At 35.0% G+C, this 50,873-nt stretch overlaps 3 protein-coding genes, 1 non-coding gene and 2 pseudogenes across 5 annotated transcripts; 1 reads left to right on the top strand and 5 right to left on the bottom strand.

The window, feature by feature from the left end:
• Positions 1-8,105: 8,105 nt before the first annotated feature.
• Positions 8,106-11,491, bottom strand: LOC113715205 (laccase-15-like). The gene is made up of 6 exons (XM_027239449.2): positions 11,367-11,491; positions 10,936-11,087; positions 10,604-10,854; positions 9,983-10,111; positions 8,891-9,838; positions 8,106-8,397 (listed from the first exon to the last, which is right to left on the bottom strand). Exons 1-6 carry the CDS (start codon positions 11,466-11,468, stop codon positions 8,267-8,269), a joined length of 1,713 nt encoding a protein of 570 aa, XP_027095250.1. The 5' UTR covers positions 11,469-11,491; the 3' UTR covers positions 8,106-8,266.
• Positions 11,492-16,444: 4,953 nt separating this feature from the next.
• LOC113715022 (laccase-14-like) lies at positions 16,445-19,589 on the bottom strand (annotated as a pseudogene).
• Positions 19,590-22,421: 2,832 nt separating this feature from the next.
• Positions 22,422-26,234, bottom strand: LOC113715021 (laccase-14-like). Its single transcript, XM_027239171.2, has 6 exons — positions 25,832-26,234; positions 25,187-25,338; positions 24,831-25,075; positions 24,564-24,692; positions 23,126-24,064; positions 22,422-22,770 (listed from the first exon to the last, which is right to left on the bottom strand). Exons 1-6 carry the CDS (start codon positions 25,910-25,912, stop codon positions 22,640-22,642), a joined length of 1,677 nt encoding a protein of 558 aa, XP_027094972.1. The 5' UTR covers positions 25,913-26,234; the 3' UTR covers positions 22,422-22,639.
• A 2,002-nt stretch (positions 26,235-28,236) lies between these two features.
• LOC113715020 (laccase-3-like) lies at positions 28,237-50,488 on the bottom strand (annotated as a pseudogene). Its single transcript, XR_011822342.1, has 12 exons — positions 50,387-50,488; positions 50,088-50,239; positions 49,723-49,967; positions 49,456-49,584; positions 48,130-49,086; positions 47,814-47,948; positions 43,131-43,147; positions 31,328-31,479; positions 30,969-31,213; positions 30,694-30,822; positions 29,052-29,990; positions 28,237-28,551 (listed from the first exon to the last, which is right to left on the bottom strand). The product of XR_011822342.1 is annotated as a laccase-3-like (transcript).
• LOC113714546 (probable LL-diaminopimelate aminotransferase, chloroplastic) lies at positions 36,849-42,039 on the top strand. The gene is made up of 10 exons (XM_027238440.2): positions 36,849-37,065; positions 37,218-37,300; positions 38,075-38,142; positions 38,596-38,712; positions 39,305-39,367; positions 39,730-39,834; positions 39,956-40,006; positions 40,647-40,967; positions 41,042-41,248; positions 41,466-42,039. Exons 1-10 carry the CDS (start codon positions 36,977-36,979, stop codon positions 41,757-41,759), a joined length of 1,398 nt encoding a protein of 465 aa, XP_027094241.1. The 5' UTR covers positions 36,849-36,976; the 3' UTR covers positions 41,760-42,039.
• On the bottom strand, positions 43,948-45,865 carry LOC113714547 (uncharacterized). The gene is made up of 3 exons (XR_011822320.1): positions 45,724-45,865; positions 45,264-45,415; positions 43,948-44,319 (listed from the first exon to the last, which is right to left on the bottom strand). It is a non-coding gene; the product is annotated as an uncharacterized protein (transcript).
• Positions 50,489-50,873: the final 385 nt, after the last annotated feature.

Raw genomic sequence — 50,873 nt, 5'->3', positions numbered from 1 at the left:
ACTATATTATGAGTTAAAAATTGAAATTCCTGACTTGAAAAGGATTTAACTAAAACGACTTCAACTTCTGCCCAGTGACTTGTTTTCCACTTAATCCATGGCGGCTCAAGAATGATGAGCACATGTTAAATTGCAAATGTTTGGTACACTTTCTGGGAAGTTTAGTTGACACTCCCATATTTGTCTGTTTGTTTGTTTGTTTATGACAAAAGCCATAATTTTTTCTATTCTTTTGAACATAAAAGATACCATCACTTCTGGTTTAGTCACAACTTGATAAAACAGTAATAGTTCTAAATGGAATTAAGGATAGAAATATTTTTTGTCTACTTGACATAATCGAAAAGATAGAAGGGAGTGCCATTATTACTTAAGGATGTCAACAAGAATTCTCTCCCAAGTAGAGGGAACCAAAGATGCACGAGTTTGTTTAAAACGAGTTGTGACCAATCCCACAGCCTGATAGTTAATTATGTACTTGGGAGAATTCTTATTGACATCCTTATTAAGGCAGTAGATGGGTATTTGCTTTTCATGGATACAATTATGTACGTATATAGTCAAAAGCTACTACATTGTTAATTATGTACATACATAATTATGCAAGTACATAGTTAATTATCAATCGTTGGAAAGGGTCAATACAACATTCTTGCAATACTATCTATAGTAATTAAAGCTACTTGCAGTTCTTTTATATTGTTAAAAGAATCATCTTGGTTAGGTCTGCCTATAGTGAACTCATAATTTGGACGCATGCGGTCAGGTTGCATTCTAGCATTGCTGCTAATTAAGCTAATTAAATCGTGCTCAAAGCCTCAGCCTTCTGATTCCGAAAGAATAGAAACCATTTGATACTGTTCTGATATGTTGTTTTACATTTGACAACAAACAATTGCACATCGAATTCACATATAATTCATAGTAAACAAATTGTCTAGTCAAATCGTCATGCAATCATCAATTGTTTTGCATGCGAGAGTAGATGGCATATCAACCCTACATATGACTATATACTTCTGTTTATTTATGTGTGTGATTTGGCTTGTACCTTTAGTAATCCCAACTTGCCTTTCTTAATTGAAACGCCTAAGCCTCTTGCTTGAAGGTCTACTGGCCAGGCGTTCATGGAAAAAACAGACATTATTTTGGATTGAGGGCCTCCGGTAGAGCCACCAATTAACCATTCACCGAATTGTCTCTTGTTACCGCCTCTCAGATGTTAACTGAATCCTTCATGATGTACAATGAATTTATCTACCATCAACAACATTATCAGGTATTGGTGTTGTTAGTTTCCGGCATTTGTTCTTTTTTTCAACGCATGTTTGTTTTTTTATGTCCCTTCTTTTGATCTTTTTACAAGTCTCTTTATCCAAACACTTTCCTACCTCTTTCTGATTATCGTGACGAGGACGAGAACAAGGACAACACAATTCTATGTATGCGTATGTGTGTCTGCGCGCACATATATATATATATATATATTTCAAATTTGGTGACAGCTATCTCTAAGAGTATTGTATAGAGCAGAGAATTGACAATCATAATACATGCCATAGTTTTTCACAAATATCAATTTTAAGAAAGAACACAATGATTACAGTTCATCACAAATGGGACCAGCATGCATTTTTTTAAAAAGAAAAATCAACCATAACAACAACAACAAATGGGACCAGCGTTACTGAATAGTTGGAACGGCCGACTTTATCCAGACCATACACACTCTGCTGGAATCTTAACATTTCTTTCTCTTAATTCAATTAAGGTTTTTTAGCCCCTAGAATAAATGTCGTATTGGCATCCCATTAACATTAGTTATTGAATTAATCAATTGATTGGTGCCCTATTACCATGACCATAAACGTCCATTTAAACCCCAGCTGAAAATCTTGCTTTCCATTGGTTACGCATTGTTGAGTTTATCGCAAATTAGTTGTGAAAAGCACAGGTCCTTGGTTATAAGTGTGAGGGAAAGCCTCACTCTTTGAACTGCTTTTAGGGTGAGAAGGGCCAATAACACCCAACTGTGGTGTCAAAGTTTGGCTCACCCTTTGAACTGCTTTGGGGTTGAGAAGGTCTAATAGCACCCAACACTGGTATCGAAACCTAGTTAAGACAACTCTCCTGTAGATACTTGGATGAAAAATTGTCCAATGTGTGAGGAAAAGATTGTTAAATTTATCTCGTATTGTTATCCCATATCAGTTGTGAGGGGAAGATTATTGAGTTTATCCCATATCGATTGTGAAAAGAAGATTGTTAAATTTATCTCATATCGTTATCTCATATCGGTTGTGAAAAAAAGAAGCAGGGTACTTGGCTATTAGTATGAGGGAAAGTTTCATCCCTTCTATAATCAATATGGGAAAGTCTCAACCCTTCTATAACCGATGTGAGATAGTGTGAGGGAAATGTGCTTGGTTATTAGTGTAAGAAAAAGATTCACCTCTTCCATAACGATGTGGGATAAGGGAACTTGGTTATTAGTGTGAGGGAAAGTCTCACCTCTTCCATGAACTTGGTTATTAGTATGAGGGAAAGTCTCACCCCTTCCATAAAGCTTGGTTATTAGTGTGTGGAAAAGTCTCACTCCCTCTATAACCGATGTGGGATAGTGTGAGAGAAAGGTGCTTTAGTTATTAGTGTACGGGAAAGGTTCACCTCTTTCATAACCAATGTAGGATAATGGAACTTGATTCTTAGTGTGAGGGAAAGTCTTACTCATTCCATGAACTTGGTTATTAATGTGAGGAAAATCTCATCCCTTTCATAACCAATGTGGGACAAGGAGAGGGAAAGATTGTTGAGGGATTAGGGTGCTTGGTTATAAGTGCGAGAGAAGGTCTCACAGTTTTCATAACTGATGTCGAATAAGGGGGGAATTGTTGAGGGATAAGAGAACTTGGTTATTAGTGCGAGAGAAACTCTCACCTCCATAACCAATGTGGGATAAGAGAGAGGGATTGATGTGGGAAATGTGTGCTTAGTTATAAGTGTGAAAAAAAGTCTCACCCTTTCCATAACCGATGTGAAATAAGGGAGAGATTGTTGAGGGATAAGAGAGAGATAGTTGACTTTATCCGATATCGATTATAGAAGGGGTAGATGGGATAAGGGGAAGACTGTTGACTTTAGGTAGGATAAGGGGGAGATTGTTAAGCTATAAGGGGGAGATTGTTGACTTTATCGTATATCAGCTATCGAAGTGGTAGTGTAAGGAAAAGCCACACCCCTCAGATAAAATTCAACATTTTCCCCTCTCATACATCGGACCTTAGCTATATGGATAAACTCAATAATCTCCCCTCTCATATATTGGACCTTAGATTGGATCAGATCATCAACCTATCATCCAACAGGTATCTTACACTTATAACTAAACATCCTATCTCAACCTATCATCTGACGATAAGGTAAGCTCAACAATCTTCCCATCCTATCACAATCTTTCCATGGGCTGATCCGAGAGTGTTGACTGAGGTAGTCATCGTAACTGGACTTTGATACTAGTGTTAGGTACTATTGGGCCTTCCTACCCTAAAAACTAGTTCAAGGAGTGAAGTTTTTCCTCTCATTGATAATTAAGCATCCTATTCCTTTTGCAATTGATGTGGGATAAATTCAATAATTTTTCCCTCACACATCAAGTCCTAGGTTGAAATAGCATCAACCTTTCATTAGATAGGTACTAGATTGGGACAACATCAACCTTTTATCCAACGAGCGATATTTCATCTAAGTGTTTATTGGGGGAGTTGGCATAACTAGGTTTTGATACCAATGTTGGGTGCTATTAGACCTTCCCATCCCAGTGGGATAAACTCAATAGTCTCCCCCTTATACATTGGGCCTTTGGTTCGAACAACACCAACTTTTCATCCGACGAGTACTAGGTTGGAATCACATCAATCTTTTATCCGATGAGCAACATTTTATCCGAGTCTTTACTGGAAAAAACTAGCTTAAGGGATGAGGCTAGCTTTTCCCTCGCGCATCGGGCCCTTAAGTTTGATCATATCATCAATCTATCATCCGACGAGTACTGGATAGGGACAAATCAATATTTCATCTGAGTGTCTATTGGAAGGAGGCATTATAATCAGATTTTGATATCAGTGTTGGGTGCTTCTCACCCCAAAAGCTAACTCAAAGCATGGGGCTTTTTCTTTTACTTATAACCAAGCATCTTGCCCCTTTTACAATTGTTGTGGGAAAAACTTAACACACATTCACGCCCATGATCCTCCACCACAGACAAAATGAGCTATTTTTTCTCCAAAATTTCGTAGTTTGTCTTCTAAAATACAGGCTAGAATTTTCATATCATTTTCCAATTAAGCAAAATGGTCGACAAAGAGGAATTTTGCCAAATACTAGTGGGATTGTAAAGTGCGTTATATATATATATACCAAAAGCAAGTTTAAACCAGCTGGAACTTGCACGCCTGGTTGTGGTTACTTCGATTGTCATCATCACAGAAGATTTCATTAGATTTTCCCTCGTAGTAGAGGCGAAATTTAAGATGAACTCTTGCTTTTGAAAATCAATTTATCAGCTGCCTCCAAAAGCATGGAAACTTTCAAATAGCTCAAAGTTCAAATCAATAGCTTAAACAAACTCGCTTTAACAAGCTTTAAGTTTAGAGAGTGACAACTGCATTTTATATTAAGCAACAAAGATTCGGGGATCACCACTGAAGACGGCATAATCTAGTCTTCAGCTAAAGAGGTTTTAATATATATGAAGTTGAAGACTCGTGAATACATGCGAACATTTTGTCTATAACTCATGCGTCTGTGCATCCTAATTTATCGTAGTATATAAAATTGGTGTCTCATTGTACAATATTAATTCTCCTAGTATATGGTAAATCCTGAATCTAACTACATGTCAATTTTGGGTCAGTATGACTAAACAGATAAGCAGGACTGAATCCAACTCTCTTTGCTCCCAATCTTGAATCTTTCAATCTTTCGTAATGAAGGAAAAATGTGGTCAAAACACCTTAGACACGCCATTGCTTTCGTGTCAAAATTATTTCCTTCAATTTTGATTACATGTCATCCTTTTGAATGGCTTTCAACTTGAGATATAAAAATTGCTGATTAAAGTATAACTGAGTTCAAATTAGAACGTTGAATTGGTAGAAGGTGAAGCTTAAACTTTTTTATTCACCGGGGTGCACAAACTAGTAATAAAAATGTATAAATCAGATTGTACAAATTCGTTGGACCTAAAGATGAGGAAAAGGTCTAATCCAGTTCCACAGCAATATGAGTTCAATACTTTCTTTCTTTCTTCTTCTTCTTCTTATTCTTCATTTTTTTTTTGAAACAACACTATAGAAAATAACATGTGATCAGTTTTTAAATTGTAAACCGAGTTGCTGAGAAATTTTTGTGTGAACTGCTTGACTAGAAGCATGCTTTTGACTACTTTCCAACCAAAAAATCGGTAACAGTCTCAGCAAATGGGACGCCCTTAAAAATCATTCTATTTGGGACGAGAGCTTCAGTAGTATGGTCTTTTGGTTCACCTACTGATTCTCTCAATTACAGCTTTTTGTCTGCATTCTCCGACCTTACAGCTTCTTGTCTGCGTTCTCCGACCTTGGCTTCGTAAAAATAACTCAAAAATTGTTAGGATGAAACACTCAAAGAGGTGCAATCTGTAAGTCAAGAACATTGCCTTGGCTTCGTAAAGATAACTAAAGTACTGTTAGGAAGAAACACTAAAAGAGGTGCAATATACAAGTTAGGAATTCAGTGTTAGTCCAAAAGATTCCCAACGTTGATTCAAAAGTTTAAATGATTAGGTTTCAAATTCTTACTTACTTAAGTGTTAAATTCGTCCAAAAGATTATCTTGAGCCAAGAGTTTAACTTGTTGGGTTCCGAACTCTTACTTACATTTTAATTACATATTAAGTCACTTGTTAAAGAGGTCCAATACGTAAGTTAGGAACTTAACGTTAATCCAAATGTTTAAATTGTTAGGTCTTGAACCCTCATTTACATACTAAGCGTAATTTCTCCACTTTTAAAATCAATGTGGAACATAATTTCCTGATTATGAACCTAACAAAAAATGAAGTAACACACGCCACATTTGCCCAAAGTGAGTTGTAATTAAGTAGTCCGAGGACTAACACAACACAAGATATTTGCAATGTCACTAATTTAATCGAAAGGTCAGCAGCCCGACAAAATCATTAAGACCGTGATTACGTATATTGCACTTTTATAGGCAATTTCTATGCAATTGTTCGGGCAAGCAAGTTGCAAGGCAATTTCTGTGCAAGCAAGCTGCAATAGTATAGAATAATTAGAATTCTTGTTATGCAGGTGAAGACCGTCCAGATGCAGCTCGCATCTAGATTTTTATTATGCGTGCAAATTCCCCCACGTTCCTTAAATCATTTTTTTTTTTTTTTGCTTATTTGTTTTTGAAAGAATCCATGGATCAGTAGTGGACCTAGTAGTTCTTCACTTATCTTTTTGATGGCTCAAACTCAAGATCTCTTAAGTATAGGTAAATTGTCTTACGAATTAGGCTGCATTTCGTCCACGAACATATATGTAAAATAAGACAAGTATGTCACTGGGGCTAGAAATAAGTGCTAAACTTGTTGCAACTTTGCACAAATGTTCGCCTGATAAACTTTTTTTTTTTTCTATTAGGCTTATAAACAAGCAAAAGAAACAGCATTAACGTCAAATTGGAAATTTTTTTTCTCCATTTCCTTAATAATCTAAATCACCAATTATTGCTGAACGCCACTAATATGGAAGTGTCATCAGGAAAAAAAAATTCAGATACTGTGCAAACTTTTCTCCATGAAAAAGGAGAATATTTCATTCTGGACACAAAAGATTTAGATAAAGAAAAAGTACTTTTCTTTTTCACTTCATCAACATCACGCATTAACATGAATCTAAAAAATTATTTTTAAAAATCAACCCATTCGTAATATATTTCATTCTCTTGGCTGTGGAACTTTCTTTGCTGATTGAGGCTGGATACATCAAATTAGTGCAAATCTTGGGCTTATTGGTATTGGATTTTGAGACTCTGTAGTTGGGCTCATTGTCACGGTTGTGGGTAGAATTGGGTTTTGAGTTAGCGCAGGGATGCGAATTAAGTCCAATTTCCAGCTTTCTATCCGTTAGTCCAGATACGTCAGATCGTGTGCGTAGTCGGCCCGAATAAAATCTGAAAAGATCGGGTATCATTTGATTAGATTATGGGGTTAATTGCATAAAAGTCCCACGAACTATTAGAGTAGTTGCGTTTACACCCTAAAGTATCTTAATGGGCACTGTACACAATCAACTAAAACATAATACAAAATTTAATTTCATCCAAGTAATTGATGAAATGACCAATTTATCATCTATTACAGAGTGACAAAAAAATACCATTTTAGTGGGAAAGATTAATACTTTAAATAGACTGATTTTCACTTAATATCAAAAAGTCTAATTGTTAACATATAAAAAATATATATACTACTTCGCTTTGAATGAGAATTAAGACTACTGCAGTCAAAATGGAGGCAAAATATGAAAATATTGAATGACTACTATTGTAATTTTTAAAATCTCATAATTTTCTTCAACACATCATAATGCCATAACTTTATATAATCAGTAAAATTTCATTTGAAATCTTTGCAAGAATAAAATTGGAGTAGAATCCAAAAATTTTCATATGAATTTAGCACAATAATTGCAATAAAGTTTTAATGCTGAACCAAGATTAATATTTTCACTTTATTAATATTTTTTTAGCAACTCTGGGTAGATAGTTAGGAAGTTTTTTGTTTTATACTTATTGTCATCATTATACAAATATAACTAAAGATAACTGAAGGTTCTTTTGTATTAATAATTACCACCCTATTTGAAACACAATGAATTACACAATCAAGTGTAAACATGACTTCATTCAAAATGTAAGCAAACATAAACAAAAAAAAGGAACTTAAATAACGTACTAAGCCTTTTTTTTTCTTTAGTAACATATTACATCCTACATTTGATGCATGGATTTATTTCTTCTTTTTTTTTTTGTATCATTCTTGAAGGTGCCAAAAACTATTATTCACGAGACTGAAGTCACACCATCTACTTAAGATTACTCGCAAATACTAAAGAAAGAAACTAGGTTTACATTATTTTTGTGCCTCATTGACAAGCTGACTTTAGAGCCGCTGCAAACCGTAGTAGTCCAAGACTTGTAATACTTTGTCTAAGCAACATTAGCAAAGTGGCATGTCGGGAGGTGGAGGCAGCAATTTTTCCTGCGGACGCTTTCCATTTTTAACAATGAAGGTCATTTCCATCCCCCAGCTTATGTGACGTTCAAGATGGCAATGCATCAACCACACTCCTGCAAGAGATTGTATGTCCTTTCCAATTATAATAGTTGCAATAAGTACACAAATTTTAATTATGAGATGCAATTACATATTACATATATATATATATATATATATATATATATATATATATATATATATATATATAGTGTGTGCCTGTGCAAAAATTGATTTCCATCAATTATTGTTCTTTGACAATGAAAAGAGTGGAAAATTCCTATGATTATGAATTTATCACCCAAGAAATACCAGCTTTGCATAATTTTACAGAGACCTGAGCGAAGTTAATTTAAAAAAACGATATGATCAACAGAATACATATCAGAAATTAAAAAAACTCAGAACTAGATGGACACATTGATATCTCGCTAACTCATGCTTTCATTGTGATGACTGTAGCTAGGTATAAAAATGGGGTAAGCAGGCGTTTGATTTTTTTTTTTTGCAAAGTTTTACTGAGAACTAATATCCTTGATAAAAAATAATAATAAATATAACGCTTACCAGGGTTATTTGCCTTGAATCTTATGGCTGTCCAGGCATTCTTCGGAACTGCAATTGTATTCATCAAAGGAGGGTCCTCAAGGTTATAGTTCTTAGGGTCTTTGTCCTTGTCAAAGGTTCCAAATCCCCATCCAACAACATAAAAACTATGTCCATGTAAATGCATGGGATGATCAACTCCTGCTACCAAATTAGTGGCTTGGTAAACAAGCTCCACATGCGAGTTATACTCAAGAACCTTCACTTTGGTTGTTCGAGTAGGCGTTTGTAGGGAAACCGAAATGTTACTTGCAGTGTAATTGAATACCAAAGGTGGGAAGCTAGGAAAATTAGGTTTATACACTCCATTGATCTGATTATAGTAAGCCTGAAGTATGTCAATCTTCGGGCTGACAAAGCTCATGTTATTTACACTTGCCGCGAATCGATTGCCTCGAGGTCCCTTGCAGGTGTTATTTGTTTCACAAGGAAGTGACTTTATGGAGAGTGTAAAGAAAAGATTAGTGGTAACATTTTTTGGGACATCAACAGGGAATTCTTTACTCGCTAAGCTTCTAAGGCTCCCTGTGAAATTAGCTGATGCAATTGTATCATTAAAAGTCGGAAGATTTGGGAAAGATGGAGATGAAGGTGGAGTATAATTTCCACGGTATTCGAGAATGGCTGTGGTGGTTGTGTTGTCGAATGTAACAGAGCTGGCACTATTATAAGCTTTAGCAGCCATGTAGTAGAGATTAGGTGATTGATTGGCATGTAGCAGGAAATCAATGGTTTGGCCGGGGGATATTGCAATGTAACCACTATTTAAAGGCTTTGTGTAGCTTCCGTCTGATCCCACAACAGTAATCCGATGCTTTGCTACGGAAAAGAAAAGAATGTTGTTCATGGCAGCATTAACCATTCGAAGTAAGTAAGTCTTGCCATAATCCACAGTCAACTTGTAACTGTCTGCAAGTAAAGATTATGTACATTATATCTCACTACAAGTGTAGAATTTGGATAAATATGTCATGCTACTATAGAATGTGATCGATCTTATGAAATTCAATAAGAAGATGGGAGAAAAGGAGTTCAATTTCCATTCTTGTTTACCTTGTCTTGAGCATGGATACAGAAGACCAGGTTGACCGTTTATTAGGAAAGCATCAGAGACATTTGGTTCTCCCCCGCTGCTTGAAAACTCGCTAAGAACCTCCTGTATATCACTTTTCCACCATTCTCCTGCACCATTCTCAACACTTTAGATAATTAGGTGTCCATTTCTTGAATACATGAACAAATTATTTTGTCCTATATGGAAGTCAATGGTGTGCATTACAGCGTTCCATACAATGTTTTGAAACTCAGATCTGACTTTCTGGTTTAGTCGAAAGAGCTCATTCAATTCTATGAGGTCATTCAATTCTCTAGTTTTTTGGTCTTGGCCAAAATGATCGAAAGAGCTCCAATTCTTGAGCTTGGTCGAGTCACTATTCTGTCGAGTTTCAAATCACAGATGCAATTTCAAAATGTCGCTAGTAATGTAGTGATCCTTTATGTAAAACTGGCACTAAGTCAGAGTTAAAATAACAGGTTTTTCAACATATAAATGGGTGAATCTTTCCTTTTCTTGTTTTAACTTTTTTGCAAAGGAGGCAGCTTAAGATTGGCAATCACACATATATTGACCAGTTCAATATTAGCGCTCAGCAGATGATTTGAATTCCATTATACCTAAAATCATGGGCACTTCTGCTTGAAGCTTTGGAAACCCCAATGGGTAACTAGTCCCTTTCTTTGGATAAACAACAAGTAAACCATGAACTGTTGCTCGAGACCAGTCACTGTGAGCATGCCACCACAACGTTCCAATCTCATCAGACAGCACAATCTTTTGGGTGAAATTTGTTCCTGGCCTCATAGGGCACTGCGTAATATACTCTGGACCATCTGACCATGGAAATCTTGGCTGCTTTACTCCATGCCTGGAAAGAAAGTTAAGCTCTTTATCTTCTCTTAGAACACGTAATATTGAGACCAAGAAAAGATGAAGAAAATTATCATACCAGTGAATGGTGATGCTTTCTTTTCCCTTGTTGTGTACATGAACAAAGGCTGTATCTCCTTGACGAAGGCGTAGAGTTGGTCCAGGAAATTGACCATTTACTGTCAAAATGTTCTTGGTGCTGCATAGTTTTGTATATGGAGCTTCTTTTACCTGTGTATACAAAGCAAGATAATATTACAAAAGCTGAAAATGCAAGCCAAACTTCATTAGTGATCTTTTTACTGGGAGTTGGGACTAATGTAGCAACTCTGGAAGCTATTTTAAAGAAGGGTAAGAGAGTAAAATTTTAAAAGTTAAAAAAATAAAAATGAAAAGAAGAAAAGATAAACTTCTGGTTAGGTGGCTAGTCAAAGGATATTCAAGATACCTCGGATGCCATTATATGTAATTTGTAACCTTCCTAATAAAACAGAATAAGTTTATACTTACCACGAACTTATATCTATGGATCAAAGCTTGGGTAGGTAAAAGACCACCCAAAAGAAGAAAGACGACAACTTGTAAGATCAAAACCCTCATGCCCGACATCATCAGAAGTTATGCAAAAACTGCTCGGTTTCTTGTTGCGTTACTTGTAAAAAACCCTGAAGTATTTATAGAGTAGTGATAATCTGCAATGGAGAAAAGGGAACAAGTTACTGATTTTCCTTCTCATGGTAAAAATTCAAATCGAATGTGGATCACGTTTTCACTTAACCAGACCGATTGCTATTTCTTCTATTTGCTGATTTTTTTTCATTTTTTGAAACATGTGACGACTCTCTCACCACGTTTTCAATACAAGTTGCAGTTTAATGAATAAAAGCCAACCAAATGCCCCATGTAGTGGTTGACATGATAATTGAAGAGACAACTCGAACAATTTTATCGAGTTGTGTTTCTTTACAGTTGTCTTTTATACTTTCCCGTAAGAACTTGTGTAAAAAAATTAATTCACTATGTTAATACGTGTAAATTCATGTTTATATTATTGCCTATATATATATCAAGCCTGAGCAGCTTACTAATTTATATGCCTTGTCCAAGTATGAAAATGTCAGCTAATAGACGTTTCATTGCCAGGACCCTAGATTATTTGTCGACTCGCCTACATTTTGTTAGCTTTTTTTTTTTTTTGATAAGTCAAGGTTTTGAATCCAAAACGTCCTATTTACAATCTCTTTCATCTTACCATCCAATTCAACTCTTTCCTAAACTTACCTACTTATTTCTTCCCTACATGAAATTATGTTTTTGAAAACATTTGATTTAATGACAAACTCCAGTAATGTGCTTTTTTTTCCTGCTACATCTACATAGACAGACAGAGATAAAAGAATTAGTGCTATTCTTTAATTGATGATTTTGTTAGTATATGTTGACTACAGTACTAGAATTTAGCCTACACCTTAGCACTTTTTTTTATTACTTGTGAATTTGTACAAGTATGAATGTCATTGACAAAATTCCTACATTTCAGTGATATTAAATGTAGAAAATATCATATTCAACAAATACTACAATGCATGCTGACAAATCAAATAGATATTCTTTGAGATAATTAGAATTTTTATAATGACCATAAACCTAGAACTACATATTTGAACTCAATTAAATATAAAAAATTTGACAATTCATTTTCTCATGAACAAATAATCAATTTTGATCAATAAAATTAATTATTTAGCGTAGCAGTTCAAGTCACAATAAATAAATTTTTCTTGACACTAGGTAAAGTTAATCCATATTGACAAAAAATTATACCTATTTAACAAAAAGATAATAGTATTAGAAGCGAGGAGAACCATAAGAGAGAAAGTGTAAGAAAAACTAAACTTGAAAAGAGTTCAATACAAATATGGGTAAAAACCAAGCATTCAAATGACCCATTAATTTTATCTTTTCTTAATTAGGTATGCCAATATAAGAGAAAAAATAGGTAATTTAATTAAGTGCACACACACACACACACACATATATATATAGTCTGTGCGCACGATCGTGTATCCTCTAATTCTTGTTTGAAATGGATGTAAATCATTTAGACATGTCCTTGTTGTCGGTGCAAGTTTAAAATCTTTGAAGAAGAAAAAAAACTTTAAAATACAAAAAATCGAATTAAAGAAAAAAGTTTATTATGATATTGTTTTCAGAGTTTCCAAAGTGGCGTTACACAATAGAAAAGTTTAGTTATTTCTCTAAATATACACACCTCATTATTCTTAAACCAAGTCTTCCAACATAATAATAATAAAGAAAAAAAGAAGTGCGGAACAATCGTTTATCTTTGTTTTTTAATTACAATCGTTTATCTTCATAATAAACTACAAATCTATCACTGTCGGTTGGCTCCGTTTGGATTAACTATTTTTTGGGGTGTTTTTGAAATATTTTATTATAGAAGTGTATATAAAAAACTTTTACTGTAATTTTTGTAATTTTTTTGAAGGGTTTTTGAAATATATTTTGGAGTAACTTTTAAAAATAAAATATTTTTATCATATTTTTAAAAATTAATACTACTACCCACAACCACCACAGCCACTATCTCTACCCACCCACCACCGCCACTACCTTCTTCATTTTCCTCCTCCCCTTTTCTCTTCCTCCTCCTCTTCCCTTCACCTCACCCGTCGGCCCCTCCTCTCCCTCTCGATCTTGATCTAGTCTCGACAAGATAGAGGCCTTTGGTCTCCAGATCATGACCAAAAAGTTGTGACCTTTCGGTCACGAACTGGTCATGACTAGAGGCCTCAATCTGGGGGTGGGGAGGAGGAAGAGGGAAGGGGAAGAGGGGAGAAAGGAGGAGGGAGGGAGTGGTGGTGATAGTGGGTGGTTGGTGATGGTGATAGGTGAAAAATGTTGTAAAATTTATTTTTTTTTTAATTTTTTGTGTATATTTGTGAGTTGTTTTTGATATATTGTATGAATCATATATTTTTTGAGTTATTTTTTTGTTTGTACATTATTGAAATATTGTATTTGAAAAATTAGTTTTTGAAAAATAGGTCAATCCAAATAGAGAATCTTTTTCCGTTATTAACTGTTCCAATTGATCACGGTTTGCTCTATGGAATGTTCCTTGCCTTCGTTTTTTTTTCTTTCTAACTTCTCTTCCTCTTTTCTTTTCTTTTTTTTTTTTAGGGGGTGGGATTTCACATTCCTATTTCCACCTTCCCAAATCCCAAGTCCTTGCTTTTCAAAAGTTTTTTTTTTTTCAAAAAGAAATTACTTGACTAAGCTAACTCTAAGTAAAGGTTTAGTTCCAAAAAAAAAAAAAGGACCAATACCATAATCAAAGGTTCCAATTCTGGTTCAAACCATTAATATACATTTATGACGACGGGCTCGGCTAAAGAAGATTGTTGACTATTTCGATGGTTTTCCTGTTTTCCATTTTAACATCAATGAAAAAATCATCTAATCTTTTCTTTTGTTTAAAACGTTTAGTAACACTAAAAAATGTGATGTATATTTTATAAAATTTTATTATTTTTCTTTTTCCTTGTTATAAAATATTAAATTGAAAATCATTTTTCCCCAATATTCAGTGTCTTCGGCTTCTCCCGTTCTAAATTCATTGTTTATATTCGCATTTTTAGTATCGACTCTTAATATTTACAACTAAATCTTGATTCGAAATACTAAAGTCACTATAAATTGAAAACCTAGTCGATAGTTACTACACAATGTTAGTGGACACGATTTTGAGTATAATCCCTCTCATACAAATTGAAAAAGTTACGAAACTTAGATCACAACTGCTGAATAATAGTACTAGGTTAACATTTGATGCATGCGACTATAATTAGTAAGTAAGACGTCTCAATTAATTTTTCATCGCCAAAAACATAAATCAAAGTAAAAGTCTCATTCTCCTTTTTTATTGTTGTATTATTTAAAATCAAAAGCCATGAATTCGTACTTGATTATTAGAATGATTGCTTTGTCATCAAATGAATTGCTGGATGACAACGTGACAGAAGGGTGGTCATGGCATGATTCCCTCTAGACGTTCTTCAAGTAGCATTAATCTAGAATTTCTCATGTCACAATTACCGACTAAAAACAACTAATTTCTCCGTCTTTTAACGCATAAACATTTGATATTAATTCAGGTAGAACCTCCGTTTGATCAGGGCTCTTTTCTTTGACTGCTTCCTGCCATTCAAGATGATTTTGGTGAATTAATAAGATTGATTGATCTGTCTCCACCACTCCATAGGAACAGCCCCCATTAGGAGAGCTGATGCTAACCACTAAGCTTTGCATCAATGGCTATTCAAAGAGTCCCTTTTTGAACCGTAAATGGGAGATTCGAACTCCACCTATAATAAAAAAAAAATCTAAATGAATTGTCAGAACACCTTTTTTGATCTAATGAGATTTGTCTGAGCAGAAATGGATGAGTTTTCATGGAGATTAGCCGACTAAAGTCGGCTGAACGGTGGATCAGCATGACCCCACGTTTGCTTATCCTACATGGAAAGGGTCCACAGATCCCATCAATTTCCAATCCCTGCTAAAACATGGCAAACGTGAAAAGTCAGCGGAAGTTTTGCCATCTAGTTTGCAAATTTATCTCACTCTTAGCTGTAATTGCAGAGTTGCAAGAATCCTAGGTGAATTGATTGCAAGAATCCCATTCATTTGTGATTGGAGATTTGCGAGGTCAAAATCACAAAGTTTTGTTACCTTTGATTGCAAGAATCCTATGTGTGTGTTAACTGTTGTTGACAAAAGGATATGTCCATGTCCATAATAAGAGTACTATCCATCATTTGGGGAAAAAATTTACTTGTAAATCACAATTCTTCTGCATCCATCTAACAAATTGAAGAGGAATATTTCAATAGATATGTGTGCATGAATCTCATTACACAATAAAATTAAAACGACACAAAAGTAATTAGATATCATAACACTTGTTAACTTATTATGGTTGTATTAAAAATTATGACTCTTGAACATGTCACAGTATTCAATCAAAAGAAAGTCCATAAACTCTTGACTGGATTCCAGTTATCTAAAAAAATCTTGGAACAGAACAAAGGGCGTCTTTGATAACCCAATTCACCATTTAAATTTAATAGATTCAAATCTTAATATTTTTAGACGTGTTTAATAATAGAAAAATAAAACGTCTTTCTTAATTGCGTGACTCTGAATTATTTAGACAAAACTTACTCAAAACAATAAGTGATAAATTATTCACTTATCACTTAACGTAAGATATACTCAAATGTAAAATTTCAGTACTTAACAATTCAGCAACTTAACAATTCATGTTTTAGATTTCAGATTTCATACTTCAATTATATCAAAAGCACTCAAAGTGTATGTATACCTTACTAAAAATTAAACTTAGGCCACCAATTGATAATAGTAGTATATCTTTTTATCCATGTCTATCACTTTCAAAAAAAAAAAAAAAAGGTGGAGAGGGGGGGCGCATGTCAAAAGACAAGAGTTGGAGGGGCGCATACGAATTTTCTACTTTCAACAAAACCAAAATGCACAAAGACATATCACAGCTCATAATCCAGCGTTTTCCTAGCGTTGAACCAAAAGGAACGCTGAAGTTTTGACATGTCCGCACATGAATTGGAAACAGAACAAACAACGCTAAAAACAACAGAAATTTATCATAAATAATTTATTGTCATATTATTTATTTCAAATTCATTGTCATATTATTGTAAACTTTATAACGATAAGTGACAAGGATGATTAGAACCGTAATTAGTAGAAATCGGATCCTTAACCAGAAGAAACCAGAGAGTAACTAGAGGTTTCAAAACCACAACAGTCACCCATCCTACAAGAGGCAGAATTGTAGTTATGCGTCCCAATCCGTTTATTTTTTTTTTTAATAGCAGAAGAAAGGTGGAATTTAAGAAACAGTAACAGAAAAGGGGAATTTGAACTCAGAATGTAGTTGTTAACTTCTAATTTTGTACAAAATAGAAAACTATGAGTTTAGTTCAGTTCATCAAAAGGAAAAGGACAGGAGATTGCATCTTTTTTTTTCCCTTTTCATTTTATGGTTTCACAAATAAGCGAAATGAATGGAAAATTGCTTGAGGTCTTGAATGTGAGATACGTTACACTTAAGAATGTAAGAATGTAAGATACGGTCGCTGCAAATCTGAGACCGGCAGGTCCAGCACAAGTATTGTTTGCCTCACAAAGGCGTAACTTGAGGGAAAGCGTCAAGAAAAGCTTAGTGTCCACATCTGATGGAACATCTACTTTACTTGCTAAGCTTATTAGACCTCCTATGAAGTTAACTGATGCTTTTGTATCATTTCAAAATGGAAGATTTGGGAAGGATAGTGGTGAAGGTCGAATATAATTTCCGTGGTATTCTATGACTCCAGTTGTGGTAGAGTTGTCGAAAGGGACAATTAACGCGCTGTTATAAACCCTAGCAGCCATGTAGCAGTGATCAGGTGCTTGATTGGCTTCTAACAAGAAGTCAATAGTTTGTCCAGGGGATATAGCAATATAATCACTCTTGAATGGCTTTGTATAGCTTCCATCTGATCCTACCACAGTAACTTGATGCTTTGCAATGGAAAAGAAAAGAATGTTGTTCATGGCAGTATTGATCATCCGGAGCAAATAAGTTTTGCCGTATTCCACTTCCAGCTTAAAGGTATCTGAAAGTGATGGAGTATTATTAGATAAGCAAGCCATACGCATTTGACAAAAAAATGTATTAAAAAAAATGCTCCTGGTCTCACTCAGGAGTCAGGAGAATCTTTTTCTTGCCTAAAGATTGATTCTTATGAGAAACAAGTAGTACATGCGCTACACTGCAGGGGAGCTCAAGTAGCAAAAATGAGATTTGGATTGTAGCAAGAAAGGGCTATTTAGTCTCGTTTTTTGGACATCGTCAAATGTTGTTTCCGTTTCGTTTTCGGAGATGTTATTCCTCTATCCAAAATCCCAAAGGGCAAGACACGCATAAATATTCAAGAAAGGGAAAGATCCATGTCAGTCTAAGGATTTCCAGATGCGAAAGAATCGATGCTTCCAATTTTTAACAGTAGTGGATTGGTAGATTTTTCCATTCAACCAAATAGAAGGACAAAAATTTTGAGTATTATTTTGTTTTTGGAAACCCCTGCAAAAACATAGAGCCGAAAATAATATAGAGACAGGGTCAGATTTATAGTTACAATACCTGGTTTTGAGCATGGATAAAGATCCCCAGGCTGCCCATTTATCAAGAAAGCATCAGATACATTCGGGCCTCCTCCATTACTCAGGAATTCGGAAAGAACCGTTTGTACATCGCTCTTCCACCATTCTGCTGCATTAATCATGATTAATTTTGGCCTAAATTTGTCAAAAGTCATATCATACCCAACAAAAAAAAAAAAAGAAAAATTGTAGTAGATGTATATGGATTACTTAAAAGTGCTTATTTCTACCTAAGATGATAGGGAATTCAGCATGAGGCTGGGGAAATGGATAGTTTTCTCCTCTCTTCGGGTAAACAATAAAAGCACCATGGACTTTGGTGGTAGGCCAATCACTATGAGCATGCCACCATAATGTTCCAATCTCATCAGTTACCTCAATATTTTGGATAAAAGATTTTCCAGACATGATAGGGCACTGAGTGATGTACACGGGACCGTCTGCCCTTGGATTCCTTGGCAGTTTCAATCCATGCCCAGTAACAAAGTCAAAACAATTAATTTGAGATTACGAACAGTTAAGTAACACGGGATGCTTTTGAACTATTTTCTTGCAAAAGGGAAAAAAAAAAAATAATTCTGCTACATACCAGTGAATAGTGATGTTTTGGTTTCCCTTGTTGTGGACATGAACAATGGCTGTATCTCCTTGACGGATGTGTACACTTGGTCCTGGAAATTGTCCATTTACGGTCAAAATGTTCTTAGTGCTGCAAAGTCTTGTATATGGAGTCTCTTCAATCTGCATGAGAGCATAAACATATAAGATAAGTTCTTAATTTTGACATTAATTCTCCATTTTGGAATGAGTTGTAATGCATTTAATGATAATGTGATATATGTTCATGCATGATGTTGAACTTTGTTATTAATTCACGGAGTCAGCTTCAAGGAAATGCATATTTTGCTGGATGGCTGTTTTAACCTTCAAGATCTTCAGTGAACCTTTAATTAATGCAACTAATGAAGCCAAGAACTTGTTAAATGAACAATATGGTATCGTAATGAAAGTGTTTGCAGAAAATCTTCACGTACTGATAGAGGTTAGATAATGAAGGAATAGCATATATCTATCTGTCTTTTCTCATCATTGTACACATAAATTAATAGTAGATCACTTCCTGTTTTTCCCCAGAATAAGTACTCCAACCTTCTAAATTGTATTTTACGTTTTTGGTAAATTTCCTGATCTTTTTATTATTGATGAACAAAAGAATGCACCATTGAATTGGGCAAAACCCTGCAACATCAGCCAATCAAAGAAGTTAAACCATCATCCTATCAGACAAGTATGCTACACAAGTCCTATTATTACAATATACAAGACTTGAAAACAGCAAAATGGGATTCCTAATTTAATAGTACAAAGCTTTACGTAAATTGTCTGTATGTTGTTGAGCCTTACTGGTTCAAATCTTGGAAAATTCTTCAGATCAAGGATGGGCCGGCGATTGCCATTGGCCATCACAGATTACGAGAGTTTTGTTCCTTCATTTCTTTCTCCTATTGTAAGTCTATTTTAATTACTATTCTCTCCATTTATTTAACTTTATTTAGTTGTCCATCTGCCAATATCTTAACTATTAAATTTTAGACATATAATCTGAGCATGCCATGAAATTTGTACCTTTGAGTAGATTATTTTACTGAAAAATCAACTCTGTCGATGATTACTTTACTGTTAAATCGATCTATATATTTGAAGACAACTTTTCAAATTCTATCTCTTAGAGAGCTCTATACCTCCAATCCTTTTTTCTTATAATTTTGATTTATTTTAATTAGATAAAATAATATTTAATGTTTAGATCATATACTTTTGATTTATTTTAATTAGATAAAACAACATTTAGTGTTTAGATTACATACTTACCGTACGGAAGCTATCAATTAGCAGCAATCCTAAAGTCAACTAATTAAAGAAAACCTAACAGACCATCTCAAATTAAAAACTTACCAAACTTATAAATGTGGTCATAACCAAAAAGAAAATAAAAATACCCCACACCATTTAATTTGGCAACACTAAAATTAAATGCAACGTAGCAGATGAGGAAAATTAGATAAAAATAACATTTAATTATTGGGATTATATACTTACCACATATAAGCTATCAATTAGCAGCATTTTCTAAAGTCAACTAATTATAAAAAGGGTCTATCAACGGATGGTCATTGGGCACTTATTAAGATATATTTCAAGTGTCATATTTTTAGAAATATAAGATTAATTAGAAAAAGTAAATAAATACAAGAGATGGTATGTAAGATCAAATAGAGAAAGTATACAAATGCAAGTAAGGGTAATAATTGTTAGTATTAGTATATACATCGTCGTAGTTAGAGATGAATTTTAGATGCATTAATGGTGCACAATAGATACACATTAGAAAAACACTTAAAACCTAACAATATTTCATAACCATTTAATGACCATAACCAAAAAGGAAATAACAATATTCCAAACCATTTAATTTGGCAACACTAGATAAAAGGCAATCTACCAGATTAGAAAAATTAATGCTGACATTCAAATCAATATGGAAGTTACAATATGTCAAACCTTCTTTCCGGTAATTTTAACTTCAATACATAAATATGTTTTTCCTCTTTAAAAAAATTAATTTTTGACTCATCGAACATCTTTATATTATACCATTAGGCCTTCGCACCCTAAAAAATAGTTTAAGAAGTGAGACTTTCCCTCACACTTACAACCAAGCACCATATCCACCTTCCACAATCGATGGAATAAACTCAATAATCTCCACCTTATACATAGAGTCCTAAGTTGAAATAATAGTATCAACCTTTCACCTGATAGATATTAAGTTGGGACAATGGCAACATTTCATCCAAATATTGACCGGAAGGAGTTGTTAGAACTGGCCTCTGACATCAATGCTGGGCGCTATTAGGCCTTCCCACTCCAAGAGCTAGCTGTTGCGGTGAGGCCCAATAGCACTCAACTTCCTTAATCAATCGGCAATAATTTTTTGGGATTAACCACATGCACCTTCTTGCTTCTGGTGTGGCTAAAAGCCTACAAATCATATACCCGTCTTAACAGTGTCTAGACCCATCTAAGTGATGTCTTGAAACAACAAAGATGCCCCCTTATTTAGAATATCTGAAAAAAAAAAATCGAAAACAGTGAAAGCATTCTTAAGCCACATAATTGCTCAAAGCCCATAAAAGCGAAGAGCATTATCTCATGTTTTTAATGAGGGCGTCGATATCGGATAAGAGGGTGTACGCAAGTTCAAGTTACAAATAATTAGCCACTAGTTTCTTGGATAAGAAATTACTGCCAGTCCCAGGTTAGGCCACGCTAGGAAAATTACAGCCACGTCCTTTAGGAGGATTTGGACTTTGGCTAGTATATCACCACTCAAAAATAAATGTAAAGGAAATATTGTATTATTTGTTCGATACTTCTTCCTGTCAAATAATTGTGCAATCAAAGTCCATTTTTAGACCGGGTTATATTGAAAATGGAGGAATGTACATTGGATTAATATTTAAGGGTGGTTCAGCAGCAGCTATTACTTGATGGATCAAGTGGAAGACCATAATCATTTTGGGATCAGAGACTTCTAGATTTATGTTTTTGAGTTGTAAAGGAAATTTTGTGATCAATTAGATAAATGCTTGATATTGTGAAACTAGACCACGACATTGCGGCCTGAATGGAGGCCTAACCTACTTCCTTTGGGATTGAGATCCTCAGCAGAGTCACAGTTAGCTCTTGTCATCCAATTCATTCTCTCCTCATCTTTCTCTATGTTTCTTAGTATTTTGCTTTTCCTCTGGAATGCTTCTAGTCAATTCAAAGAAATTGGTAGAATCAAATTTATAATAGATTCATACATGAACTGTATGAGGTTGGAGCCGGGGATTTGGGGAAGAAGAAAGTTTCCTTGTAGAGAGAAGAATAGAACCACAGTTTTTCTGATTGGCCGGAATTAAACTTGAGTTTTATGACATAATTAAAGAAGGATAAGTGTCACCATGTTAGGATGTTTAACAAGGTATTACACTTTCATGTAACAGAAGAGTCATAGTGATGGAATTGGAACTGTTTTGCAGGTCATTTGCTAGCAAACACAAGGGATGAGGAAATATTTAACAAAGAAACAGGTTTTAATGCAGTCTTATGTTCCTTGCCCTCTCTCTCTTTCTCTCTCTTTTATTTTTCTTTTATTGGAATTCCTGTTTCGTACTTCCACCTTTCCAAGTCCTTGCTTTCTCCGACTACAAATTGAAAAGAAATAATGAAAACTTCATACCAGTATAGTTCTTTATTTTTGATTCAACAAAAAATTGAAAAGTATTAGTGTAATCCAGTACAGCCAATAAGATAAGAAGAATGAGTATTTTCCTTTTCTTCGGTTTTAAGAAATAAATGAAATGAATGACAATTATCAAATATTGAATATAATATATGTCACTTATATAGAAGCCTGGACTATTAAACTTCTAATTTGAGTGTGTGCACACACACACACACATGGATCAACAAGGTGGCATGTCTGAAGGTGGAGGGAGCAACTGTTCTTGTGGGCTTTTGCCATTTTTAACAATGAATACCATCTCCATCCCCCAAGTTGCATGACGCTCTAGGTGGCAGTGCATCAGCCATACTCCTGCAACAAATCACGCAGCCCTGTTATCTCACTATAAGAATTGCGACAGCAAGAATGAACACGATATTAATTCAGAAAAAAGGCCTTGAGGATGCATGTATTCTTCTTAATTAGTCAAAACGTAAAATAATTGTACTAATCATCAAGCCCTAGATAGCTAGCCGCAGCAATATATATTTCAATGTTCTTCATAATTGCCCAGGAAAGTAATTAGATTAATACTATAAAAGTCATGAACATGTTGTCCATAAACTGTGTGAGAAATGCGGAGTTGTCTGGAAACAAAATTTCGTCAGGTTTCCCGGTCTTTTAATCTTTGAAAATACAGACCCAGAAAAGAAGAAGTGACACGTACCAGGATTATTTGCCTTGAATCTGATGGTTGTCCAGCCATTTCTAGGAACAGCAATCGTGTTCCTTAGAGGAGGGTCAACAAGATTATAGTTCAAAGGGTCTTTTTTTTCATCAAAGTTTCCGATGCCCGAACCAACTACATAGAAACTATGGCCATGTAAATGCATAGGGTGATCTGGTGACCAAACCAAACTTGTTGCCTGTAAAACAATCTCCACATTGGAGTTGTACTCAAGAACTTTAACTTTTGTACCCAGAGAAGGTATCGTCAACTTGAATGGGAAAGGTTGTGCAGTGAAATTAAATTTCAAAGGTGGGAAACTCGGGAATTGTTCTTCATAGACCCCTCTAAGACCACCATAGTAAGCTTGAAGTATGTTAATTTGAGGTTGAACAAAGCTTATGTTATTGATGCTCGCTGCAAATCTGTGACCGGCAGGTCCAGTACAAGTATTGTTTGTCTCACAAGGGCGTAAATTGACAGAAATTGTCAAGAAAAGCTTAGTGTCCAAATTTAATGGAACATCTACTTTGCTTGCTAAGTTTCTTAGGCCTCCTGTGAAATTAACAGACGCTTTTGTATCATTTAAAAGTGGAAGGCGTGGGAAGGATAATGGTGAAGATGGAGTGTAATTTCCGCTGTATTCTATGATTCCAGTCGTGGTAGAGTGGTCGAAAGGGACGGGTAGAGCGCTGTTATAAACCTTAGCAGCCATGTAATAGTGATCAGGTGCTTGATTGGCTTCTAACAAGAAGTCAATGGTTTGTCCTGGGGATATAGCAATATAATCACTCTTGAACGGCTTTGTGTAGCTTCCGTCTGATCCAACTACAGTAATTTGATGCTTTGCAATGGAAAAGAAAAGAATGTTGTTCATGGCAGCATTGATCATCCGGAGCAAATAAGTTTTGCCGTATTCCGCTTCCAGCTTAAAGGTGTCTGAAAGTGATGGAGTTTTTATTAGATATTCAGGGTAGATACATTCAGCAGAGGTCAGAGAAGCTTTTCTTGCCTAAAGATTGATTGTTATCAGAGACTTAAGTACATGCACTGTATTTTAGGGAAAGCTCAATTAACAAAAAAGAAAATTTGGATTGTAGCAAGAAAGATTCTTTTTAGTTTATAAAACTAAATTTTGGACATAATAAAATTTTGTTTTCTTTTTTGGAAATGTTCTTCCTCTATCCAAATAGAAAGAACCAAATGAATATACGTTAAGAGCAAAAGATATATGTCAGTCTATTGGTTTCCACGCGTGAAAGAATTGATAGTTTCAATGTTTAACAGGACTCAGGAGTGGATCAGTGGATTTACATTTTCAGCAGAATAGAGGGACAAAGTATTAATTAGTTTGGAAAACCCCAGCAAAATATAGAGCCGAAAATAATAGAGTGACAAAGCAATCAGATTTATAGATATGATAAGGGCATATATGCACCTTGCTTTGAACATGGATAAAGATCACCAGGCTGCCCATTTATCAACAAAGCATCAGACACAATCGGGTCTCCCCCACTATGTTGGAACTGAGTAAGAACATCTTGTATGTCACTCTTCCACCATTCTCCTGCATTAATCATCAATTTTGATTATTAATTTTGGTCTAAATTTGTCAAAAGCCATATCATACCAAAAAGGAAGAAAAACGGTATTAGATGTGTATGAAATTATGGATTACTTAAAAGTGTTTCTTTATAGTTTATACCTAAAATGATGGTGTTTTCTGCACGAGGCTGAGGAAATGGATAGTTTTCTCCTCTTTTCGGGTAAACGATAAAAGCACCATGGACTGTGGCTCTGGACCATTCGCTATGAGCATGCCACCATAATGTTCCAATCTCATCAGTCACCTGAATATTTTGGATAAAAGATTTTCCTGGCATTATAGGGCACTGAGTAATGTATACTGGACCATCCGACCATGGATTTCTCGGCAATTTGACTCCATGCCTAGGAACAAATCAAACCAATTAATCTGAGATTACACGAACAATTCACGTGTGATTCATTTGAAATATTTTCTTGCAAAAGGGCAAAAAAAAAAAAAAAACTGCTGCATACCAGTGAACAGTGATGTTTTGGTTTCCCTTGTTGTGGACATGAACAATGGCTGTATCGCCTTGACGGATGTGCAGACTTGGTCCTGGAAATTGGCCATTTACTGTCAAAATGTTCTTAGTGCTGCAAAGTCTTGTATATGGAGCCTCTTCAATCTGCAGTAGAGCATATTTGACCACGTATTAAAGCGCGCATATACACACAAAATAATCTGTCAATGTTTGTGCGATTGAGTCTCCACATTGGATAAGCTGTTAATGCATTAAAAATAACTTGCATCATAGATATGTTCATGCATGATGTTGAATTCTATTTTCTATTCGAGCAAGCTGCAGCTACAAAGAAATGCACATTTTTCTGCATGGCTTGCTGCTTCAACCTTCAAGATCTTGAGACAACTTTAATGCAAATAATGAAACCAAAACTTGCCAATTACACCTTAGGAGCAAATATTAGAAGGGAAAGCTGGAAGTAGCTAATATTTCACAAATACATACATATGTGCCATTGGATAACAAGTTAATATCCAAAAAAAAAAAAAAAGATTTCAGTTGATGCCAAAAAAAGGGACCGTAAGTGTTTATATTTATACAATCTTGACAATACAAACTGAATCTGTTGTTATTGATGAAGAAACACAACACTTACTATAAACGAATAGCGGTGCACCAAAGCCTGGCCAGGTAGAACACGTAGAACCACAAACAGTGTTAAGATGAAACCTTTCATGATCTGATCAATTACCAAATTACTTAATCAAATGAATAAGGTTTTGTAATGAAATCATTTGCATGAACCCTTCACGTCTCACGTATTTATAGATGTTGGATAAAGAAGGAATACTATATATCTGTTGTTTTTTTCTGATTGTACTTCATAGATATATGCCGGCCTTGTAATTTGCCTTTATTTTGTTGAATCTTACAGTTTCTTATCTCCAAATGTTGTAAATACGACCTTAATTATATCTGTCACATCCAACATACCTCTTACTACCTTTCCCAAAAAAGAAAAAAAAATACCTCTTACGATTTGCGTAGCCGGATGGGCCGGTGATTTTTCCAAAAAACTGCAAGCGTTTGGGTCCTTTTAATTTGTTGTCTACTTTGTGTCCATTTGATCATGGTTCACACTTGGGACGAAGGATGCTAACTTCAACTTTTGGACTCAATTTTGCTATTGGTATTAAAGTATGTTCCAATTTGTTCCATACGAATCTTAAAATTATAACCAAGTCAACTCTCATAGAGTACAGCTGGAAAAATATTCCTGTGATCTATGGTTACTTTTAGGAGTATTTTTCAAAGGCTTATTACTTTTGTAGTTTAATATTATTTTCTCTACAAGTAGGTTCTCCCAATTATGTTTCGAATTACCTCTTAGTGCTTTGCACCAGGATTTCGATTACCTCTGAGTATTAATCTAACTTTGTTGTGTGATTTCCAGTAATTTCGATTGTTGAAAAAAAAATTATTTTTCGAATGTAATTTATGCTTGTTTCCAGGAATGTTTTTAGATAATATCCCTTTGTTTTTTTTTTTAAGTTAAAATGTGTGTGAGAGATAATAATATGGTTGAGAACTTGAAACAACTATTGCGAGTAACAGAGGCTGTACATTTGTTTACGAGCACAGGCAAGTATTTAACAGAGGCTATCATGTGAATTATTTATTTACTTATTTTGGCTGAAGTGAGACTCCAAGCCTTACAAGAGGTGGGAGAAGGGGAAATAGAAGGGAGATGGGTTTAAGAGTCGAACCAAGGCTATCACGTTTATTGTGTTCTTATCAAGGGATTCAGTACCTTTTCAGTGGATTCTTTCTTTATTTTTCATCGCATACATTTGGATGCATGATATATATATATATATTTTTTTTCATTTACTAGAAAGGAATATGATCATTTTAAATTTGACTAATCCCAACCCTTGTTAGTAAATGAAGATACATATTATGTATCTAAATATGTATTGTGAGAAATGCAAAGGGAACAACTGCAGAGGAGCCAAGTTCCCAACTGAGTTGGTTTTGGGGATATTTTACGTTTTTTTTTTTTTAAGGGAGAAAGGGTTGTTCACCTAGCCAATATCCAAACTAGATGAGTTGGCTCTTGAGATGACATGAAATTTCTTTCTGTCAAATAAATGTGCATATAAAGATCTAAAATTTGGTAGGGAATCAAGTCACCATGAGCTCCCTATTTAAGCTCTTAAACTCTTCCCTTCCTCCTTCAAAAAAAGAAAACTCTTCCCTTTCCTGTCTGTCGGATAGATGCCCAACCCACTTCCGCTCGGGCCTGTTAACAATCGATTGGAAGAAACAGCCCACCTGTTAACCTTGTCAACCTAATGAGAAAACTGCATCCTTGTCCGGAACTTTTAAGAGTCCATCAGTCGAGTTTGGATTTGCGGATTAGAGATTTATGGTGTGTGTATTTTTTGTTTTTGTTTTTTTGGTAAGTGGGTGATTTATGGTGTGTTTGATAAAACTAAAATTTAAAATTTGAAATCTGAAATTTAAATTCATTAAAATTTTTTGCTTCTATGTTAACATCTATAAATACAATAAAAAAATTATTTTGACTCTATAAAATAATAAATCTTACATTTATCTAAAGTGATAAGTGAATAGTTTATTACTTATTTTTTAAAATATATTTTGCATAGAGAATTCAGAGTCATTTAATTGATTCAGACGTTTTATATTTTCTTATCAAATACATTTGAATATTTAAGATTTGAATCCATTAAATTTAAATATTGAATTTAGTTCTCAAACAATGTCCTAGATGCCAATGTTTAATAGTTACTTTTAGATATTTGCTTCGATGACAGCAATAATATTTCTCATTCAACTCTCAAACTCATTTTTTTTATATTTGCATTACAATAGAGTGTAAAAATTTGATTCGAAACCTATCTCTCTTAACCAAAACTTCTTATTGGAATGGAATTAACATCTTGTTAAAAATATAAGCATCATCACATGATCCATTGCTTTCATATACAATAATATCATTTCCAAAAAAGAAAGTATAAGAAGAAGAAAAGGAAATATCACATGTCAATGTTTCTCAACTTATTTTGTGTTGAACAATAACTTCAACGCTACAATATTCATATTAGCCAAGAAAGAAAGCGTAACAATGCAAGGCTTTTACTCTTGGTTGCTAGCAAATAAATGAAGTAAATTGCATCAAAGGGAGTATATCATTAATCTTGCAATTGGCCCAAGAGTATTAACATGGTGGCACGTCTGGAGGTGGAGGAAGCAATTGTTGTCCTGGAAGCTTGCCATTTTTGGTAAGGAAGGCCATATCCATTCCCCAGGTTAGATGACGCTCAAGGTGGCAGTGCAACAGCCAGACTCCTGCGAAAACACGCATGACCTTATGAATAATAGTAGTTGTAACAGCAAGAAATTAAAGATCACTACTAATTTATGGAAAACTGTATGCTATTTACTATAAACTTAAAGCACAATTATTACTTATAAGCAGGCATTAGAATTCTATGATTCGGGGACTTGGTAGTTCATAGTTCAAAGCTTCAACAGTTCTAACTACACATATCTCAATTTCTTAAGTTTGAAAGTTCTGTAAGTTAAGACTTTTTTGTCTTTTAAATTGCCCGCAATATGTAGGACTTGATTTCGAAATGTCAAACTTCAAAGTATTTCATTGCATTGCCAATACTAATTATGTTTTCTATACTTCTATTAGAGAACAAAATTAAACTGTGCTAGCTATGAAAGTCCAAATTTGTCGTTCATGAAAAAGTTAAAGCTGTCTTGCGTCAGCGCCTCTACGGGCTTTCCTATCTTTTTTGTCTTTGATAACAGAAAACTCAAAGAAAAGAAGTAACACGTACCAGGGTTATTTGCCTTGAATCTAATGGCGGTCCAACCATTTTTAGGAACAGCAATTGTGTTCATCAGAGGAGGGTCGACAAGATTATACTTTAAAGGGTCTTTTTCCTTGTCATAGTTTCCAATACCTGCACCAACTACATAGAAACTATGTCCATGTAAATGCATGGGATGATCTATTCCAGCAACCAAATTTGTTCCCTGGAACACAAGCTCCACACTCTTATTATATTCAAGAACTCTAACTCTAGTATCCCGAGTTGGATCTTGCAACGTCGCCGGAAGACTATCTGCGGTGAAATTGAATACGAAAGGTGGAAATCTGGGAAAATTTTTTCTAAAGACTCCTCTTAGGCTATAATAGTAAGCTTGGAGTATATCAATCTGAGGTTGCACAAAACTTATGTTGTTTATGCTCGTTGCAAATCGCTGCCCTTGAGGTCCAGCACAAGTGTTGTTTGCCTCACAAGGGCGTAAATTCACAGATAGTGTAAAGTAAAGCTTAGTGTCCACGTGTGTTGGAACATCAACTTTTCTTGCTAAGCTTCTTAGGCTCCACGTGAAATTAGTTGATGCTTTTATATCATTAGACACTGGAAGGTTTGGGAAGACTGGTGGCGAAGACGGAGTATAATTTCCTATGTATTCTATGATAGCTGTGGTGGTCGTGTTGTCGGTTCCAACCTGAGCGGCACTGTTATAAGCCTTAGCGGCCATGTAATAGTGATCAGGTTTTTGATCGGCTTCTAGCAAGCAGTCAATGGTTTGGCCGGGGGATATAGCAACGTAGTCTGTTTTCAGTGGCCTCGTGTAGCTGCCATCTGATCCGACAACAGTGATTGTATGATTTGCTATGGAAAAGAATAGGATGCTGTTCATGGCGGCATTGACCATTCGGAGCATGTAAGTTTTGCCATATTCCACTGCCAGCTTAAATGTGTCTGCAAGAATTTGTGAATATATAATTAAGATTGAGCGAATGAAACCAATTGTATCATCAAGAAGAATTTGGTTGAACTAGAACATTAATGTGAGGATCATGAATTATAACAAGAGCATGCAGTAGGAAGGAGTACAGCGACCTAAAATAATTGCGGAGAATCATGAAGTAGAATAATGCAAAATAATGCGTGTAATTTGAGCAAAATAATGCAAAATAATTGTTTTTTTTTTTTTGATAAGATAATGCAAAATAATTGTGATCGATACCTAAGGAGAAAAATAAACAGTGACTATGAACAGGAATGTGATTATAAAAGCATCATCCGTACAAGGCGAAAGCGAAATATATTAAAGCAACTTTTAACAGTATTGACAATAAGAACCGATCTATTAATTAGTTTTACTGCAAAACAATTGGAAGTCTACTTTCGCGTAGAAAAATTGCAAAGAAAAATTGTTCTACTTTGGCGTAGAACAATTTTCTTTGTGGTTCCAAAATTCCACAAATCTGGACAGCAGAGCTACATGTGTGTGTGTGTGCGTGTGTGACTTTTTATTTGCATTATTTGGCCAACATGGAAAGTAGAAGTTTGGATGAAAGAGATGTGCTTCGGCCAAGAATTGGATATTCCAAAGTACTTTAACCTCATCCTCACTAACACACAAAATAAGAGAAATTCCAAAAATTTCGTGGCCACATACCTGGTTTTGAGCATGGATACCGATCACCAGGCTGACCATTTATCAAGAAAGCATCAGAATTGTTTGGGACTCCTCCATTACTTCGGAATTCGGAAAGAACCGCTTGTACATCACTCTTCCACCATTCTCCTGCATGAAAACATCATCAAACTTAAACCTAGAAATTGTTTTCTGATTTATTCATGTCAACGTACGTGCAAAAATATCGTAGCATTTGAGTATTATAACCAAAAACAAAACAAGAAGCAGACATTAGATGTTTATATTTTATATACCAAAGGTGATGGGCACTTCTGCATAAGGCCTAGGAAATGGATATGTATCGCCTCTCTTGGGGTAAACACGGATAGCACCATGAACTGTTGCTCGAGACCAGTCACTATGAGCATGCCACCACAAAGTTCCAATCTCATCGGAAAGCCTAATCTTTTGGCTAAAGGATTTTCCAGGCATGATGGGGCACTGAGTTATGTACGCGGGACCATCTGACCATGGATACATCGGCTGTTTCACTCCATGCCTATATTTTTTTTTTTCAAAAAAAAAAATTGTTATAATATGCAAAAAAAAAAAAGTGATGCATTTTAGACTGTATCCTTGTGGAAAGAAGAAGAATTTTTGGCTGGGTATGTACCAATGAATGGTGATGTTTTGGGTCCCTTTGTTGTGGACGCGGATGACGGTGGTATCCCCTTCACGGATGTGAACAGTTGGTCCTGGAAATAGGCCATTTACTGTTAAAATGTTCTTAGTGCTGCAAAGTCGTGTATATGGAGCTTCTTTTATCTGCACGAGTGAGGTAAGTGGTATAAGTTGTACTTCTATAAACATTATTGACAAAGCTTGAAAACTGGCTACATATAACTTTTCATAAAGGGGATACATCATACAAATGAATATTTAACTTGGGTAGTTTGTATTTCAATATCGAAGAAGGAGAAGTAGTTAAATTCAAGGGTGCTGCTAGACCATGCTTGGGAATATAACTGAAAATTGAAATTATTGCAAATCTAGCTTTCCAAAGCAAAGTCTCTAAAAAAAAAAAAAAAGTGAGAAATTGAGAAGCTTCACCAATGGAAAGAATTGATTGGGAAATTGTTATGATGCCAAAAAAGAAAAAAAAAATTGGCAATCATTAGCACAATCATGCATGAGATCACTTAGTGATAATTATGGATGCATGAGATAACCTTCAATTATACTTACTATAAATGTATAGCGATGCATCATGGCTTGGCTAGGTAGAACATGACTAGACAAGAGCAGAAACACAGCCCAAGTGAAGATGACCCCTTTCATGATTGACCACCCCACTTAGTCAAATAGAAATGGAGTGTATATGATTCTATTTCACGTTTTGTAATGAAAAGTTGCTTCCCTATTTGCACAAACCCTTAGAGTATTTATAAAGTTTGGATATTGAGTGGACAACACATCCAGGTAATTTTCATCCACAAGCACGAAGACATTAGTTAGAGGATCACTTCTTCCTTCCATAATACGCGTAAGCAACAGGTCTTGTCAATATGTCTTCAAAATTGTTTTATTGGTTGAGATCATTGAAATATTTGAGGTACGTGAGTGAACGGAAGGCCTCTCCGTGAATTTTCTTCTTTCTTTTGCATGGCCTGCGAGTGTGATTGAGAATTTGAAATTGACAATAGCGAGGCTATGAAATTTTTATTCTTTTTTCTTTTCACGTTTTAATAATTGAGGTTGAGATTTCAAAACTTACTAGTTCCGGATTCTAGTTTTCCTTCCCCCTATCCGATTTTTAAATCCCACTCCTCTTTTAGTAGAAAAAAATTTTAAAAATCAATTTTCTGAACATAAGATAAGACTTACGCCACTCCACATGTAGCCTTGTTTGAATTGTCATTTTTCCTAAGAAATTTTTACATTTTTTATTAACGTATTTTTAATCAACTTTTTATCTCATGTACATCAAATCGATACAGTACAATTTTCTATAAAAACTCCAAACAAATAGAAATCCAAATGGGCTATAATCCAAAATTTACATTTTATCCTCATTGTTGTTTATTTTGGAAATTTTGCATTTATTTGGCTACGTAATGCTTAATTATAGAAACTGTTAGTCAACTTGGACAAAAGTCAAGGACTCTAGTGTCTCGTCGGTGGACGCGTAAATCACCTCTAAATATAGATGACTTCTAGCCGCTAAATGTATTTGGATGTGATTAAGTTACCCACCTAATATAATTTGTTATCTCTATATTTTAGCCATATCCCCCCTTATTTTATAGATAGTTTCGAAAACCAAGTACTCCTCCTATTTCCATTTTCACTAAGAACATAAGGTATTAGGTAGTACATAACATATTAAGGTCATTAGAGACGACTAAGGATGGGGTACGTAAAAATGTTAAATAAAAGTTTTGAATGTTCAAAGATATCAACCAAGAAATTAGGGTTTGAAAGAGACATCTCTGCAATTAACTACCAAATCTTTTACAAAGAGAAAACTTTAGCATACCAACATAAAAGGGAAGATTGGGTGCTCAAACTTGTAATAAAAGTCAAACCGGTAGAGGATCTTTGAAAGATTGTTGTATTTCTTGTTTAGAATGAATGAAAATTTTTCGAGGTTTCGTGTTATAACAAACAAAAAAAAAGTTGAACCCCGTTGGGAAAGGCGATTAGAAACTTGCCCTTGTTCTTCCCCAAAAGAAGATAGAGAAGCCAGTCAAACGAATACCAGTCCAAATTGCTGGCAGTACGATTCCGGCAACCGACAAGACTCCCAGCTAATGCTACCGAATCTTTGTTTCAGCTGCCGTCTTAGCACAATCAAAGAGGAAATGAAATATCTCGTATTTGGAGTTGGGCAGACCAACAAATAAAATTGGACACTTGCTCCTCATTACCATTAATTGAGGAAAAGGAACATTTGCCACTCGTTCGAGAAGAAAGCAAAGTTTAATCAAGAAAGTGCAGGATTTTATGACTAATTGATAACAACTCCTAATGCTGTTACTTTAAGAAAGTTTCCACCAGACAAATCATATTTAATTCATGCATGCATGGAAAATTGAGTCGTGCTCTGGGTATCATGTGCTGAAAACTTGATTGTTGACATTTATGAAGAAGTGAACCATTGCATCGTGCCCAGAAAGGGTTTACATCATCTTTTGAAGTCTCGTCTTCCATTTGGCAACCTGCGGATCGATGAATGGCGGTTTCCAATCCCGCACGCAGTAAATTTCATTGTGGCCTAACAACCGAGCTGAAATTAGATTGATGACTGCCAATTCCTATAATCAGAAAGTCCACTATGGCTCCCCGAATTCTTATCTATAATCGTACAGGGGCAATGAGTTACTTGTGTAACAAAAACAAGTAATGTCCATTGATAATATCTTCAAGCTAAAAGTGGTCCTGGGCCTCCTGGCTGCAAAATGCAGTTGTCTTTTGGTGAAAAATGCAATTGACTTGTATTGTCGTCACATTGTTGGATTCTAGTCATATTTATTTTCAGGGTAAATTACTTTTTATCACCTTCCAGTTTGATGCTTTGCCACATAAGTCCCCTATAGTTTAAAACCTATAAATAACCTCGTCGTAGTTTGGTTCAAATAAAAAACCTCATAGTAATATGTTTAGTATTTATACTAGTTAAGCTGGGTGTTGGAGGCACATACATGAACATAAATTTAGGATTAAACGACAAACAATTAAGTCCATTTTTAAGATGTCCTTCATCACTCAATAGACAAAGGGGTCAGGGTATTGTTGACATAAATACAATAAAAAATGGATTGTATTAGGATTCAAATAAAAAAAACTCGTAGTAAATTTAGGATTGAACGACAAACAATTAAGTCCATTTTTAAGATGTCCTTCATCACTCAATAGACAATCATCACTCAATAGACAAAGGGGTCAGGGTATTGTCACAAATTAGATCAAAAATTTGGGCTCGTTGAGTTTGTCTTTAGAAATGGGTCGGAAGGTTTGGTGATGGATCTCTACTTTCCTTGTAGCCAGAAAGGAGACAATAATGTTGAAGGCCGAACCTTCTTGAAAGTTAAGCCGTGTCCAATCTAAAGTACGGACCAGACCCATTTCAACTACACGGACAACGTTAGACGAGATTGGGTTGGGTGTGTAAATGAAAAGACATCATAAAACTTTGTATTATTTTTAGGGTTATTATCACTTTACCCCCTTCAACTATATCACTAGTATCAGTTTACCCTCTAATGTTATCTTTTAGTCACTTCACTCTCATAAGTAATTCAACTTAACATGTTAAGAAATTTTGGACAAAAATACCCTTTTATTCTATAGCATTACTACATTGGTATTATTACTTTATTCCTTTAAATTACAGCGATATAATCGATTTAATTCCTAACATTATTTTCTAAGCATTTCATTTTATCGTTAATTTAACTAGTATGGTAAAAAAAATTTAAATATATTTACCCCTTTATATATATAATTAAAAATAAAAAATTTGGAATGATTATTCTTGCTTTTTTTCACTTTAAGAGATCCAAAAATATAAAAATAAAAGGATTTTCTCAAATTTCATTTTCACACTTATTAATACTAGGAAAAAAAAAGAGATAGGAAAGAAGAAGACAGAAAATTAGATTTTGTAAAGAAAATCTAATATTATTGTATTAATTTAAGATTATTGAGATTATGATAGAAATCTGATGGTAAACAATAAAGTAAAATAATTTTAAAATAATAAAATTATTTAATTCTTGCTTATTTAATCTGATGGATTGACCCGAATCGGCCCGTTTTCTTTTTGGGTTCATCGGGGTTCGACCCAATTCTGACTCGAACCCGCGAAACCTCAACCCAAACCCATTAATTTCGTGTAAGATTTGTGTCGTGTTTTTAGATCGTGTCGAAAATTGCCACCCCTAATTCATCGCTGCCCAGTGCTTTCTCACCCCTAAAGCCATTCCCCTCATCTCCTCCTTTTCCCCTAATTTCCAGCCACCTCAACGCCCTTTCTCCCCCATTTTACAGGGTTGCCGAAAAATCCACAAACTATAGCCAAAAGAGGTAATACCAGCGCTTCTTGTTTGTCGCACAAAAAAAAAACTTTTTTTTTAACAAAATCCTTTCTTGTTTAAGTTAAATTAGCTCAACAGGTAAAATTCAGATTCACAAAGGCAATGTTGTTTGTTCAATTAATTTTATTGGAGTCTGCGGATATTATTTTCTCATGGAATGAAATAATTTGGACACATTTTAATATTTCAGTATCATTTGGGACAAACTTTTGGTCTTCTTTCCTAAACTCTTTCTCATTGAACTACAAAAATGCCAAAATTGTTTGAAAGAAAAGGTGTGGGGGTAAAGGAACATTTGAGCAAAAGCAGGGAAGTTTAAGGTAAATAATCCCATAGTTAGCTAGGGGTGGGCAAAATTATCCACTAACCCGAAAATCCGTTATATCCGATCAGATCCGATACGAAAATTAAGCTATCCGATTTTTATTATTTAATTGGGTCAAAAGAGGGTCAGGTACCCGCTAAGATGAGGGGTGGGTTAGGGTCACATAATTAAAAACTCGCGGGTACTCGATCCGCCCCGCATATATATATTTTTATTTGTATACACACTATAAAATAATAAGAACTAAATAAGTAATTTTATTGAACAAATTGCATTACAAATATGAGAGACTATAGTTTATTTACAAGATTCATTTGTAGAGGCCATAATCATATATTTTATAGAAAAAAGTTTAATTAATGTGGAACATATATATTAAAAATTGTGCTACTTATTTCAAACTTTTATTGATTTCGAATTCTTTTAATTTTTTTCCTTTATCTTATATTTTCTTCACATGCTTGTTTCTTGGTGAGAAACCTTTTTTTAGAAAAAAAACATTTCTTAAATCTTAAATGAATGTGTAAAATATAAAATTAAATTGGTATAAATCATTTTTTTTAAAATTAAATGATAAATGGGGCGGAACGGGTACTCGTTGACCTGATCCTATCTCAATCCTCTGATATGCGGGGCGGATAAGGGTCAAAAAATGACTGACTCGCAAGGTGCGGGTCGGATCAGCCAAATGGTGAATGGGCGGGTACCTGACCCGCGCCCACCAAAGTTAGCTGAGTTCTAGGTTTTGCTTTGACTTAAAACCATCCTTCAAAATTTGTCCAGGTCGTCTCCGTAATACTTATTGCACTCGTTGCTTATACTCCACACCATTCAGTCTTGGCAGCTTATCTAGCAGAAGCAGCAAAGGAAAATATTTGAGGAAGAAGATAGAAAGAAAAAGATGCATTGTATTCAGCACAATCCTTCTACCACATCACTTTCTTCCTCTGCTTCATCTATACATGGCCAGAATAAATTTAGCGATATCAGGTGTGCTTTTCTTACCCTCTTTGGTTTGCTTATGGTTCCTCATGAAAGATAAGAAATTGAAAAAGGATGAACTTCTTTTTTCTTTTTAGTTTCCCTAAGTCTGGAGTTAAGCTATATGGGTTTGTGGAGTAATTTGGGAAATTGTATTGCAGGACTCAGAGCATTTCAGTTCGGGGGAGAGATGGTGGTAGGAGTATGATTAAGTGCATTGCAACTTCTTCATCTGAGAAAACTGGTATTATTTTGCCTATGCCTCTTTTTCTTTTTCTTGTTCTTTTTTTTTGGGTGTTTTTTTAATTGATTTTTTGTTTTTTGTTGGATGGTTTGTGTAGCTGTTGTTTTCTTGCATTGACGCTACCACTAAATTTGGAAATTTTTTTAAGTAGTGAATTTTTTCGGGATTGTGTGAGCTTTGTTTAAAAAGATTTTAATTGAATATTGTGAGTTTTGATGATTGTAAAAATGTATTGCACATTTTATTCGGTTCCTGAAAGTATGGAAGTCAATGTTTGCAACATTTTGGTAGATATTTCAAATATTAGAAGGTGCATGAAATTAGGATTTCTGGGGTCAAATTTCGGTAATCCAATGTCATTAATTTAAGGCTGATGGATGTACATTTATACTGGGTGAAAATGAACATATGTCCAGATGTATCACAATTATATATTTCAAGTTGGAATGGACAGTGGGCTTTTTGTTGGTAAGTGCTCGTGCTGTGGGATGTTATTTAGTTTAGAGACTGCAATGAGTCAAGGATCAGGGACATACATCTATACTTGGTGAACATGCACATGTTGTTTGAAAGTTATTTTGTGTAAAAATGGCAAGTTGGAGACGACAATTCTGTTTCGTGATAGGTGCTTATGTCATCAATCATGTCCTTTATACATGAGAATTTGTACATGTGAATGTTAATTAATGTGATGTGCTGTTTTTCAGGATATGTATGCATGTTTTGGTTAAATGCTTTTCTGAAAGCTAATAGGATTCTTGGTGTTGTATGCAGCTTACAAAACACAGGTTTCTCGTAATGAAAACCTCGCTAAACTCCAAGCTGGTTATTTGTTTCCAGAGGTCTGTCTCAATGCACTCATTCTCTCTCTCAACTTTTGGGACTTCATATGGTGCATTACTCTTGTTCTGCTTACTATTAATGCATTTTTATTGTCCTCAAAACAGCAATTAATTTTTCTGATACATGCTTGGTAGCATATTATTTTTATGGTCCAGTCTCAGATGGAAGTGTGTGGACACAAATGCAGATATGTGTGTGTATATGTAAATGTAAATGTATATGTACGTATATGTGTGTTTGTGTGTGTGTATATTATATAGAACATACTAGGAGGAGACAAAAGAGATTGACTTAGAGAATCAGTGTCATATACTTTTCGTTTTGAATGCATAAGTTGATATATGATACCTTTTTTTTCTTAGTTTGAACTTTGTTGCTAGTGAACACTTTTTTGTCATTAGTCTTGGTGTAATGAAAGAATATGGATTGTGATTTTTTTTTTTTGGAATCAGATTGCTAGAAGGAGGGCTGCACATTTGTTAAAGTACCCTGATGCCCAGGTGATCAGCCTTGGGATTGGTGACACCACAGAGCCCATTCCACAAGTGATAACAACAGCCATGGCTGAGGTACCACTATTAATACTAAAGTGAATTCTCATCAATTTAGAAGAGCAATTTTCACATTTCTAAGTTCGTGGACTTTCATACCAAGTCAAACATAAGTTGTTTGGTCAAACATAAGTTGTTTGATTGTTGGATGGTAGTCTAATTTTATATTATATCTGCCGATTTAGAGACTGCTGGAAAAGCAATACTTTCTCTCTTTTGGTGGGAATATTTTGGAACCTGTTGAAATGGGACATTGTTTAACGTACCATATGCCCCTAATCTAAGTTGGAGTTGGTGAATGAATTGCAGTATGCTGGGTTTCTATGTATGATGATTTTACATATTTGCACCTCACAGTTGCATTTTAATTCCTTTATCATTAGTGGTGGTGATAGGTCAGTAATTCGATAGTTATGGCCCTTTTAACTCCCTCCCCCTCGTTACCTCATCTTAGATACTATTGCACAAGGGCAATCTCATGGTATAAATATTTTTAATTTCAAAATTGCCATCTATGGTGTTCTCTGTTAGGCTGGTCCAGGGTTTGTGTTGATTGAAATATCCTGTGATCAAAGTTGATTTTGGCTTTTCTGTTTTCCCATTATTACAGAGGTCACGTGCATTGTCAACAGTTAAAGGTTATAGTGGTTATGGAGCTGAACAAGGTGAAAAAGTATGTTAAGATCTTCTCCATCTACTTGTCAATTTCGATATGCTGCAGTTTTGATCTGCCAGGAACTTTATCTCACTGTTAGACATGTTTCTTAATCTCTTCAATTCCTTTCTCACTTATCACGAAGCTGGTGAAATAGATTCTGTGTTTTTTCTCATATCATTGTATAGTCTTGTGATAATGCCAACCAATGAAAGAGAATAACCATGGGATGAAATATTACATCCCCAGAATTTAAATATTTCTTAGAGAATGTACTCTTGTAATATTTCCACATTATTTTCTCTTGTAGTTATAATGTAGAGGAATGATGATGTTTTCCAAAAGAGAAAGATTAATGCTTGTATTGTTGACTTGTGCAGCCATTGAGAGCTGCAATTGCTTCAAATTTTTATGCAGATGTTGGCATTGAGGAAGACGACATATTTGTGTCAGATGGTGCAAAAAGTGATATATCTCGTCTCCAGGTTTGGCTGTTTGATCCACTTCTTTTTTTGTATATTTTGAAATTTTTATTTTTCTGTCTGAATGGAATTTGTCATGTCGAATGATGTTATAATTTAATTTAGTCTGGCTTCTTTTCTGCAGGTCCTTTTTGGGTCTAAGGTTACCATGGCTGTCCAAGACCCATCATACCCGGTAATGTTTTAAAAAAATGGTTCACAAAATACAAAAGAAAATGGTTCTCCTTTTGCAGCAGTAGTAAATGGTCCTATTTTTCTTCAAGATTTAACGTTCTTTGACAACTTTAATCAGAGATGATCTGGCTTGGTCAATGCGGAAAGTGGTCTTGCTTTCTTTTATTTTCTTTGAAAGTCAATGACTTTCTGTGTAGTTGACCATCTTTAGATGAGCTTTAAAGTATATTTTTAGTTTCAAAACATTAGATCTCAAGTTAAATCTGACAGGTACATTTCACTATACATTTTGTTATGTCGCAGTTGAGGTCCTTGCCAACATAATACCTCCCTTGTTTTTGGGCGCATAGATTTGTGATGCTTACGTAGAATATGTAGCATTAAACAAAGGCAGCGAACAAATCAACAAATAAGATGAAGAAATAAAACAAAGGGAAATGATTCTTAACAACAGAGAATGCATGGCTGTTTTGTGCAAGTGTCTTAGAATTTGTCAAGTGGTTATGGCTGATTTTTAATCTGAATCTGGAAGTGGTTAGCTGATTATGGGAAGCAGAAAGCTTAAACCACAAACCACTTTGAACTAGGAAACTTTTGCTTTTATTCGGAGATTTATATTCTTATCTTTGTTTCTTCTCCAGGCCTATGTGGATTCAAGTGTTATTATGGGCCAAACTGGACAATTTCAAAAGGATGTTGAGAAGTACGGAAAGATCGAGTACATGAGGTGCAATCCAGAAAATGGTTTCTTTCCTGATTTGTCCAAGGTTTTTTGCACAGACATCATATTTTTTTGTTCACCAAACAATCCAACTGGTTCTGCTGCATCAAGGGAGCAACTAATTAAATTGGTACAGTTCGCAAAGGACAACGGATCCATCATAGTTTATGATTCTGCATATGCGATGTATGTCTCTGAAAACAAACCACGATCCATTTTTGAGATTCCTGGAGCTAAAGAAGTAAGTAGAGAATAAGTGGCTAAAGTTTGCATCTCTACTTAAAATGCACAGTATCTGAAGTATTGCACTTGCAGGTTGCAATTGAAGTTTCCTCGTTCTCCAAATATGCTGGTTTCACTGGAGTACGTTTAGGATGGACTGTTATTCCTAAAGAGCTCTTATATTCGGATGGGTTTCCTGTGGCCAAGGACTTTAACCGCATTGTATGTACTGCTTTCAATGGTGCTTCCAACATTGCTCAAGCTGGTGGTTTGGCATGCCTTTCACCTGAAGGCATCAAGGTCAGTTTGATCTTTCTTGTTCAATCATTATTAGATAGATGATAGGAGACACAAAAATGCTGCAATAATCATGAAATTAAAATGGAAATCCCCAACTGTGGGAAAAAAGAAGGAAGCAATTTAGAAAAGTTGCTTTCTAGTTTTCCTCCTTGGTCACTTTCAGAGAACGATAATACTATCCTGCTTTCCCTAATTGACAAACTTCTGGTATATTCAGGCCATGCAAGATGTGGTTGGTTTCTACAAGGAAAATACTCAGATCATACTGGACACGTTCAATTCCCTTGGATTTAAGGTTTATGGAGGGACAAATGCCCCATATGTCTGGGTACATTTTCCTGGACAAAGTTCCTGGGACGTATTCAATGAAATTCTGGAGAAAACCCATGTAGTGACTACTCCAGGTAGTGGATTTGGACCTGGTGGTGAAGGTTTCATTAGGGTGAGTGCCTTTGGAAACAGGAACAATGTATTGGAAGCCTGTAGCAGATTCAAGCAGCTTTACAAGTGAGAATTATTTGTTTGTGTTTCTGCTTGATCTGTAACGGTGTGAAGTAGACTATAAATTGTTGAGCTTTCATTTCTCTCTCATTCGTGAGATAGATAAAAGCTAAAGAAATGAGCCCTTTTCATTTTCTCCTAAACTTTCAAGTATCAAGAACGAATTTTTCCTTCCTGTTGTTCTGTAAACAGTCGTCTATTCTTTCTCCCTACCCTAGGGGGCGCCCTCCTCCCTCCTCTCTTTTGACTCAGAGAAATATAAATAATCAAGGAATTAGCTTTGATCGTCACTTTGCACTTGAGACACATTATTATAACGAATTCTTGAAGGTTACTTCACCATGAGGTCACATCCAACATATGTATGGGAACTAGATTTTGTTTGGAAAATTTCAAGTATCCTTGCCATAACAGGAGCTTTTGTTGCTTTAACATTTTATATATGCTGCGTTTTTTAACTAGACAAGAATTTGAGTAGTAGAATACAAAATTGGCTATGCAGCCTTTTCTTGGTGAAATCGTTCCATTGTTCATGGTTGATAGTGCTGATGTAAGTGGTGCCTTTCAAATAGAGGTGTCAAAATGGGTGACTTGGATGAATTTGGATTGGTTAAAATGGTAACTCAATTACTCATTTATAATCCATTTATTTTAACTTTTGGTAAACTCATTTAAATTCATTTTTACAAACTAAGTTATCAATTTATATCACCCTTTGCAACCATTATTAGTTTTAAATATTTACTTATAATGTTCAATAATTCTAATTGCCAATTTTTTTCTCATTCATACTTTATGTCATAAAATTACATACTATTTAATAATTGAACAATAAAAATATAAAATTTGAACTGAATACTATAAAAGTTAACATAAAAACTTAATTCAAAAATTTTGAACTCCTAACATTTTTTTTTTGTATGTAAATTAAATTTTATTTTGGAAAGGTAGGAAAAGAGGCTAAAATTTTTCATAAATTAGTAATGCTGAAAAATGAGCAAGTTAACAAACTAAGAGAAAATAAAATGATAGGATAAAACTAACAAATTATAATAATAACGAAGCAAAAGTAGTTAATATCATGACAAAATGAAAAATCTGAAAAAAAAAAAAAAAGTGGAGGAAGAGAGGAGGTTTGGAGGAAGAAAATTTTAAATAAATTAATGGGTAACTCATTTATACCCATATGCAAAAAAAACTTAAGATATCCATATTCATCTATTCATGGACGGATATGGATAAATTTATTTAAAATTTTAAAAAATATCTCAAAATATATTCTAGAAACTCTTCTACTTTTAAATATTCCAAAATATTTTCTAAAAATATCCCAAACTTTCCAATTTGATTATGCCACGGAAAAGATCTTCGGTATCTCAACACACATTTTTTTTCTTTCTTTCTTTGCGTAGGGGGGATCTGTATCTTACTTCTGAAGAATTCATGTAGCAAAATCAAAAGCCCATGCGAAAGCGTTATCATTGAAGTTTCAAAAGTCGGCAGTATGCCGTGACTCATTTAGCATACGTCTCTCAAACCATCCATTTCAGTACCGTCACATTGGAAAACAACGGCCAGCCAGTTTATTCAGTATACAATATGACTAATCAAGCATGTGGCCTTTGGGGTTTAGGTTTCTAAAGATTTACGTAAGCTCTTTGGGTTTCGAAAGAAAGAAACACCGCCTCTGGAGGGGTTGGGTTCTCGTGGGCTTAGCAGCAGGCTCCCCCGTTGTGGAGGTTTGGGGTGTCGTCCCCTTTGATGTATCCCACATCGGGGTTGGGAAGATTTAGGTTGGTAGTTATAAGTCTCCTGTGGGACCTCAAAGGATACCGGCTTTTGGGGTTCCCTCAGGGTTTAGGTTTGTAAAAATTGACGTAAGCTCTTTGGGTTTCGAAAGAAAGCATGTGGCATTAACAACTAGATAAAATAAGGATTAATTTTTTTATTTATTTACTGTCAGTGTAATATATTTTTAACATTAATAGGTATAGATATATGTCATCTATACAAAAAGTGAATTTCAAATTTAAATTTGAATTATGTGATTTGCGTCTATACTATATACTGATAGAAAATGTTTAATAATAGTCGAGACAAAACTAGTTGACCATCTCCTTTTCTCAGTTTCGTACAAAACAAGAAAATATATAATAATAGTCAAGACAAAATTAGCTGACTATCTCCTTTTCTCAATTTCATTTAAAATAAGGACTTTAATAAACAAGTCATTGAAATGTCAATCCATCACAATCTAATCAATTATCCATTTTGTCACCTCTATTCATCAGCAATGAAAATGATGTCCAAAGATCATTTCGCAGTCAGTTTCAATCACGATTGACTTGGAAATTAATTGGAAGATACTCATAACGAAATTAACGAGTCTCGCGACAATAGCACCATGAGCGGTGGCTCGCGACCAATCACTGTGTGCATGCCACCAAAGGGTTCCTTCCTCTTCAGAAAATATGACTTTTTGGCTAAATTTGTTGCCTGGTTTAATTGGACATTGTGTCACATATTCTGGGCCGTCTGACCATGGATATTGTGGCTGTTTCACTCCATGCCTGCAAATTCTTGAAAGCTCGTTAGTTCACTGTAATTATTGTCAAGAACATGATGAAAAAAAAAAGGAGATAAAGAAAATTGATATAACAGCAGCTAAGCCCTGAAAATTAGGTTGCTGCCATTGACCATGTCGTAAAATCGTGGCATTGCCATTGTGGATATACATAATTGTTCATTTTCCCCTCCTGAGCTTTAACTTAATCTCAGTTTACCCCCATAGGTTTGAATATTATGCAGATAAGAACCTATAACGATTTTTGCTAGATATTTAACTCTTGATTAAATTTTATACATCTATAGCTATGAAATTGATGATGGTATTTATTACTCCTACGGTCACCATATGCACTTATAGTTCTGATGAAATGGTGATAACGTAAAGGAATTCCATATAAAGAAGAAAAATATGCAAAGGCAACAAATAAATAAAAAATTTTCATTATTTTGTTTGCATAGATAGAAAAGAAGATAATAAGGCTAAGAAAAGCAGCAAATACAAATAGATAACAATATTGTGATAATGATTTATTCTTTTTTTACCCTTCTTCGTTTGCTCTTTTTATAGTTCTTCTCAATTCTAATCACCCTTTTATATTTGATTTTTAAATAATCTAAATATTTCTCTTACCCCTAATATAAAGATACGATCATATTTCATATGCATCCTTCTGCCCCCCTTCGCCATTTTCGCTTCTTAAATCCTATTCCCCTCTTACTAAATTTTTTTTTTTTTAAGAAAAAGCACATGTTTGGATGTATGCAGTTGCAGAGTATTATATTGTACGTCCTTTTACCTAATCAAAATATTTAAGAATAAATACTAAACCAAATTACCAACCGGCATGGAAGAATCTGCCTGATTGTGAAAGTTGACCGGGTCTCTGGAAAATTAAGTAAAACTACAGGGCAAAAAACAGAAACCTTAGACATTTATATAGCGTACCAGTGAAGGGTTATATTCTCATTTCCTTTGTTGGAAACGTATACAATTACTTCATCTCCTTTGTAAGCATACAATGTCGGGCCAGGAAATTTTCCATTTACAGTTAGTATCGTCTTTGAGCTACACAATCTCTCATACCGAGCTTCGCGTACCTGTATACAGTCACAAATTTATTGACAATCGCAATATATATGCTCATCAATTAACATATTAAGAAAATTTATCAAATGTTAACAACAAATTAATTTTCTCAGAACGAGGTGGTTTATTCAGAATTAATTGCAATACAGAATGAGGAGCCCCCGAGTTCAGGAATTCCCCGTCTGTATCGCTAATACTTTATCTAGTATTCTAGAACGAGGATCCACATCCTGTATCAAACTGAACCATTTAGCTGCCTGATGATGAAGTACTAGTCCACCCGTAGAACAATGAAGAAAAGAAAATGAGCAGCACTTACAACGAATGTATAACGATCAAATGCTTGGGAATGTTTGAGGAAGCTAGACAAAAGCAGAATAGCAAGAAGAGATAGTGTGAAACTCTTGCAGCAAGGGGACATTTTTGGACCAAGATTCTTGTATCTCTTGTTCGTAGCAAGCGATGCAGTGGACAATTAAGGTGTCTTCCACAGTTTTATACGGAAACGAAAGATAGGGAGTAATTATTTAGTTGATGGATGGATGGTTTCTGTTGCTGGTTGATGGAGATAGTATATCTATCTAATTCATCTTGGCCTCGTTACATTAAATGATCAAATGATCTGATCAAAAATTCATTGACTTAAGAAAACAGGTTTCTAAGTTTCCTTTGGTTGAAGCTGGACCATTTTCAGGGGAAGGAGTTAATGTTGTCAACAAGTTTCGTTTGCACATAAAACAAAATTAATTCTGGGATACTTCAATTCTCAATTAAGACTTCTTTTGTATTTTTGGTTCTTGTTTCCAAAATTCATCAATGACAGCCTTCAACAACCGGAGGGCTTGCTCCTTTTTTTTTGGTACACATTGATCACATGCTTATCTTGTAGTGGATTTCTAAATGGAGTCCATAACTTTACCAAGATTGTGCTTACCAAAAACAAAAAAAAAAATTTACCAAGATTATTAATTTTTTTATTCCTTTTTTCATTCCCCTCATTGCCTTATTTTTCTCCAACTGATAAACAAAAGGATTTTTTTTTTAACGGGTGCCCTTAAACTTGTTATCAAGGGCTTGTTAGACAAACTGTAAATAAAAACCTTGTCCCTCTATTATCAATGGCTTATTATCTTTAATTGTATGACTTTAAGGCGCGTGTGAGACAAAAATTTAATGCACAGCTGGGAAGCAAATTCAGGTTCATGTATATTAAGAAGTTTTTGCCATTTATTTTTCCTTTTCTCTTTCAATTTGTTTTTTCTATGTTTTTCTTACAAACATGTATAGATGATATTTGCTTCTAAAGTCACCTAATTCACACCTCCCAAGTCCTGGAGTCAAAAGTATCCAGCATAAGGGAGTAAGTGCAGTGGTTGAAAAGACATCATCATATTCATATTCCATTAATAGCTCTCACTCCCTGTAAAAGTGTTCAGAAATTGGTTAAGGTGACTCTAATTAAGACTATCAAGAAAAAGTTGGTGAATGATAGTAGTATGTGGGGTGAATGATAACATGCCCTAGCTAGCTAATTTCATAAAACTTAGTACTTGATTTAATTTATCAGTTTGCAACGACTGGAATTTCAACACTTCAAGCTTTGTGAATTTCAGGAATAGTTCAACTATAAAGCAAATGCTAATAGCAAAGAAGATTGATTAATATAGGACCAATTACAGGTGGTTAGCCAAATGATTAATACAGTACATCTGAACGTTCTTGTCTCAAATAATTAATTTTTTTTTCTTATAGTATGAGTGGGAGGGCTCGAATTCATGATTTCTCAATTATACTCTTTGCTCCAAAATCACCCAACGAATTCAGGATTGCTAATTGAAATAGAACATGTAATTGCTTTTCTGACTTAATTGGTTACTAACTTTTTCACACTTTATCTCCATTCAAAGTATCATTCTATCGATATAGCATTGCATCTCTAATATAACGCTAATCTATAATCCTTTGGACATTTCAGCAATTAAATTGCAAGTTTCAGCTTTGCAAACAATATGATGAAAAAGTCCAATTTTTATTGCACCAGACCGTGCTAATTTATAAAATTAAATCCATCATTATTGTCGTTAAATGACTTAGGCGGGCAAGAAAGAAATCAATTAGCTTCACGACGTCTTTAAAAAAATCTGGTGTGAAGATATATCTGGATCTATCTTTTCTAACCACAACTATTCAACGCAACATTGAAAATTCGATACTAAGAGCTCAAACATCATGAAAATCTGGATATGCTATCCAAATTAGTATTCCAACATAAGAACAACCAATGTAAATTAATGTAACTACTGATGAAAGAAACCAAATCCCAAAGTTTAATCTCTCCAAGGTTCAAACAAAAACAAGAAGAAATCTGGGGCCATTAATTATTTCCTAGGCATTATTTTTCTTCTTCACCTAATCAACATGCTGGCATGTCCTGTGGAGGTGGCAAAATTCGTTCTTCAGGTTTCTTCCCATTTCTGACGATCAAAACAGTACTCATTCCCCATATTATGTGACGTTCAAGATGACAGTGCAGTAGCCAAACCCCTATATATTATCCAAGGGAAAAATTTAGTAACTGTAATGTAGTACAAAAGACAGTAGTGTTACTCAAAAGTGTACAAATGACTTGGTGAAAAAACATCAACAGCAAGACCACCGAGCCCATAATTAAGTTCTCAAATATTCTTTTAGTAGGTGGAAATTAACTGGCCGGGATGGGACTTACCAGGGTTGTCTGCTCGGAATCTGATGGTGGTCCAGCCATTTTTGGGGACAGCAATGGTATTACGCCGCGGAGGGTCAACAAGATTATAGGTCATAGGATCCTTTGATTCATTAAAGTTCCCCAATCCCCAGCCAACTACGTAATAGCTATATCCATGAAGATGCATGGGATGATCTATTCCAGCGACTAATTTTGTTCCCTGAAGAATTATCTCCACTGAAGAATTGTATTTGATTGTTTTAACTTCTGTCCCTCTTTTTGATCTCTGTAACTCCAAAGGGAGGTAATCAGCTGTATAATTGAACACAAACGGAGGACGATCAGGAAAATTTTTCCCAAAAACTCCTCGAATGCCATAGTAATATGCCTCAAGTACATCGAATGATGGGGTAACAAATGTTATGTTGTTCATACTAGCTGCCAATCTAGTCCCATTGGGTCCGTCGCACGTTTTATTTGGGCACGGGAATGTGTTGACTGAGACAGTTGACATGAATCTTTTTTCCACTGTCAATGGGACATCAACTGGATAGTCTTTGCTTGCCAAGCTTTTTAGGCTTCCACTGAAATTTACAGCCGCGGAGGTGTCGTTGAAGCAAGGAAGGTATGGAATTAGGGGCGGCGATGAAGAAAATCGACTGTGCAGTCTTGCTCCTATGTACTTTACCATTCCTGTGGTGGTTGTGTTACTAAAAGTGACATTAATGCCACTCACGTATGGCCTCGCAGCCATGTAATAGTGATCTGGTTTTTGGTCTGCAAAGAGCAGGCAATCCAGGGTTTGGCCAGGGCTTATTGTGATGAAATCCCTTGTCAATGGTTTTGTGTAACTAGCATCAGTGCCAACAACAGTGAGTTTGTGCTTTGCTATACCAAAGAAAAGAATTTCATCCAGGGCGGCATTGATTATCCGAAGAAGATAAGACTTCCCGTACGTGACCTTTAGCTTAAATTTTCCTGCCACAATGAGGTTGAAAGGAAAAAGAGAAAATGAAATGAATTGTTACTTAAGTTGATTAAAGCCAAAAGTAAAAGCGTCCCTTGTGGATGTAAGTTGTCCTCCACAAAAATTGCTAGAGAAGACCTCTATACTTTACCCACAGAAAAATTTCTTTCTTCAGGTTTAAATCTTTGTACAGTGGGTAATAACATAATAAACATAATGTGATTGGCTATTAGGGGACAATTAAGATGGATATGTATATATAGTCGTCTCAATGTCTCTAGTGCTTCATTAATTATGAGATGATCATAGTGCATTAACCAAGTTTAGTGAAAGCGTACACGATTGAATTAGAGGTAAAAGGAGATAATATGAAATCCTACCACGTTTGGAACATGGATAGAAGTCCCCAGGCCGACCATTTATGGTATAGGCATCAGAAACTTTTGGCTGGCCTCCTCCTCTAACAAAATCCTCAAACACTACCATTGCATCTTCCTTCCACCACTCTCCTGAACATGTAACTAATTAGTATTGCAAAAACTGATTATTTGAACAACCAAAAACTTCGTACCAATATCAAAGGGACTTCTGCATAAGGTTAAGGAAAAGAATGTATACAAGTAACATGGGGGATCATAAACTCATACCTAATATGATAGGGACTTCTGCATAAGGCTTAGGAAATGGATAGGGGAAACCACGGCGGGGATAGACAATAATAGCTCCGTGAACGGTGGATCGCAGAAAGTCATTGTGTGCATGCCACCAAAGAGTTCCTTCCTCATCTGAAAATATGATCTTTTGCCGAAATCTATTGCCTGGCCTGATTGGACATTGCGTGATATATTCAGGGCCATCCGACCACGGATTCCTTGGCTGTTTCACTCCATGCCTAAAATTTTTGAAGTCTCAATTCAATTCACTTTTGTCAAGAACTTTGAGGGAAAGAGAATAGTATGAAAAAACATTAGAGTTCTAGTCAGAAAAACTATATTTAGCCTGCCATCAGTACCAGTGAAGCGTTATATTATAGCTTCCTTTGTTGATAACGTCCACAATGACTGTATCTCCTCTGTGAGCATACAATGTCGGGCCAGGAAATTTTCTATTGACAGTTAGTATCTCTTTTGAGCTGCACAATCTTCTGTACCGAGCTTCTTTCACCTGTGCATGGTGCAAGAAAATTTGAACTGAACAAGGGCTGGTTCAATGAGCAGGTAAAATCTTGTAGGTGTTGATTTGTTAAGAAATTTAACAAGAGAAAAGAAAATTATTGATATAAAAAGAGATAAAAGAATCAATATCACTCACTACAAATTTATAATGATGTAAAGCTTGGGAATCTTGCAGGAAGCTGGAGAATAGCACACAAGCCAGAAAGCATAAAATCAGACTGTTGCTGTTAGGTGACATTTTCTTATGTAAATAGTTTACTAGTACGTCTGCTGTATAAAAGATGTCTAGCAGCTATATATAAAGAATTGAAAGAGAGAGGGTAATAATTAAAAGGTAAACGGAGGGATTGAATGGTAGTTGATCGAGATATTGAATTTCTAAATTTGATGAAATTTTGGTTTGTTTTGACGAGATGATATGATCAAATGCGTGCACCCATGCATGCAATAAAGATTGGCGGTGACTTAGAAGGAAAAAGAATTCTTGGTTCTGCTCAGAAACTTCAAAGAACTTTTGGGAAATTAGCTAATTTTGTCAAAGAGTTTGCATTTAACGTTAGACAGACTGACTTTTGGTATACTTTCAAGTCTCTAAGAGTTGTTTCATTTAACTTTTTTTTTTT

This window comes from Coffea arabica, chromosome 10c (genome assembly GCF_036785885.1).
Source record: "Coffea arabica cultivar ET-39 chromosome 10c, Coffea Arabica ET-39 HiFi, whole genome shotgun sequence".
NCBI classification, from domain to species: Eukaryota; Viridiplantae; Streptophyta; class Magnoliopsida; order Gentianales; family Rubiaceae; genus Coffea; species Coffea arabica.
The sequence above is the reverse complement of the archived record's forward strand: the minus strand, read 5'-3'. Positions and strand labels throughout refer to the sequence as shown.

Bases quoted from the DNA above. Each gene is read 5' to 3' on its own strand.
- LOC113714546 (XM_027238440.2), top strand. From the start codon at position 36,977: ATGCATTGTATTCAGCACAATCCTTCTACCACATCACTTTCTTCCTCT. The intron at 37,301-38,074 runs GTATTATTTTGC...TGTTGTATGCAG, and splicing joins TTCTTCATCTGAGAAAACTG to CTTACAAAACACAGGTTTCT. The intron at 40,007-40,646 runs GTAATGTTTTAA...TTTCTTCTCCAG, and splicing joins TCCAAGACCCATCATACCCG to GCCTATGTGGATTCAAGTGT.
- LOC113715205 (XM_027239449.2), bottom strand. From the start codon at position 11,468: ATGATGTCGGGCATGAGGGTTTTGATCTTACAAGTTGTCGTCTTTCTT. The intron at 11,088-11,366 runs GTAAGTATAAAC...TTGTATACACAG, and splicing joins TCCATAGATATAAGTTCGTG to GTAAAAGAAGCTCCATATAC. The intron at 10,112-10,603 runs GTATAATGGAAT...AGAATGGTGCAG, and splicing joins AGAAGTGCCCATGATTTTAG to GAGAATGGTGGAAAAGTGAT.
- LOC113715021 (XM_027239171.2), bottom strand. From the start codon at position 25,912: ATGAAAGGTTTCATCTTAACACTGTTTGTGGTTCTACGTGTTCTACCT. The intron at 25,339-25,831 runs GTAAGTGTTGTG...GCTCTACTGCAG, and splicing joins TGCACCGCTATTCGTTTATA to ATTGAAGAGGCTCCATATAC. The intron at 25,076-25,186 runs GTATGCAGCAGT...ATTTGTTCCTAG, and splicing joins CAAAACATCACTGTTCACTG to GCATGGAGTCAAATTGCCGA.